Source organism: Lipophrys pholis (genome assembly GCF_963383615.2).
Source record: "Lipophrys pholis genome assembly, chromosome: 9".
Classification (NCBI taxonomy): Eukaryota; Metazoa; Chordata; class Actinopteri; order Blenniiformes; family Blenniidae; genus Lipophrys; species Lipophrys pholis.
This window is the reverse complement of record NC_137639.1, coordinates 21,074,947-21,135,894: the sequence shown is the minus strand read 5'-3', so window position 1 is coordinate 21,135,894 and position 60,948 is coordinate 21,074,947. Positions and strand designations below refer to the sequence as shown.

Here is a 60,948-nt window from a genome sequence, read left to right as displayed (position 1 = left end):
ATTGAGAATCAATATTTTAGAGCTGAATGGAATTTCATGAGTAAAAATGTTGACATATAAATAAGATTGAAGACGGCCTGTCAAAATCTGAGTGGTGATGAATGGCACGTGGACACGTGTATCTATTCAAAAGAATTACCATAGAAACTAAATAAAATGTGGTCAGATTACATGATGGTGCAGTGGTAAACACTGGTGCCATACAGCAACAATGGTGTACTGACAAAATCTTGTTGTTTGGTGGAACCTTTCTATGTGCTATTTGCATCTTCCCCCTGTGCTTGTATGTTTTCTCTCCAGTTACACTGACACTCACAGCCAAAAGACAAGCTTGTAATGTTAGGGGATGGCTCGAAATCACCCATGGGTGTAAAACCTAATGTTTGCATGTCTCTTGGCTCTGAAAAACTTTTTCTGTCCACTGTAACATACCAGTGGTTCAGAAAATTGATGTATGTTGCTGTATGAATCTATATTATCCCTTTTAGATTTGAATCTGATAAGATAATATAAGATAACATTACCTGAGTTGAGTATTAATTCAGATGTACAATATTCAAAATATACAAATATGAACATCTACCCATTCAAATAAAAATGGTATAATACTACTACTCTATATAATAATAATAATAATAATAATAATAATAATAATAATAATAATAATAATAATAATAATAATAATAATAATAATAATGAGCTTGTTTGAGTTAGTCAGGATAAAAGAATGTATTTAATAAATAATAAATAATCTTTCAATAACGCGCTCACACAAGCTGTCGCGTGAAAATGACGTCGCGGAAGTAAACAAAGAGCATGTCGCACAGACAAATTCAATCAAAAGGTAACCGACTGGCTTTTAATGATCAAATAACCTCTGTATTTCAGGTCATGCATGAGTCTGAGAAATACTCGTGAATATTTACTTTCCAGGGGTATGCTAGAGCTTCGGTTTTGTGTATTTTTCAAAATAACCGACCGAGCTAACATTTGTATCTATAGCATCGTTAGCTGAGCAGACTGTTTCATCGTGTCAGTTCCTCACTACAGTGAAATCAAGTTGTTTCACGCACAAATTACTTGTTATAAAATCAGTTTAACTGCACGTGCTATTGTCCGCGTGTCTTGCAGAGATGAACGGTCAAGCAGACGTCGAGGTTGACTACAAGCGAAAATACAAGAATCTCAAACGGAAGTTGAAGTTTCTGGTTTATGTGAGTGTTTTCCCTTCGAGCAGCTGGTGCAGCACGGCCGATGTGTCTGTCTTCACGTTTGAAACGTTTTGTTTTGCAGGAGCAGGAATGCTTTCAAGAGGAGCTGAGGAGGGCGCAAAGAAAACTCCTCAAAGTTTCCAGAGACAAGAGGTGAGATCGTGTTTCAATTAACCGTGAAACGACTTTTACGTGAAAGCTGTAAATATGTGTTTCTATGTGTTTTTGTCAGCTTTCTCCTGGACAGATTGCTGCAGTATGAAAGGATCGATGAAGACTCATCAGGTGAATGTGAAACTTTCTGTCATTATAAATAAAAACAAAAACAACGTAATCTAATGTTGTCTCTCTAGAATCACTGAATTATGTGTTCTTGTCATCCAGATTCTGATGCAACAGTTTCTTCAGAAAACAGTGAAGGGGAAGGACCCAGAGAGAGGGAAAGAGAACGAGAAGTAGCAAAGAAGTAAGATTGAGATTTAAATAGGTGAACATTTTCTATGGCATTGAACTACATAACCTGCTTTTACTAAACTGTTTATTCTCACAGTACATTATATGGAGCAATCATCTTTTCACTCTATCTTGTTTTTCCTCAAATCTCATTGCTGGTTCACAGAGGGGAACCTGATAGTTATGCATAATTACCCAGATAAAAATGAAAATTTTCCACTAAGAAATTGTATTTAGTCCCCTAACTGTGAAATCAGTAGATATATTTCAACAAGTCAACACAACAATAGTCTAGTAGCACTCTCTCCTTGGAGTGAGAATGTCCATGGGTGCAGGTTGAGTTTGCATGTTCTTCATGTTTGCTTTTGCACAGGAGTTCCACAGTCCAACTATAGATGTGGGCATAGGTGTGAGTTTTTGTCAACTGTCCTGTCTTTCTAATATCTTCCAAAGTGATGACCTGGCCCATGGTGATTTTTTTTCCTCAAATATTTTGTTTTGACAAAGTAGAATTTGCATGTGTCTTTCTGTGTTTGCCCTCTGATGGACTGGTGACCTGTTATGTGTTGCCCAAAGCCTGTGAGGTTTGGCTCCAGTTTCTGCAACTCTCCCTTGGATAAAATTGTATAGCAGCTGGATGGACAGATAATGCCCTGTCTCCTGTCAACTCCAGTAAATTAAAAGCTGTACTTCTATTCCTAAGATTATATTTACTGCTTTACGGTATGTGCATTTTTCCTTTATCGTAGATAAACTATACCTGACTGTAACACAGAAGATATTTTTCCTACTTGACAAATCTTTTTCTCTTTGCAGGAGAAAAAATATCCCCGGCGCATGCCTTCCTTCATCATCATCATCTCCACACCTCTCCCTCCTGTCCCGTGCTGGTGTAAATGCCCTGCAATCATCTGGCTCCGGGCCCTACCTCAACACTGTGAGTTTAACTCTCTTTCTGTGATCAACAATGCTGCCATTCTCATCTTGTCATCTGCAAACAGTTGCATTGTTTTAATTCAACATCATTTGATTACTTTATCCTATTATTCACAAGTCGGTTATATCACTTCGTTTTTGGTTTTTTTTTCATTTGAGACTTATAATGCCTTCACTGTCTTTGTATTTTTCATTCTTCTGTGTATGTTTTTTTTATTTTATTTTATTTTTTTCTGTCTGTCTTTTTCACTGTTTATGTGAATGCGTGCGTGCATGTCTGTGTGGTCATTTGACAATCTGGGGCCTGCATGTATGTTGGGCAGATGCCCTTTCCACCAGAGTATCTGGCTCCTCCAGCTGAACGAATGAAGAAAGAAAGAAAAACAAAGACGCCTAAAAACAAGAAAGAGCCAACGGGGAAGGTGAGAGAAGAGGAGACATAAGATGTTTTATATGAGAGCAATACAAAAAAAATTTACCTCGACACAAATGGGAGTGTATCTTGTTTAAAGATGAGGGAACAGAAGGCCATAATCGGTTGCTTTAGTTTGTTCAGGAAATTGAGTGTGTCTGCTTGCTTTTGTTTTCCTGAAATAATTTCATCAAACATTTGGTTGAATGTTGCACACAGATACTGTAATTTTGACCTGTTAAAAGACAGCTGTCTTAAAAAAAAAAGATCCCTCAAGCCATGTTATTGTTGGCACTTCAATGATGTGACCTCCCGGCCAGTATCTCATACACATGCTTCATGCTTTGTCTTGATTTACTCTGTGCATCTCTACTGCAGTCATCCATTCACACTGTTCTCTGAACATACGTCCTCTGTGATGTTATTCCAGGAATGTCTTAATTTAGTTAAATCTTTTCAGGTTGTTGCACCAATGACTGCTAATTACCCATCGGGCCCTGCGGCCGCTCCATCAGCCAGTGGGCACTTCAGCTGGGTTCCCAGACAGATGCTGAGCGGTGATGCAGCTGAGGAGGAGGGTGACAGCGATGCAGACAGTGACAGAGGAGACGAGGACCGAGGAGAGGGAGACGAGGCAGAACTCGTCATTGACATACCCAATGAATGAGCCTGGGTGTGTGTTTTAAGATATTTACAAACAGGGGACATTGGTTTAAATCTGTGAGCATGAGGCTGAAGTATCATAGTTGACTGAACTTACATTTGTACTTGGTGAGTCCTTCAAGCTGATAAAAGGAGAGAACACGCCCTCCTGTGGACTAAAGCTAAAGTGCAGCATTGCTATGGAAACAATATTCTTAAAGGTGTGATCGCCCAAACTTTAGCTCAGGGATAAAGCAGTTTGAAAACTTAAGAAAAGCCAGCACCACTTTTCTGATTGGGTACTTTACTCCCCATGCAGTATCAAAGCCTTTGCTGATAAATTTGTGTAAACATTGTACAAACTGTGACGGTCATGTGGGTTCTCCATACAGATACTTCTTGTTTTTATTGTCTAACCATCAAACCATGTTTTATTGTTTAAAGAACCAATCCAATTTAAACTGTCCAACTGTGTTATAAATGTTTGAATGTTTCATATGTGCTGACGTATTTGATCATATTGTAAAAAAATCTAATGTTTTTCTTTTCTAAAATTGCATATGAGATGATTTGCTTTTCCTTTTTTCAACTTGTATTCCAGATGAAAATATTATTAGTTCAGCACATTAAAAGTTTTTATTTAAAGCTAAATTTTGCTGACCCCCCCCCCCCCAATAGATTGCACTGATTCTATTGCTATGAAAAACAGGTTTGACTATAAATGTGACGTCCAGCTCAGGGTCTTGAAGCTGATCGTGGGCAAAAGCAGGAAACATTGTACAGGTCGCCACTAAATCACAGAACACACACAGAGAAACCTGCATGCACTGGGGGAACATGCAAGCCCAACCCCGACTTGAACTAGGGACATTCTTGCTGTGAGGCAAGTGTGCTAACCACTGCACCACTGTGAAATACTTATAAATACTGGGTTGTCTGACCTGATTACCCACCCAAAACATCACACCCTGATACTCTCATTCCAGAGTTGTGCTGTACTCAGTCGAGTATACTATAGTGTGTGTCAAACCCAAAGTATGAAACAGGAAGAGCTTGTGTAAACTTCACATTGGTGGTTTTCTTTGCTTCCTTAACCCCCCTGCAAAGGAATCCTTTGCCAAGTGTATCCCAGGGATTCACTTGGCTTGTGTTGGTTGTAACTCATAAGCAACAAAACGCAGTCGGTCAGGATTTCAATTTTTCTGCATGTCTCAAAGAACTGTGGCTATTTTTCTGTTCAGTCTCAGACACACGTGCTCTTTTATGTTGTAAGAAATCATGCCTGTTGCTGATTTTGCTACATAACGATTTGGCATCGCAGCGTCAGCCCCAGCATCAAGTCCCAACAGGCATGCTTCTAATATTTTGGTAGGCGATGTGCTATTGGTGAGCTGTGAAGGGGACTGTGTTTTGCCTCAGCAGTTGGAGTTCAAGAATCGCTGCACTTCGGGTCAGACAGTGACCCATATAGCTGACACTGTCAGGATTAAGTTTTAATGAGGATTTTATGCACAGGCCCTGGTAAATTTAGATCATACTTTCTTGAATTCATTTGGAGTGTTAAAAGAAAATTTCTGGAAGCAATTCAAAGCAACACGTTTACAGAATCGGCAACAGGAGTTATCCCAAACAAAAGTTTGTCAATCAAGTCTGCTTGTACAACAATTAGTGTTTAGGAATGTGGACTTACTGGTATTTGACAGCTTTTGATGGGTGTGTTGAGTTTGTGTGAGAGTTAAAGGCGTGACCACAGGGAGCATAGAAGGGAGGGGTGAAGGGTAGGTACAGAGGCAGAGTCACAGAAGGTGGAACTGACTGAGGGGGGCGAGGCTGTCAGGGAGAGGGAAATGAAGGAGTAAGCAAGATTGTGCCTGCAAACACAGATTCACTCTCTCAGAGTAAAGCTGACATTTAACAGAGACAGGCATGGTCGCAGACGAACTGGAGGAGAAAACAAGGAGCGGCTGAGACAAACAACAAGCCGTCAGCGGGCAGACCTCCGCCACCTTATCTTTTCCATCTATATACGGAAACCCCTGGATAATTTATAAGCCTCTCCCTCTCACTCTGTGAGTGTGTGAGAGAGAGAGAGAGAGAGAGAGAGCGAGAGGAGGAGGAGGAGGAGGATTTGCTGAGCTCACCATCACCATGCTGTGTCCTGCTGCTGTCAGTGCAGCTGCTGCGGCTGTCTGGCTGCTGGCAGTATTGGGCCCGGGCCTGACTACTGCAGCTGAGGACGACTCAGAGCCGGGCTTCACCCTCTGCAGCCACTGCTTTTACAGACAGACGCCTCCTCAGGGAGCCTCTGCAACGCCGTCGCTGCGCCCACTCTGCCACGGCCTGCCGGGGGGACAGGCGTTTGCCACTCTGTCCAGACCGACCTGTGACACAGCTGTCTACTCTGCCTACTCTCTCAGCCATGGATGGACGCAGGGGGAGGGGGAGGGGGGAGAGCTCGTGGTAAGGACACATCTATCACATTGCTTGAAACATCTCACTCTAGATGACGGGTTTAATGACGTGAGGAAATGTGCAAAATCAGCATTTGTGTGGCAGAATCAGTGAGATCTTACTTTACGTCTTATGTGATACATTTCAGAGGAAAATGCTGCTCATTTACATACATTATCCATCAGCTCAAAAACTTTTTGTTCAAACAAGTGATGTGGACGGTAACTCCTCACAACAAAATGATTGTGGCTTTTCATGACTAAGTTTATGTTGGTTATGTTTTAATACTTGTCTGTAGCTAAAAATGATGCAGATATTCAGCTTTCCACTAAAGCGAACTGTATGAAATAATGGTTTGATGCAATTATTTCTTCTATAAACTCATCATCCACATTCAGGATCAATGGATGTAAACATAAGAAAAGACTAAAAACAAGATACTCATCCTTTGAGTTATTGACTTTTTTTTTCCATATCAAATATTTGTAGTTTGCAGAGCAGTGAATCAATGCAGCGAATAGTGGAAGCTCTTCATAGCTTCTGGCTAACTGTTGAAACTTTGCAACTTACACTGAGGGCAAGCTAAAACCTACAGTGACTCAATACAACAGTGGCCTTACTTAACTCTTACATATTGCATCTTTGTATAACAATGTAGAACACTGCAACACCTCCAAATATTGCTGCTTGTCTGTCACCCATATATGAATTATATACTGCTTTATCCAATCCCAGCCTCAGTGTGCTGGAACCAATCCCAGCTGACTATGGGTGAAGGCAATCCACACCCTGGACAGAGCACAAGTCCGTCACTGGGCAAACCCCATACAGACAATTTCACAGTCACCACATTAACTTTAATTAAATGCTTTCGAACCGTGAGAGGAAACCTGAGAAAATTCATGCAACGCGCCCAATGAGAACATGCAAACTCTGCACAGAAAAGCTCAAAGTCTGGACTCAAGCCAGGCTTTTTCTTACTGTGAGGAGAAAATGTGAACCACTAATCCACCGTGCAGCCCCATTTCATTTCTTAGTGAAAGGAAGACACAATTTTCTTTAGATTTGAGATTAAAAGTAGTTTTATTTGTTCAATAATTGAAAAGTTACACTTGGTAAGATTTTTCTTTTTTCTTTTTAAGTTTAATTCAAACAAAGATACTGATTTGCATACTACTTTTAACAATTCATTCGATATAAACATTCAGTAGAGCTTAGTTATCTCAATTTTAAAATTGTCATCAACAGAGAATATAAAGAACTATAAACACATTTATGCCAACAAAAGAAGTGAGCCGTACCAAAAGAAAAAAGAAATCTCTCAGATTTACCAAAGAGAGAAATATTCCTGAGTTTTGTTATATTTTTAGGTTTGATAATGAAAATGCATCATGTATTGAAAATGTTGTGCATATAGCACCAGTCATTTAACACGCATACACGTATACATGCATGTACTTCTATATTTTCTCATCCTGGTACTTAACATGTATGAACCTGATTTATTTTGACTGGTTTTCTCCCAGACAGATGAAGATGAAGACAACATTAAAGTAGCAGTGCCAGCTCTTCTCAGACGAGGCAAGGACCCTTCTAATCCTGTCTCGCCCAAAGACTCCCCTGTTGAACAATGGGACTCGGCAGTCAAAACACTGGTCCAGTCAAGCGTCTTTCCCCAGTGCAGCACCTTGGGGGGTGATCTCTACATCCTGACAGGGGCGGGGGGACTCGGGGCTGCTGAGGATGCAGATGAGGCGTGTCAGACGAGCCCACTGTGGTCTGCAGTGTGCTGCACCGCCCCAGAGGGGAAAGGTGGCTTCAGTGTGGGGATAATCAGAGATGCAGAGGAAGGAGAGAGGCAAGTGAGTGTGACCGAGCTGGGGGAGATACTGGGAGTGTCAGAGCTGTTCTCCGAAGGCTGTGGGGGAACAGACGAGGCAGCTGTTGCAATCACACTGGATCTCTTCAGCAAAGCGTATTCTGGAAGTGTCAAAAAGACGGAGGGAGATGCTGCTGGTGAAAAAGGTGATACCGATTTGGATTCAGGCTCCACTTACAAAAATGCAAATGAGCACGCTCAAGAAAGTTCAGAGGCAGCAACCTCTGAGGAACAGGCGGCTCACGTTGATACCCAGTCAGGGGAACCCGATGATACTGAGGCAAAGACACAGAAATATTATTCGGCTGATGCTCAGTCAGAGGAATCTGATGACACTGAGGCAAATACAAAGAAATCTTTTGCCGCTGATGCGCAGTCAGAGGAATCTGATGATGCTGATGCCACCCAAAATTCTTCATCGGATGGAGCAACTTCTGAGAGCAGACGGGACACACAGCAGGATGAGACACATTCGAAAGCTGCCCGGTCAAAGTCTTCTGAGTCGTCAGGTGACAAAGAAGCAGTAGTAGAAGAACAGGAGACAGACACTAATTCCAGCGGCACTGTGGTCTACATCCTCTCCACCACCATGTCCATCCTCAAAGCTCCCCTGAGGCCTATCTTCTCCAGAATCACAGGTTTTCCTGGACAGGTGATGACAAAACACACGCTTTAAACTTTACAGCCCTTCATTCTGATTAAAGTCATAGAGATAACAAGCAAAGTGACCTGTTATGAGTAAAACTCTCGAAAGCTAACAATTCTCTTCCTGCAGTCCTATACGATATGTTCATGACACATAGCAATGAGTCAAACTGTGGTGACCAACCGTTCAGTGATGCATTTAGCAGCAAACACAATATCCTGATATTTAGATTCACATACCTAAAATGTGCACTTATCTGTGGGTTTAAGTAGACAATTGAAGCATATGTGTACCTCACCTCAGTATTTAGCTTGTTCATTTTTAACTTCTAACAGTGAAAATGACTTCTGACATTTGCTTATCAGCTGTGTATTCAGCTGATAAGCATTTGATGATAATTATCTAGTATCCACGTGGCTGAAGGACTCTTAAACAGAGCAGGAAGACGCTCATCATCCATGTGCTTGTTTTGTTGACAGGTTAAACAAGACATGACAGGTATAGATTTTCTTCAAAGGGCAAATTCTTACTTTTACTTGTAAAATGATCCTGATTCAGTCCCTTTAATTATAAAGTTTGCTACAAAAGCTCTACTCTTACATAAGTGAATGTTGCGTATTCATTTGCCGATTTTATTTAAAAGTACTGATTAATGAAGACAATTAGCTGAAGCCTGACAAAAAAAAACAGACTGTGAAGTTGAGTTTATTTGGAATAATTTTGTACTCGGCATTTACATAGATTTTCTCCTATTAAAAGAGGCGGCTGGTAACAGAAAGCAAGTTGGTTGAGTTCTGTTGTTACATGTAAATGTTCTTATCCAGCTTCTCTTATTGGAGCACCTCATTCCACTTTGCCCCTCCTCTAGTCTGGAATGAGGTGTGGCCCAGAGGCGGGGTTGACTTTATACGCTGTGTGGCCTCAGGTCTTTCTGTCTTTTTAATCTTCCCACTTTTTATAAATAACTTACCCATTGTTAGACACATGACACAAACAATCTCTCACTTTCAGTCAGAGCACCCGATTGTTACATTTATTTATTAAATATGGAATTAAATTGAAATATTGTGTTACCATTTTTGATCATATGCATTTAACACATAAAACTAAAACAGATGGGAGAGTCCATCAAACAAACACCCACTGAGTCCTATAAAGTTGTCTTAAGAGTAGCTTAATCATAAGAAATTCTGGAATTGTATCTCCCACTGGCTCAAAAAAGGTTTTAATGTCACATAATAAAATAATTGTGTTAATTATCATTTGCTATATAATGACATTTTTAATGTATCAGTAAATTACATCCTCTTTTCTCCTTTGTAACTTTGTTTTTATATTTGAATACAAAATCTTTTGCAAATGGTATCAGTAATATTTCTAGTTTATTTAAGGTATTTAATGTCAGCTTGATCAGTTTAATGAATGTATGTCTGTAGTTCCATGTATGGGGAACCTTATGGGTCTGGACCAACCTTTGCTTACATGTAAAATTTGTAGAAACAGATGGGAAAATTTGTGGAACACAAAGAAGCTCTTATGGCGAAGGAAATTTGCAACATTGCTATCATTGGACCAAATCTTTTGATCCTTGATCTTGTTATTTTTGTTCACTTTGGCTCCAAAATCATCCTTCATGAACAACATTGCATTGTATCTCAGTGATGTGCCTGATGAAGGTTCTGTCTGGTTTTAGGTACTTTACATTCTTCAGGAAGACGCTGGAGTCCTCTCCGCTCTGCCGGGAGACACCTTTAACCTGTTCCACCTGCTGACCTCTGACTGCCTGTCGTACATGCGCTCGGCAGCAGAGACGCTGTTTGGAATTGGAGACAGGTGCTTCTGCAACGCTTACTACTGCACCTCCTTCATGGCCGGGGCTTTGCTGAACAGCTGCCACACTGGGGTCACGGGCATGGGCACTCTGGCTGGAGACACGGCGGGGATTTTTGGTGATGCCCTGGGTAATGCTTGGTGGGTGACGAAGCACTGTGGAGGACAGCTGTGGGAATGGAGCAGAGGTTATGTAGGAACTGTGGCTTCAGAGATGGGAGGTCAAACTCAAGCTGTAGGTGGAGGGATGTTCAGGCTCTTTTGGTCAAGTGGTGGCACAGTGTGGAAAGTATTTAGCCTGGTAGGGGGCTTCATTTTTGGTGTTGTGGACATAATCTTTGGTGCATTTAGAATCGCATTTGGGCAGGGAAATGAAGAATAAAAGAATAAAAAAATATATAAATGTTTTTTTTTCTCTAGGTTAGATTTGTAAATTTCTTCAGAACATTCTAGAGTGACGTTGAGCAAAAAGTTGATGTCATTTTATATACTTTAGTTGTGATAGATGCCAGATATTTTTGAATTGTGTGGTGAATTTCAAATGCCTCAACCTTTACTATGGCAGTTCCGGCTGAAGTGACCTGACTTTATGTCCACTGTGCTCATTCGTCAACATTGCTGCATCTGTATATTTTGAATAAAAGTTAAGCTCACCAAAAATTCCTAAAAGGGAATATTTGCCTGGACCTTTATTTGTATACATTTTCTCAGCTCCTGTTCTTTACTTATATCTGCACTACAGCATTATACTTTAACTACATCCATCCATCCATCTTCTTGACCACCTTGACCTATGTAGTGTCACAGGGCACTGGAGCCATTGCCAGCTAACTATTGGCAAGGGCAGGATACAACAGAGAGACCGAAAACAACACACACTGACATTCACACCTAGAGGCAATGTAGGGTCTGCAATTAACCTCGCAAGCATATTTTTGGACCTGCAAGTACTTGGGTTTCCACTCATAGTCCAGAAACATACAAGTGAGGCTAATTGCTGATCCTACATTGCCCATAGTTAGTTGGGATTGGCTCCAGTGCTCCGCGACAACGAAAGCAGCATAGAAGATGGATGCTAGGCTTTTCTGTTTTGACCTTGATTAGTGCCCAAGCCATCTATCTATCCATCTATCCATCTATCTATCTATCCATCAATCTATCTATCTATCTATCTATCTATCTATCTATCTATCTATCTATCTATCTATCTATCTCTCTCTCTCTCTCTCTCTCTCTCTCTCTCTCTCTCTCTCTCTCTCTCTCTCTCTATCTATCTATGATAATGATGGTTTTATTATTTTATTATTATTATTATTAATTATTATTATTATTATTATTAATTATTATTATTATTATTATTATTTATTATTATTATTATTATTATTATTATTATTATTATTATTATTATTATTATTATTATTATTATTATTATTATTATTATCAAATATCTTATTTGTAGCGGTTTCCGGTGTAGGCCGGAAGAGGCGGGTCACTCCCGGAAGACGTTGCGTTGCATCAGTCGGCGGGGACTCATGTGCTCACTAAGCTGACGTCTCTTTCTGTTTCATTTAAAGGTACGTGCTGCCTTTCTGCATAAACTGCCATTATAAAGCCACGGGTTCCTCATACGTAAACTTAAAAGCGAACTTAACGCAGCGTCTGTGGAGGTAAAACTGCACAAAACAGCGAAGTTTCCGCAGAAAGTACTTTGACACACACGCTAAAGCTAACTAGCCTGCTTGCCTGTCAGTGTGGGACAGGTGGCACCGATAAGCTGTTCACGGCGAGAAATATAGAGTTCACCGCTTAACACAAGCACCGATCACATCTGGTTTACTAATGCGTTCACAAAGTGGTTATATTAAATCTGTTAGTGTTTAAGTTTATATCTGTTACGTCAGCCTGAACGCAGTCAGAATTTGACCTGCTTCACCAGAGTGACTCTCAGATGATGTTTGTAAGGAACCGAAATGTGCTTTGATGGATAGTTCTGTCAAATGACCTTATTGTCGAGGTTAAGAACTTGTAGATGCATCCGTGTTTGAACGGACCGCGGTAGCTTTGAATTTGTTGTGGTAACGTTGACAAACTATGTTTACATTAGTGAAAAAAGTTATTATATGCACTTTTATCGAAACTTCATAAAGTTCAGTTCAGAAGAAGTTCAGTAAAATACACTGTGTAAAAACATAATGGGCGAAACATCACTCAAACATGATGGCTCCATAAGCCTTGATTGTAACATGTTGCATGATCATGCTATGTTAAATAAAAACAAAACAAACAATCATCCTCAGTCAGAAGTGATTCATGTTATGAATATGAGTAGGACTGGCTGCAAACTGCAGAAGTGTTACAGAACTGAACTTTCACATGTGAAGACCCAACATTTTAGGTCGGTAGGAGATTCCACTCTACACAGTGCAGTTTACATATGACGATTAGTCTTCTGCATTAATAAAATGATTGGAGACGACTGATGAGAAAGTATATGTAAGATAGTTGCAATTCAGAGCCAGAAAGAAATTGTATTGAATAAGTCTAAATAAAATCACAAAATGCTTCATGTCTTTCTCCCCCAGAGATGGCTGCTCTCTATGTGTCCCCTCACCCTGATGACTTCAGGAGCCTCCTGTCTCTTATAGCTGTGGAGTACAGTCCGTCTTCCCGCCCGCGTATCATCACGGAGGAGCCTCCTGCATCCCTGAATGCCCGCTCCAGACCAACCCTGGTGCTCGGCGCTGGGGGGGCCGACTCTGTCCTGAGCGGTTCTAATGCTGTATCTTGGTACTTGGCCTGTCAGGCCGGGAGAGTTGGTGTCGATGCGAAGCAGCAGAGCCAGGTCTGGCAGTGGCTAAGCTTTGCAGACAATGAGCTAACCCCTGTGTCCTGTGCTGTGGTCTTTCCACTGATTGGAGTGATCACAGTGGATAAGAAGGTATTAAAACACTTGTTTTTTTTAATCTCTTATTTGTGACTCATATTTGCTCTATTTGACTATTCTGTTATTTATTGTCTTAGCTGCAACAGAGTTCTCGTGTCGAGCTGATGCGTGTCCTGAAGGTTCTGGATCAATCCCTGGCACCCAAGACGTTTCTTGTGGGAGAGAGCATCACCCTGGCTGACATGGCTGTGGCGACGGCTGTTCTTCTACCCTTCAAATATGTAGGTGTGCGATGGGGCAGTTTGTTGTCCTACAGGTTTCTCCACTTAAGATACAGTGAACTGAAAGTGTTTCCATTTTCAGGCACTGGAGCCGTCTGAGAGGAAGACTTTAACAAATGTTACCAGATGGTTCACGACCTGCATTAACCAGCCACAGTTCCTGAAGGTGCTGGGGGAGATCAGTCTCTGTGAGAAGATGGTACCGGTCACGCCAAAGACAAACGCTGCTGCAAACACAAAGGCTGGTAATGGCGGTCCTGCTGCCGATTCTGCTGGTGCTACAGCTAATGGTAAGGAAATCCTGCTTACTTATATATGATATACATTTTTATGAATTCTAATTCATATAATCTTGGTATTTTCTCTCAGGCCCTCCAAAAACAGAAGCCCAACTGAAGAAGGAAGCAAAGAAGAAAGAGAAACTGGAGAAGTTCCAGCAGAAGAAGGAAATGGAGGCAAAGAAAAAGTCTCAACCTCCAACAGAGGTACTGAAATAGAAAATCTGGTCAAATATCTGTGCAGTATTAAATGCCATCTTGAAAGATAATTTTTCTCAAAAAGAGTCACCATTTAGAAGGTGTCATTCGCATCCCTTCTTGTTTTTCTTCCAGAAAAAGGCCAAACCGGAGAAGAAGGAATTGGGAGTGATTGCATACAATATTGCTACCCCCACTGGAGAGAAAAAAGGTGATTCTTCTGTGGCTGGAAGTGTATTTAGTGATCCGATATTGTACAAGGAAGCTGCCTTGACATTTGTTACGTAATGGCAGTTTAACAAACAAACATTAATGATCTGTGGGAAGGAAACATAGTTTTTCTTGTTTACTTCAGGTAAATTTTGTATTTAACTGAGCCCAAGTGCTGCATTTCACCAGTGCCAGTCACGAAAATGAAAGGTCATCCTGCTTCTGTGTACTAGTTTGAATTTCTGGAATGTTCACTGAGCACATTTTTTCAGAGGGAAAACAGCACTGGGGTGAAAAAGCAAAGATAATTGGCAAAGGTGTGCGTCACTGCAATAAACAAAACTGAACTTTATGACTGAAAATTATGTGCAAAACTAACTTGGATTTAGATAAAAGGAAATTGACCGGATTATGGACAATCTCTTTGGTAGTAGCCGTGATTCCATTGACAACTGTTGAGCTACCATTATAATAATATTTGGAGGATGTGATTGTGTGCGGTCATGAAGCTGCCATTCAGAGTTCAACCTGTTGCCAAGTCGAGAAAGTGGACGAGTCTGCTTTGTTTCGCTTTTTGTCATATTTGACAAAATGCTTCAATCTTTCCGTGGCTATATTGAACATGTTGTGTTTTCACAGACATTTAAAGACACTTTAGAGCCTTCAGGGGTGTTGCTTTGCTGTTGGTGTGTTTTTATTAAAAACGCTGGCAGCTCAAATTGAAAACTAATGCAGAGGAGTTGCTGTGATTTGAGAATATGCCAGTAGTGTTTAATATGAGATTCACACATGCTCATTGTGGTCCAGTTAAAAGGAACCCCGGTGATTGTTGCCGTCTGACTCAAAGTGAGTGAGGTGGTTAGTAAAGCAGGGGCGTGTCTGCTTCCAAATTCCATCCAGGGCAGTTCGATTGAAGTTTAGATGGAGCACAGACCAAAGACCTTTAAACAGCACAAACTCAAGACCAAAACTTTCAGACGTGGTGTATTCCTGCAGCATCAATCACTGTAGTTTTGCATAATCAATGATACATTGCATTGACTCTCACAGTATTGTTTTTGGTAGTCTCATTGCAACGTCTGTCACAACAGCTGTTCAGCCTGGCTTAATCGTTTATTTGGTGTGAAGGGAAAAATGTCAGTGTCTTTGTGAGGTTAGAAAATGTTCCTTATTCGAAAGTGCGATTTAAAAACGGGATTGTCTCATTTGGCAGTCATCGAGAAATGATCGCACATCTAATCAGGGTTTCAACATGATTCCCAGCCGAGGCTGTGTGAATTAGTTCAGCTTCCACATCAATCGGGTGAATGAGAACAGACTTTGTGTCCGACTGCTGCTTCAGGCTCAGCAGGAGGGAACAGATGGGGGCGGGGTGGGGGGGTGGGGGCGGGCATATGTGAGGGAGAACTTGCCACAGAGCAGGTTAAGTTCATGGTTCCCATGGCAACCTACAGTTTGATGGGATAAATTTCTGCTTTGCTTTGGTTAGCGATCCAGGTTCAAAATTTACATGATTGAAAAAAAAAAACCAACATAAACTATTCATTATTCCGGCTGCACACCATCTCAGATCTTCGTGACCTTTACTTGTATTCCTCAGAGTTTTGCCATTTTCTTGATTCATAGCAGGAGTATTTACCTCTTTGCTGAGGTGATGAAAGTCCGCAGAGAAAGGCTTCTCTAGGTCAACCCAGACTCACATCCTTGCCATTCTAACCACTACACTGCTGTTCAGCCCCAGTGAACTGCAATCTCTACCTTGTTAATTGTTAATCAGAGTTCCACGTGCTTTAAATGAATAACTCTTTTGGTCTTTTGGTGTAAGATGTCGTCAGTCCGCTGCCTGACTCCTACAGTCCTCAGTATGTGGAGGCTGCCTGGTATCCTTGGTGGGAGAAGCAGGGATTCTTCAAACCTGAATACGGGGTGAGAAACTCTGACCATCATGCAGAATTCGTTGTGAATGTGAACAATCTGAAAAGTTGGGAGGCTTCATGTGTCGTCCTCTCTTTCCTGTAGAGGAGGAGTATCAGTGATCAAAACCCCCGCGGCGTCTTCATGATGTGCATCCCTCCTCCTAATGTGACAGGATCACTCCACCTGGGCCACGCCCTCACCAATGCAATCCAGGACACGCTGACAAGATGGTAACTACAGTCCGACTGATCAGTAGCGTTTGAATTTTCCTTGTGAGGCTTTAGTTGCGTGTGTCTGTCGAGTTAAATTCCGCTCGATGTGTTAAAGCTGACTCATTTGCTTTCACGTCTGCGTGCACAGGCACAGGATGCGAGGGGAGACCACGCTGTGGAACCCGGGCTGTGACCACGCTGGCATCGCCACCCAGGTGGTGGTGGAGAAAAAGCTGATGAGAGAGAGAGGCATGAGTCGCCACGATCTGGGCAGGGACAGCTTCATCCAGGAGGTCTGGACGTGGAAGAACGAGTGAGTGTGTAAAGGACTGGGAAGGATAAAACACAAACAAGTCGAATAGGAAAATATATTTGGTGCTTTTCGTAGGAAGGGAGACCGCATCTACCACCAGCTGAAGAAACTGGGCTCCTCTCTGGACTGGGATAGAGCCTGCTTCACTATGGACACTGTGAGTTTTAGGAAGTGCCTGAATTACAGGTTGATATAAACAGTGACATTTATTTCATTTTTTTTTTTTTTGTATCATTTGTTTCTAATTTTATTTTAAGTCACGAAAATCTCGAAAAATAAATGATAAAACTATTTAATTTTGTTGTGATATTCTATTTGTTTGCCATGCAGCTGTATTGTATGTCTGAAAATAAATACATGTTTTCAATGTTTAAACCACCTTCTTTCTTCAGAAACTTTCCTTCGCAGTCCAGGAGGCTTTTATCCGCATGCATGATGAGGGGGTGATCTACAGGAGCAAGAGGCTGGTCAACTGGTCCTGCACACTGAACTCGGCCATTTCTGACATTGAAGTAAGTTGCTCAGCTTTTAAATATTAAGGGATTGACATTATGGCATTAATCATTTTATCGGACATCACAACAAAACATCTAATAAATGTCATTTCTTTTGTAATTAACTGTAGTTTGAGGGTTTGCGCCTCGTAAACCGTTAAAGCCCATAACAGTTTTAATTGATTGAAGTGTATAAGAATACGCAGCCCACTGGTTATTTGTGGTTTTTGGTTCTATAGTTTTATATTTAAGAGCCTTTTTATGACCGAGTGGTTCAATTTCATTAAATTTAAACACCAAAGTATTTAAGCCTTCAATGACAGAGTAGCCTTGATTTGTTTTGATTTTATGGCTGTGACATTGTCAGGAAAGTGTGCACTGAGGGAAAGCTTCTGCTCCTTTTCTCCAGGATAACGTCAATATCTGGCATTTCTTCAGTGAGTGTGTTTGACAGTACCGAGACACTCATGTTACAACTGTCACTCACTTGTGAATTATAAAAAAATTTTATTTGACCTTTATATATGTAATCTCATTGAGAAGCATCCTGTTTTTCAAGAGAGATCTGTTAAATGAATGTGTGGTAGGACTGCGGGAGTCCTCACAGCCAAATTAATCACTAGAATGTTGGCACAAAGCTGTGTAACTCATGTTTGGTCTTTTTTATTTTTTATTTTTTTTATTTTGTTTGTTTATCATAAATGGCCTGGGAGTTGAGGTGAATCAAACTATGTGCGCCAAAGCCTGTCAGTGGTGATAGGACAGGAGTGAAAAGCTTTGAAGAGTACAATGTACTTCCTCGAGGGAGGGATGATCATTTTTGCAGAACTGGAGTTGTTGAATTCAGGAAATGAACTTGCTGAAAAAGACTCGGAACTCTTTTTATTAGGCTGTAATGGTATTATATCTTCCTCCCAGTGCTGGCCTCTGTGTATTCTCTTGATTAAATCCTGCATTTGCATTTTAGGTGGATAAAAAGGAGCTCACTGGCAGGACTTTGCTGCCTGTGCCTGGTTACAAGGAGAAAGTGGAGTTTGGGGTCTTGGTTTCCTTCGCTTACAAAGTGGATGGATCAGGTAACGTCGTGAAGAGCTGGTCACACTCGCAGAATGTCTCTCTGCTTTAGTGGGTCGTCCCTTTATATTTCTTCTCGTCTCTGCTCCCCTCAGATGAGGAGGTGATAGTAGCTACAACTCGTATTGAAACCATGCTTGGAGACACGGCTGTCGCCGTCCACCCTGCTGACGCCAGATATCAGCATCTGAAGGGAAAAATGGTGCTTCACCCTTTCTCCGACCGCAAGATGCCCGTTGTCTTTGACGACTTTGTGGACATGAACTTTGGAACAGGTGAATGTGGTTACAGGAGATGGTGGTGCAAGTGCCGAGAATAAGTAATCATAACGACTTGTTAGGATTGACCATTTCCTTATTACAGCTGCTTTTTTCTTTCTTTTTTTCCCTTCTCGCTTCTCCCTTTCCTTTTTCTTGACACCTTTTCTCCTCAGGCGCCGTCAAAATCACCCCAGCCCACGACCATAACGACTACGAGGTTGGAGTGAGACACAATCTGGCCTTCATCAACATCTTGGATGAGAATGGCCTGCTCATTAACGTGCCTTCCCCCTTCCTGGTACAGTGTCTCATTATCGTCCTTCCCCCCCGCAGCGTTTGCATTGCCACTATGACTCTAAAAGTCGGCCCTTTCCAGAGTTTGCTTGGTGTGGCTTTATTAATTCCGACATTTTTCATTTTTAACTATTTTGTCTGTCCCCCAGGGCATGAAGCGGTTTGAGGCCAGAAAAGCGGTGCTGCAGGCGCTCCAAGACCGGGGCCAGTTTAAAGAGATCAAAGACAACCCCATGGTCGTTCCAGTCTGCAGGTAAAGATGGCCTCATGCACAGTTTGTGTTTGAGATGCATTTATTAGATTTAGGATGATCTTTTGAGCCCCGCTGTGCGTCTCTGCTATCAGTCGCTCCAAAGACATCGTGGAGCCTCTGCTGAAGCCGCAGTGGTATGTGAGCTGCGCAGATATGGGCCGGGAGGCTGCAGACGCTGTCAGAGAGGGGAGGCTCAAAATCATCCCTGATCACCACCTCAAGACGTGGTTCAACTGGATGGACAACATTCGGTAATTATGTGTTAGTGCTGATGAGAATGAAATGGATCAAAGCTTTTTATGACCTTTTTTATGGCCAGTGTGCTTGGTGTTTGGTGTTTCCACAATAATTACAATCATATTGAGCCAATAAATTCTTGGCCTTGGCAGAAGTGCGGTTAAAATTCTAAATAGAAATATGAACCCTGGGGAATAGATTCTAAATTCACTGCTTACTTCAGTCGGTACAACCGAATGTCCGACAGTACAACAGCTCAGCCTTAAATTAAGCACTTCAGTTCGGTCTGAGAGGTTTTAATTTAGCTCTCTTCATTATAGAGGTTGTACTTTGCAGTAGTGTTGAGGTGGATTGTATTATTATGTGAGGTGTTTTATGTTCCGCCCCTCATATGCAATAAGAATGCAATAACCCTCTGCTGTGCGATGACCCAGCTCACACCGACACGACTCGTGGAAGATAAAAGCTTTCATTTTCAGTGTTGCCATTAAATGCATTTTTTTTTTTTTGTTTTACATCTATACTTATGTTCCTTCCATATCGTAGTTTCTATTTGTATTCTTTATTATGTGTGTCTTGTTAGGAAGGCACACTCCTGCTGATCGGCATTCAAAGTGATTATCAAGCATAAATCATTAATGTGAAGGGGTTTTCAAAATACAGAAATAAATTATGAAGCACCAACACTACTTTTAAAGCTTTAATCTTTCTGACATTGCATTTGGTTACACTAACTTTACGGATTTTTAAAACGTCCACTTTTAGTAAAACACAGTGCTTTGATACCTTAAGTTCAAAAGTTCTGCTTTTACTTTGAGGATTCGAACCTAGCAAACCTTTCAGAAACTATTTTTTTCTATCTGATTTGTACTCTGAAATAGTTCCAGTGAAATATAACAGTTAACACTTGTGACTTTGAAATCTTTTTACTGGTCAATTTATTTATTAATTTTTTTCCTTTTGCCTGATCTTCCTTTGTGTCGCCGGCGACACTATTTGGTTTGCAAACATCTGAACACCATTACCCATTGAATAACTTTGAATAACTTCAGCTTTCAATATCTAGCAAAGGACAAAACCTCTCAACAGAGTTCATTACACACTTTTCAATGTCGCTGGCAATTTTCATTATTTCAGTCAAAGTAATTTTGTGACGTATCGTATAACCTTAATGTTATTCTGTAATTTACACTCCAGTTTGGAGTAAAACTGGAACAAAGGATGTTTTCAAGTACAAGAGGTTTGCTCTAAAACCCATTCAACCACCTATTCAAAACACACACACACACACACACACACACACACACACACACACACACACACACACACACACACACACACACACACACACACACACACACACACACACACACACACACACACAGACGTAATAATTTAAAGTCTTTAATTAAGCTGAAAGATATTTTAGGGACTAAAGGAGAACATGCAAAACCCCTCACAGAAACCCCCTGAAGTGTGAATAGACTCGCCTCTGCCATAAAATGATCCTTTACAAAAGTAGCAATGTTCAGTTTGCCTTGAAATCATCTCCCAAGTTCTGAATTGAGTGTTTATTTGTTTGTTTTTCAAGGCACATTTGATATCAGAGCTGTTACACATCAAATTGAAATATCTTATCGGTTAATATGCGCGTCACCCATCTAAAGTATTTATCACATAAAATTGATCAAAATCACTGCTTAAAGAACATTGCACGATCAGTTTTTACTTCTTCCCTATGACAAATAGACACGTGTTCAAACTGCAGATCATTAGTTTAGCGTCACATCAAAGCAGCGGCTCACTGAGGAGAAACTGAGTCACCTTAATTAGATAAATGACACAAATTATTAATTGATTATTGAAATTGTTTGCCAATTAATTCTCTGTCATCACCTCATCAATTAGGTGACTAATTGTTTCAGCTGTATTAAGTAGACCAGTATGAATATGCATGAGTGCGATCGCACACTTTCTCCATCCGTCTTGCTTCCAGGGACTGGTGCATCTCTCGGCAGCTGTGGTGGGGCCACCGGATTCCCGCTTACTTCATCACTGTCAGCGATCCCTCCGTGAAGCCGGGAGAGGTAAGACCACTTCTATCATTAATGTCAAGGTCTGTGGGCTTTCGCATGACAGATATAAGCTATTTGCATCAGTGTTGCACAAGCCTTTTTCTATTTCTGTGATTTATTTACCCCCCTCCCCTGCAGGACATGGACGGTCATTACTGGGTGAGTGGGAGATCAGAGGAGGAGGCCAGAGAGAAGGCAGCCAAGCGATTCAACGTGTCTCCTGACAAAATCAGCCTCAGACAAGGTAAGATGTATCTGCTTTTAATTAGCAGTTTCACTGCTACAACCATTGCCGAGGCACTTAATCACTGCGTGTTATGCCAGCACACAGAATCGTCTAATTTAATTCTTTCTGCTCCATATTCATGCAGATTAGATAACTTTGGTGCTTGTGTTTCAGACGAGGACGTTCTGGACACTTGGTTCTCCTCTGGCATTTTCCCCTTCTCTATCTTCGGGTGGCCTAATGAGGTAAAAAAAAAAAAAAAAACTGAGGTCAACTTCAACTTTTTCTCCTGACACAGATTGCACTTTCCACCGCAGATAGAATTTTATCTGCAGTGGAAACGCTGCAGAAAATAAAAGCCTGTAAAATGGAAACGTCTCCGTGTAAATTATGAGTTGACTTTAACGTCTATTAATAAACTGTTTTATGTGCTCGTCACTGAACCTGAAAGTGTTCCTCATAAAGTATGACTTTTACAGTGTTCGCAGTGTTTTTATTTACTGTACTGTGGAAAAGTCTTAGGCTGGTGTTGGAAAGAAATCAATTCAACAGTGCTTTACAAAAAGATGCATTCATAGTTTGTTGTAGGATTTGTTGTGACCAAAGACTTTCGTCAAAGCTGAATCACTTCTTCTCAGCACTTGAAAACATTGTTTGAAAAAAGTTGCATGGAGGTTGTTTCAAAACATGTAGGAGAAGTGAGAACAGATCTCCTGTGACTGAAGCTGAGTTCAGATCTCTCTGTTCTGTTATGTGAATCCAGAGAGACTTGATCTGTGGGGACCAACCATCGCTCGGCACTTCCAGGTGTCTGTTATTCCTCTTTATGCTTATTGTAGTTCTGAATCAACACTGTTGTGTGGTTAGAGCTTGTTTTCCTCTGATTCAGGGTAAATTTGGAGCCCAATAGACACCTTCAGCTTTTAATGACACCTGCTTAACACCTCTGCGCAGTGAAATATTTAATTTATAAATGTTTCTTTCTTTATCAGACCCAGGATCTGAACGTGTTCTATCCAGGCACCCTGCTCGAGACGGGCCATGACATCCTTTTCTTCTGGGTGGCCCGCATGGTGATGATGGGCCTCAAACTGACAGGCAAGCTGCCCTTCAAAGAGGTGAGAACAATCAAAATAGCCCAGCGTGACACAACAGGATGTGATGTTGGTGCGGTGTGACTCAGTCGCGGCGATGCTTTCTTACAGGTTTATCTTCACGCAGTAGTGCGGGATGCACATGGAAGGAAGATGAGCAAGTCTCTGGGCAATGTCATTGACCCTCTCGATGTCATTACGGGGATCTCCCTTGAGGTAAAGACTAATCACACTTTAATGCATTCTTGGACACACAAGCGTAAGTGCCTGGATCTCTCATTTGGTTGCATTTCACACGGTCACCACAGAGTCGGCGGTCTCCTGTGACACATATTGTTACGTAAGGTTTATTAAGCACCTTTTTTCTGCTTTCAACAAGCTGTTATTGAGTCTATCAATCTCTCGCAGTAGCTGTGGTGGTGGTGGTGGGGGGGGTGTTGTTCAGCCAGACGCAGCAGAGCCGTCCTCTAGGGGGCAATGAAGGACTTGTTGTAAACTGAACTTCACCCTGGATGTTTTCCTTTGAAGGTTCTTTGCTGCCTGGACGATTAAAACATCCCAGAGCCGAGAGAAAGGAGCCTCTTGTTCTCAGGATGAAAAGAAACAACTGTTGAGCACATCCTCCTCCTGTCTTCCTTCTCTCCAGGGACTTCACGCCCAGTTGATCGACAGCAACTTGGATCCTTTGGAGATGGAGAAGGCGAAGCAGGGCCAGAAGTCAGACTACCCAAATGGCATCCCAGAGTGCGGCACAGATGCTCTCCGGTTTGCCCTGTGTGCCTACACAAGCCAAGGTGAACCTATTTCTTTACTGACGTTGATATTCCTTCTGTGGGCCACTGCCCACACGTCAGCCTAAACTTATTAAAACCACTAAATCAAAATGAAGGGAAATATTCCAGTCTTGTCAGTGAAAAGTAATTTTCTTATAAGGTCTATTTTAATATTTACTGAAATGATCTGCGGCTCCCAGGCAGGGATATCAACCTTGATGTCAACCGCATCCTGGGTTACCGTCACTTCTGCAACAAACTGTGGAACGCTGTGAAGTTTGCCATGAAGACGCTGGGAGACAACTTTGTTCCGTTGGAGAAAGCCCAGGTGAGAGCCGGGGAATACATAAAGAACACAGACAACGAAAGATTGTTTCATATATTTTGGAATGACATATTTTGGCTAAAGTAAGTCTAAAGTGAAACTCTTCCTATGTTAGCTCTGTTTGTCTGGGAGTTTAGTTTTGCACATACGCTGCCCTGATTTGTATTCATAGACTCGCCAACAGTGACATTTGGGAGGCACCCAGTGCAGGAGTCATGTTGACTGACTCTGAACGCTTTGTGTGTACCCCTCCTTCGATTCTGTCTCAGTTGTGTGGAGAGGAGAGCGTCTCAGACCGGTGGATATTGTCCAGGCTGTGTGCAGCCGTCGCTCTCTGCGACGGCGGCTTCAAGGCCTACGACTTCCCGACCATCACCACCGCCATCTATAACTTCTGGCTGTACGAGCTCTGTGACGTCTACCTGGTGAGAGAACTCTCAGAACTTAAAACAACAGCTCCAGTTTCCTCAGGAGACGGATGTCTTTAAATGGAGCGTGACTAACTCCTCTTGTTATCCAGGAAAGTGTAAAGCCGGTGTTCAGCAAAGCTGAAGGAGATGGCAGCAGCCAGAGAGAAGCCCTGGTGTGCAGACAGACGCTTTACACCTGTCTGGAGGTCGGCCTTCGCCTCCTCTCTCCAGTGATGCCCTTCGTCACAGAGGAGCTCTACCAGAGGTTACCACGGCGACAGCAGAGCGACCCCCCCAGCATCTGTGTCACATCCTACCCAGAGGCCCAGGAGGTGAGAAAAGAGTCCGGAAAACAAAGTGACTGGTGTCAGGATGAGTTATTACAGCCGACTTCAGTGTTTATTGTAATGAACTGTCACAAAACGTTGTTTTTCCCTGATTTGTTTCAGTTCTGCTGGAACAGCGAGGAGGTCGACCGTGACATGGACTTCATCATGGCTGTCGTGAAGACAATTCGATCGCTCAGGGCTGACTACAATCTGACCAAGACAAGAGCTGACTGTGAGATGACACCTCAATCACAACTCAGAAATAGATCGGGGGTGTCACTTCCGTTTAATTTCAACTGGGCCACACCACTAAAATGATGACATTATATGTGAACAAGACCGGCACAAATGTTTCCTGTTGTTTTAGCACAATATTACATTTAGTTTATGTATTGGTTCAAATCTAATTGCAATGCAGCGACAGGTTCTCGTTGTTGTGAACAAGCTGCTCGAAGGCGTTAAAATGCTGCATCTCAGTTTGACAGCAAGGATGAAGTGTCAAGAGAAGAGCAGGGGGATCAGGAGAGAAACCAGCGAGAAACAGACTGACAACACTGCAGAGTGTAGACGCCAGATCAGCAGACTATCTTAATCTGAAACATCTGAGAAGTTTGGCATTTTATTACTTATTTTAGAAATGTGAATTAATGTCTTCATGATAAATGGATTTAGAAAAACTGCATTTTCCAAATATGAACCTGAAAAAGAAAAGGTTGCTTTTTATTTAAGTACAGCAAATACCAGTTGGTATTTTTGTAACAAATTGGAATTTGATCATTTTCAGTTTTGGCAAAACCACCTGATGCACAACATATAAAATTATTCTGAGATCATGTCCTCCAATTGAATATTCTCTCAAAGATGCAGGTAGTGACTTATCTGGTGTTAAAACATCTGAAATCCTCTCTGCTATAGTGTTTGTTGACAAAAGCCTGCATATTTCCACAGTCACCCTCACATCATGGCTTTGATAGAAATCCGATTTCACCAGTAACAAGATTTCCCACTGCATGACTGATTGACTCAGACAGAGGGAGGGGGATTAATTAATTGATGTTTTCTTTGTCATTTCTAAAAATTGCAGGCCATATGTTGGACACTCCGGCTCAAAACGCCAATTTTCTTCTTCACTCATCACTGCATTTAGATTAGAATTAGTAGGATTTGCACACGATATGAACATAGACCAAATGTGATAAACCTGAAGCCATGTCTTAAATCACCTTCTGTAAAAGTACTGTTATACAAGCGTTTGTAATTGGTATTTTTCCTCTCCTAGGTTACCTCCAGTGTGTGGACTCGACAACTGTGTCCCTGGTGCAGAAACACAGTCTGCAGATCCAGACCTTGTCTTATTCCCAGGCCGTCATCCCTCTGACTGCCAGCCAGTCCGTCCCTGAAGGTTGCGCCGTGGCTATCGCTTCTGACAGATGTACCGTCAACCTCATGCTCAAGGTGAGAGAGCCGGTAATCGGGTTTGTTCCGTTTTGCCACCATTTCAGCGGCTGTATTTTCCGCAATGAATTACTTTAATGGAGCACTTCACTTTCGATAAACTGTGACAGTATAACCACACATCATCCATCTGGAGTTAAGTTTCACCAGAATTTGAGTTGTTTGTCAGTTTCTCCGTCGCCGGCCCGAAATCGTCTGATCGTACCTTTGAGCCGCCGGCTTCATTTCGCCGCTTTATTTCTCAGGGTCTCATTGATGTGGAGAAGGAAGTGGCCAAGCTGATGACAAAGAAAAGTGACTTGGAAAAACAGATGGAGAAACTGCGAGAGAAGATGGTGAAGAATGACTACAAGGAAAAGGTGCCAGTGAAGGTGCAGGAACAGGATGCCGAGAAGGTGGGAAAAAGAAATTGACTTGCAGGTTTTTTTTGGTTTTTTTTGTCTAATATGTGAGACAGGCGAATGCTTGTGGAATAATAACTTCCTCATCTCCACAGCTGCGGCAGAGCCAAACCGAACTGGAGAAAGTGAAAGAAGCCATAGACAACTTCAGCAAAATGATGTAACTCTCCCCTTTCGCATTATGGAAATCAGGACTTACTTTCTTTTTCTTGTCATTGTGCTAATTTTCATATTCATTTTATGAACTGATTGTTGTACACGGGGAATTCAATAAATCTCTCAACACACAGGGCTTCTCTTGTATGTAATATTCATAAGCAATTTATTCATCTGTGCCTCTTGTTTATCTCTGCAATTTGTTGAACACTCGGATCATCCCGTGACCAAATCGAATAAAAATCCCTGAAGTCCATATTTTTTTTCTTTAATTCAGCATGTTTATTAGAACATTTAAGAGTTTTGTTTTCAGTTACAGCTTTGTTCAGAAACAGTGCTCACAGAGGAAATGTGGAACACTTTGGCTGCATTTTTCTGAATTGACCAATATTTCCTTTAATTGTCGCAACATTTGTATTTCGTGTTGCTTGATATACAGCCAAAGAGGGGACAGTGGAGGGAGTGAGTAATGGCTTGTTCATTTATTTGAACATATCTTTTATTTCAAAAGAGAAAACACTGAAATATGACTAATTACTAACCTTAAAATAAAAAGATTTACCATATGTTACATTGTTTTGGGGGGGAGGGGTGGGGGGAGGGTCGACCATATCTTTCCAGATGTCTCCACAGCAATACTATACAAAACCACAAACCTGTCTTAGAAAAAAAAAAAAATTAATCTGGAAGATAATCACAGTAGTACATTCAAACCATTGCAGGAACACTCGCTGATCAGAGGCCGTCCTCATCCCGGGGGCTCCTCTACAGTCTCCAGGGGGAGTGAAACTCGGTGGCGGGGAGAGGAGTGCAGTGTGTTGACTCAAAGTTTCGCATGTATTTCCGCGCCTTAGAGAGGAGGGAAGAAGGAGGGGGAAAAAAAGAAAAAGCGCACAGTAGGCATGGAGGAGGAATGGAGAATGAGAGGTGTGGGAGGGCAATGAACAAAAAGTGCAGAACTTGATTATATTAGGCTCGGTCTATCTGGCTCAGTGCCTTACAAATCTCCCCCATCTCTTAAGGGTTTACACAGGAGGTGAATGAAGCCTAATTTAGAAGGCATTACCACGGGAGGAAAAGCATAGCATTAGCTGTAATTGATGGCACTCCTCTTGTTTGATGTTAAATGACTTCAATAAGCAGAGCGCACCGAAATATATTACACCAGTCAACCTGAGAGCACAGGTGAGCTGGTTACTATGGCGACTGGGAAAGTGTTCCTTAGTGGTAATGATGTCTGAATAGCTGTGATTCTTTTTTCTCCCCCCTCAGAGTGCAAGTGAAGCGGGGGGTAGGGTGCAAAAACCTCAAACATGAAGATTGGGATTATTGGAGAGAAGGAAATTATAACTGTGTGAATGGGAGGAGCAGAATGTGTAGAAATCTACTTTGGAGACAAGTAGCTGCCCTTAAAAACTACATGAGCGTACACTGACACCGAGAGCGCCGACAGCAATGAAGTAATTCCTTACCAAGAAAAGAGCCAGCTGCCGTCTCCCCTCTAGAGTCATATCCTCACCTGGTAACGTGGAGAGAGTGTCGGATCATATACAAACACCGAGGTGATGCATGAGGGTTGGTGGGTGTCGGAGGTTATCAGCCGGGTGAATGTGAAGACTCACCAACGCTCCACGGAAACGAGACGTCCCTGTCTGCCTGATACGACTGCAGCACAGACACACACCAGTCGTCGTCCACCTCGTAGCCACTGTACACCGACGCTGCGGGGCGGGACAGCAGCGATTACACACAGTCTATAACAGGTTAATGCCCAGAATATTGACAAAAATCCTTGAATATTTAGTGGCAATTATATGCTGTTTTGGACCAGAGTAGAAAAACGGTGGACAGCTGTGGTGATGTATGTCACAGCTCTTTAGTAATTTACACAACACTGCTGTGTGCTGGGCTTGATGCACTTGAGGGATTATTGTAGTAGTACTTTTTTTCTTTTTACCAACTGAGAGCTCAGGATCACTTAAAAATGTATAATGGAGTCAAAACAGCAGCAGGAGTTCCTCTGTTTCACACACAAACACAGAGGAGGATCTCTTCCAGGCAGATGGCGGCTCCAGCAGCTGCCGCACGCTGTGTTTGATTAGTTTGGATGTCTTTGGTGACACGCTGCGTTCGTACTTAAAGACTTTGTTAAACTTTACATCTTGTGTTTATGAGCTTACTGTTGATTTATCTACTGATCTTTGATAAATAATCATCAACAAAATATTACTTAAGTGTCTTCCCGTCATATTCCCTCCTGCTTTGCATGTACAAGAGTGTCAAATCTCAGATGACTCATCCTGCACTGAAGGGCGTTTACTAATTCTGCTTCCAAGAAATGACACAAATGCGGCTTCATGGACATCGCTCCTGAAACGGCAGCAAGCGCCGACCTTGGACACTGGCTCAGACCGAGAGCACTGAAACTCTGGAACACGCCCTCTGAAGCACGCTCATTGTAAATATGTCAACAATGCAGTGAATAGCAAGATTGTTCTCAAGAATCTGGGTTAGGCCTTTGTGTGGAGTTGTGTGGCTTTTGTCACTAAATGTCTCTGTGAGTGTGTCTCTGTGATAGGCTGTTTACCTGTCCAGTGTGGACCCTGCTGTTCACCACAGTCAGAATGGATATGCAATTTCTTGGGGTATTGAAATGACTTGAAGAAGGGAGAACCCCGAGTTCTACACTAATTCAATGGTTTCGAGCTCACAAGCACACTTACCTTCTTCTAAATGACCGGAGGCTCCCAGCCACTGTCTGACCACTCTGATCCCTTCGTCCGTCATTAGTTTAGGGTACCTGATGAGGAGAACGACATCAATGCTTGTATTTGTGGTTACATAATGAGCTCCTAAAGGTTCCCGGCAGAGACGATGTCCTCAGGTTGTGTGTGTGTGAGGATGAGGATGAGCGGTCTGACCTGAATTGGAGCAGTTTGAGCAGCAGGTCATTGCCTCTGTTCGACATGATGTCCTCTGGGCCCCTGGAAAACAGTTGAGATAATGCAGCGCCACACATTTTAGATTTCCTTCTTTACCGGAATACTTTCATAGAAAAACTCTTGATAAATTCAGATTCACTGGTATGGGGAACGATGTTCGAAGACTTGCTTCCTTTTATTTTCATGTAGTTGGACAGGTTGTCCGTTTAATGGGCATATTTGGTAATATGTGCATTCCTTCACATTTCTTCAAACTCAATTTGATCAGTCACAGAAAACATGATTCAAAAGTTGTGTCAAACCTTTGGAAAAGTGCTGCTTACTTAAGTTTAGGGTAGTTTTTGATAATACACATATTTACATATATACATTTAGAAATAAAAAAGGTCAGGTGGTTTTGCTCTGGTTTAGATTTATTAATTTTTTTATAAAGGTTTGAGTATTCAAATATAAACATAATGGTGTTTATTTCTATCATCTTTAATAAGACGCAGATAAGAAGAAGTAGAAAAAAAGGTACAAATATTCTCATTAGAAAAATCTGCCTTGAAACAGAAAATTGCCCTTGATACCCTCCTTGGGATGAAAATTTCCAATTCCAAGTATATGAAGGAGTTATTTCACATTTTAATGATTGCAAATACAAAATGTAATTCATATGTAATTAGCATTGAATGACATGGCATTAAATATTTATGGATTAAAATACATATTTCTGTGTATTTTTGCTTTAACTTCAACACAGGAAATCATTGGTACTGCTGGACCAGGACTGATGTGACGTCGGGAACGAGGTGAAGATAATCCCTTCACCCGTTGAAGTACCGTAACAGTTTTCAGAAAGGCGTCAGGCTGTTTTACAATAGATGCTTATGAGACGTTTAGAGTGGAAATGTGGTTAAAGTGAAGAAAAACTGCAGAATACGGGAGGTATTTATAAGCTTGTAGTAAACACAGATCAGACAAAGAATGGAGACTCCACTCGACCGCTGAACTTGCGCTGTGATACCTGGCACCAAGTCATTGACGAGATCGCTTATATAGAAGTCGAAGTCTCTCAGAAGATATATATTTTTCAAGTACATTCACTCCATCTGGTATTTAGAGGCTCTTTCAAGGAAAAGCAAAGCATTTCACACTGAAGCACTCCAAGATACACTGAGGAGACCTACGTTGTGGTGATGATCTCATCTCTGGTTCTCCTGATGATGAGGACTGGTCCTTGGTATCTGCAGGAGGAGAAGCAGCTGCGTTACTCGTCAGTTATGCCGTACAAGCAGTGCCAATAAAGGAGAAAAGAAAAGAAAAAAATATCTCAAGTTTCTCCGCTGCGTCCAACTGCATTGCGTAACATTTGGTGATTCACAATCTGGCTTTTCACGACTAGTTCAACAATAGGCAGCATCGCCCACTCACTTGAGAAGCTGGTCAGCGTTGTTGAGGTTCATGTATTGCCTCACTGTGTGCTGCACCAGCGGTCCTGGAAGAAAAGCAACGTGCTGTAAGCTGCAGGAGGAAAAACTTATCTGTCGAAAACAAATCAACGGAGATAAAAAGTTGGACTCACTCCAACTGTCGGGCATGACTTTGAGGGCCAAAGGCAGGAGGTCGTCAAAGGACGCGTCCAAGACTAATGACTGGATCTCTGGGTATGACATTACTGCCCAACTGGCTGAGGAAGACCAAGAAGCAGAAACAGTGAGGATGGGCGACAGCTGAGAGGAGTAAAACTTTACACGGTTCTATGGAAACAGGAGACAACATAGCAGCGTTATCCTCTCCCAGCAGCATCTCCACCCATCAGCCTGCCTGCACGTTTGAATTCACAACTTGTTAAATGTCATTATAAATCTAGTGAATGTGTATTTGATCAGCAGTGCCTCACTACCCTGAGAGATCACACATCCAACAGTAGGCTGGAGGCGTCCATGATACACAACAGGCCAACAACCAGAGCGGAACATCCTAATGCTGGTTGTATCACAACTTAAAGTTCTGTTCTTCTATACCATCTATTCTCTTCTGAGCTCCCATGGTGTTCTGATATTCCTGATTGACTTTTTAAAATTGGTGCTGTAGATCAATAATAAGTTAATATCACATTATTGTTTTGTTTTTGAGTACCTGTGAATCCGCCTATTGACCAGGCGTACACAACAATGTCGCTGAGCTGGAAGCCCAGCTTGTGTAGTGCAAACTGGATCACCACATCCATGGCGTTGGCTTCATTCTGGGGAAACGGCACTCCCTGGTAGAATAAAGAAAATGAATTCAAATTAAAACGAAGAAAACAATGTTGAGTTCGGGGTTTTATTGGAGGATATGTTTCTTTCATTAGTCTGGCCGACTTGAGATCCAGATTGACTCTCACATGCGTTCCTGCTCATCAGAGCCCAGCAGCTGAAAGCAGCATAACAATACACTCTTGTTCTCCATTCTGCTGCTTGGCTTGACCAAATGAAGTTCAGCATTCATCCGCCGTCAGCTTGAACATTCACTGAAGCTCAGAATGTGATAAAAGCTGCTTACCGTGCTTCCTCCAAAGCCGGGGTGGTTCCAGCCCAGAACGGAGTATCCACCTGCAGAGCAGCAGCAGCAGCACAAGACTCGACTTATTGAAATGCACCAACCTGAGACTCTTAACGAGGGCGTGTGGTAAATGTCACCAGAATATATCGAAATTCTTGTCAAGTGAAGCAGTCCTCACCCTCCAGCGGCGTGTTCATGCAGCCCACCTCATAAAAGCCGGCGTTGCCCTCGCAGCAGATGACCTGTGGCGGAAGTCAACAACTGTCGGTAATGTGACCGGTGTGACGAGAAGTTTTGTTGCAGCCTGGAACAAGCCCAAGGCAATATAACAACAAATCACTGCGGACATTTACCAGAGTCTGGCCCTTCTGTCCTCCATCTTTCCTTCGATCCACAAACATCGTATCGATCTCATTGCCGTCGCAGGCCACCAGCTTGTTCCTTTGCCCGTCAAACTGCGATAAAAGAGGGACAAAGAAGTGACTTTCCGACACTATTATGAGGTTGGAGAAAGCAAACGGATTCGTTTATCACCTCTTCTATCAGACGAGCCTGGCCCTGCTGCAGCATTGGTCTCATGGCTTTTTGCAGCAAACCCACTGAGCCGGGATAGAGCATCCGCCTCCCAAATGAGTGGGCAATGAGAAAACTGGAGAGAAAGATGGATGATGAGACTGTGGTACAATCAAAAGAAGGATAAAACTAATTTTCTGGATGCTAAGCACCGTTGGGGGGTGGTGGTGGGAGGGTTACACTTAAACACAGGGCATGTTACGGTACTGTCTCTGGGCTCGTAAAGTTTGGTAAGTATTCCGATGGGAAACACCGGGCATCTTCGAGAATCCAAACTTTCATTTAGTTGACAGATCATAACTTGTTCACCCGTTTCAATGACTCGTACAAACACGTCTGCTCCTGGCCGACACAACATGGAGCTAAAGAGAGAGAGCTATTTACCTGATGATGTGACACGGTAAAGTGCGCACAGAGTTGAGGACGCTATCAGCAGCCCCTCTTAATCTGGGCTCTGGCTTCAACAGAGAAACGCCAGCCTTGGAAAGCTTCCTGCCACAGATGGGAGTCAAGGTCATTTGGCATTCAGTAACTGTCGTCGTCTAATGTAGCGCGTGCTCCTTTTAATTCCTGTATTTGAACTGATGCGACCTTGAGGGGAATTGAAATACTGCAAACACAAAAACCTGTCATATGGAAATCAAGTAATAAATAGCAGAACATACGGACTGTTGACTTCTGTCCAAGAGAAATCTGAAGGCCAATGCTTGAAGTCAAAGTCAAAACACCTCAGCTTTTTCTATAAAAACAAAAAAAACATAAGGACTCACATCAGTACAAATTTCTTCCCCATGTGTGAGAAATGATTCCGTTTCACCCCTATTTTCCAAAGTTTCACAGAACTAATTCAAGTTTTCAGCCTCTGCCCTAAGCTACCACGATCTCACCTTGTTCGCTTGTGTGTGATTGTTCTTAGTTTCCTCAAGGATCGAGATAAACTGAAGATACTCAGAGTTCTTCCATCTCCCCCACCCTTACAGAGAAACGCAGAGAGGGAGGAGAAGCAGCAGGAAAAGAGGTTCAAGTGGAGTCCATGAGAGGCTAAACAAACATTCTCAAGCAAAAAAATCTGCTGGGTGTGTTTAGTATGCTTTGCAAGTGAAGGCCTTGTTCAACAAAGCCGAGAGAAATGGTGTTTGTCTTGAAGGTAAATTAGTGACTTCCTGCTGGTCATTTACAACCTGCAGTCTCACCTCGAAGGCAGGCCACTCCCAGAAGACACACCAGCACGGTGCCCACATACTGGCCCACTGGAACCAGCTTACTGCTGCAGATGTAGCCTAAAAGTGAACACACACACACACACACACACACACACACATACATACGGTGACACACACTTCAACATTCCCTCCCCAGTCCCCGTCGCTTCTCCATGCAATGCCCAAGGCTCATTAACAAGCAGCAAATGAAAAAAAAGACTCACGGTCTGACAGCCCCGCTACAATCATATGCATAAATCAATATCAGAAAGTGAATTATACACTAAGGAGTAACACACAAGCTCATGCAATTAATTTCTATCGATGCGCAGTCTAACTGGGTGATTCAGTTGATTAAGTTTATAATAATCCCATTTGAGGGAGAAAACCAATTCTTGAGGACAGCCACCCGCCTTCATCATTTTCATTCCTCACAGGAAAGTGAATTGCTATCCAGGAAATGTTTTTTTAAAAATCTCCTTTTAAATGCTTCTGAAACACGACAAACTAAATATACCAAGCTTAAATAGGTGAGCGAGAGAAAAGGCACAAATATAAAAGAAAAAGTACGAGAATTTACTTCCGTGTATTTTTCTGTTTCTTGATCTTCTTTCAAAGATTCTACTGTTTAATAATGAGGAGAGCTCAACAATATTCCAACATCAGTGTCAGGATAATGTTCGTGTTTCAAAGCTGCTTAAAAACAAACTGGGGTTCACGAATGTCCCAATGCAGCCCAAAACAATGTTTGTTGCGAATTTTTCAGTTTTGTGGAGTGACAATATTATACAATTAAGATCATGGTTCACTGGTATGAAATCAAATATTCAAGCACATCTAAATAAATGTTAGAATATCATTGCAAAGTTAATTGCTTTGTCAGCTTTTTCTACAGATATAACATACAGATCAAATACTTAAGCCTTAATTTTACTTCTGCTTATAAACCAGTATAACAACAAACCAATACTCTTTGATGTTATAAAAATACTCCAATATTTTTATTCTCGACTTTTAAGCATAGATCAAATAGAATAACACAAAAAGGTTGTAGTGTGCAATATCTAAACTATATGCAAATTTTCATGCATTATTAAATAATGGAGGCAAACTACTTTTCCAGTGTATTCTTTTTTTCATGCATATGTGCATAATATGAATGTATTCAATAATTTCATTATCATCCAAAGCTCTTGGAGTTGCTGTCATTAGAATTAGAGGTGGATGAGCTTGCTTTTGAGAAATTAAAGCAATGTATCTAACATAATAAAAAAATGAATCATATTCAAAAATAATTCTGCCAAAGCAACAAATGTGAGTTTTATTTCCTTACATTAATGGGAAAGTGTCGTATTAAATATTCAGTAAAAAATAACTTGGGAGTCAAATTCTTCAAAAATGGCAATGAATTCCAGACAAGCTTGTCTTTGCTGTAATTAAATTATACATATAATGTATGGAGCACAGCACAACGGTTGGATGGATTATGGAATGACTTTGGAACATTACCACAAGTCGTCATTTTATCAACGCATATCCAACCACACATCACACCAATACAACGAAGAGCTGTACGACACAACACAGCTGCTCGGTACATCAACTCACATGATGACTTGCCACATTTACAGCCATTACATTTACTTCTAATTGATCTAGCAATCGTTTTTTGTAATCAAATACATTTACTGTGGTCTATCGAACATCTGAAAATAACATAATTAGGGTTCTATTAGTTTCAGGCAGCCTAAGGCGATGCTCTCAGAATATCCCAAACATTGTGAAAAAATACAACAGAGAGACCAAAACATGGCAGATGCTAAAAGTGGAGGTCACACACCAGAGAAAAGCTGGATATTCTTTCACTAAGGAGGGCATTTTGATTTCTAAGTGCAGAAAACATCATTGTTGAATTTCAAAATGTGTATCTCATGAGAAATTCCTTGATGATTAAAAGTGTTTTTTTCTTTTTCTTTTTTAATTGAATTCAGCGACGGACTGGTGACCTGTACAGGGTGACTACATTGTAAAGATCATTACAATTTTAGTTTACAACTCATTTCATCGGTGAACCCGCATATACACTCATTGATTATTGGACAATGAGCTTTTGCCCAAACACAGACGCACTGAATCTCTAGACGGCTCACGAACAAGTCTTCCAATTTACAGATGAGCAACATTTGGTGCATTGACAAATAAATAAATAAATAAAAAGGTTGTAGCCACAGTACGTCATGTGACAAAAGGAAATCGACAAAACAGGCACTCACCATTATCGTACCAACATACCAGATGTTTTATTAGTATTGTATAAGTATTGTGAATCATACACAATCATCGTCACTCCCCAAAAACATATATATATATATATATTTTTTTTTTTTCAAAGTGTGTGCTCCACCAATCGAATCAGAAATCAAACTTAGAAAGTGTAATTGAGGCATTAGGCAATCCCAAACAAGGTAGGCCCTCCCTTTGAAACCACCCACAATTAGGCAGCTCTGCTCTGGCTCATGGCACCAGGAGAGGAAGAAGTTCTTCCTCTTCCCAAGATGGACATGTGTATGCGCAGAGCCAGTCCAGCTCATGCAGACAGAGCAGATTCTGAATGCAGCTTATATGATCAAATATTCAAATGGATGAAAATCCAGGAAAACCTGGATTTGGGGCACTGAACTAAGAATACAATGTTTTTGCACAAACGAGACCCACGTAAAAGTGTTGAAGAGCTGCATAATATGACCCCTTTAAATGCATTTACCCTGCAATGGACCGGTGGTCAGTCATACAAAGTAATATAGCTGGATGGATGGATGGGTGTTTTGCTGCCCCTCACATTGCATGGAGAATAAATTTGGGGGTGCAAGCATGACTTCCTGTGAGGAATTGTAAAAGTGTGTGTTCATTTGCGAGAACTGAAACCAAATTCCTGAATTAATTTACGTCCACCCACTCAGTATAAACAATAGTACCTACCTTTTCTGTAAAGATAGCAGAGAAGGAGAGGAGAGCTGTAGTAGGACAATGACCACAATGCTGAAGCCTGCAGGAAGAAAATATGAGCTTTATGTGTTGAAACTCCCACCATTCCTCTCTAATCGATGATGATGTAGCAGTACTGACCCAGCCTAGGATGCTGTCAGTGTGTTTCTCCAGAATTCTGGGTTGGTATGTCCATCCCTGACGGGGCAGATAATATCATTTCATCTGTTTATCACATAAACAACCGTGGGCTTAACAAGTAGTACTAAGGTTACACAGAAGTAAACGCAATAAATACAAAACAGGCATGTTTACAAGTAATGCTTCAGGTAGATCTTCTGTCTTTCTGCAGCCTGCAATTGCAAAGTTTGCGCTCGCAGCAATTAGCATTAGCATCAGCGAGACAAAGTAACATGAAATAGTGAGCAGTTAGAGCCACTAATCACAGACACAGTAAACCAGAAACTAGTAAAGTAGCGGCGTGTCGCCGTGTGCCCGTGACTTCATTCATTTGGGTGATTTTCAGGCCGAACGGTTTCTACAACAGCAGGTTTCAATAACAAACACCTGACACTTCCGGGCCGCGGCACGAGCAACACAGCAGCTAAACGACTCAATATCACTCCGTTACTGCTCTCGGCTGACAGAATACAACGCGAAATGGTAAAGACATCCCTACCCTCCTCCCCGACCTGCCCTCTGGGGGAGACGGATCCGGGGAGCGGTGAATTCGTTGTAGATGAGGCCCTAAAACGCAGCGGAGATACATCAAGTCGACCATTCTTCCGCTACTGTAACTACGGAAGCCTGCTTCGGCCAAACAAGTCCAAAAGCGAAAGCGCTTAGAAATTTGAGGCAAAAATGGAGACACGCACCCTCATAGATCAGATCATTTATTTTTAAATACATAAATACAAATACATACATCTGTTAAAGTAAAACAAAATTCTAAAGATAAAGTACATTTACTAGAAAACCTTCAAACACACAATTATTTCTCATACAAGATTTTACGCCTTTAAAGAAAACCACTCCCTTTTACAGCTTCCATCCAGCAAAAGCTTGGAATACTAACAGCAAATAAATCACAAAGTAGCATCTCCCTAAAGCACTGAAGTTTTCTTCAAGTCCGATCTTTGATATTCAGTTGTTACTTCTGTTTATAAAGGGCTTCTGCTGCAGCAGGGAACTGAGCAGATGTGACAGCTGGATGAGGCTGAGATGTGGGTAGGTGATCAGCTCTGACACAGCTCGTATCTGAAAAGAGAGCACAAAGACAAACTAACACACAAACACAAACACACACTCTCTCACGCACCACAAACAAAACCTCCCAGTCCCCGGGTTCTCTTTTATTCTTCCTTTAACACAAACACAAGCAACCCACGCAACAACAACACACGGTTGAAGGAGTGTTGCCTGTCAGCGCGTGGCGTGATATTATGCCACAGTGTCAGAGTGATGTTCAGGCCAACGTGATTGGTGAGTGTGAGAAGAATGTGAGGGGCAAGATGAATGACAGTGCACACACACACACGCACGCACACACACACACACGCACGCACGCACGCACGCACGCACGCACGCACGCACGCACGCACGCACGCACGCACGCACGCACGCACGCACGCACGCACGCACACACACACACACACACACACACACACACACACACACACACACACACACACACACACACACACACACACACACACACACACACACACACACCAAAAGACAGAGGTGATGCAAAGCTTTTTGCTTACCGCTCCAGTTCCTTATAGACATCATCCTCCCCTCTTGGCTTCAGATCCTGGCATTAAAAGAAAAAGGGGAGAAGGGTTGGAGACGGGGAAACAATGGCACAGTCAAGAGAAGGATAAGGATAGGCCAGATTTACGGCCCTCTTGTGTGTAATGAGATTGATTTGTTAATACCACTAATGTAGGGGTGACAGTTGATAGGCAACTAGTTTATATAGTTGGAGGACTGGCAGATTGAGTAAAAGCACTGCAAGTGTGAAGGAAATCACATCTGCTGACAGTTTGGGGAGGGTGCATTTGAGAGAATGAGGTTCTGTATGCACTGCTGGATGTGTCTATTACAGTTTGTCACACAGACACATATGCACCACGCCTGCATGTGTGCAGTGGGAGACGATACAGTAACTCACCATGTAGACTGAACCCTGGGGAGCAGCCTGTTGGGAAGAGAGGAGAGCGAGAAAACAGGTTTAATGAACAACAAGTGACAAAGAGTGAAAATCAGAGAAAAAAAAAACTGAAACAGAGCTGGGATGCAAGACATAAAAAAGTGCACTGCAGTGATAGGGCAGGCAAGGAGAGGGGAAGTTGAGAAATACACAAAACCAGAGCAAGGCTGTCAAATTCAAGAAGTGGGAAAGGTGAAGATGAGGGCAAAATAAAGTGGAAAATGTATCTGCGCCGCATTAGTAACTGACGTATGAATTCATCACCTGTCGATCTCTTGGATCCTCATAGATGTTCTCTGCTTCACATGACTGGACAGACAGGGACTGCTCAATACCTGAACACACAAAAAGATAGTTACTGGCACAGTCTCGCAAACAAATTCTCACACACACACACACACACACGCACACACGCACACACGCAGCCGCAAAGGGAGGAAGGAGGTGGGGGCAGATTCATTACAACAAACCCAGAGGATGTCACGGCCGACATCGCTCAGTGGCAGCCGACAGGGGCCAAAGATGGACGAAAACACAGAAAGCTGTCAAAGAAAGAAAACGCCGGAAGACTCACCGTGATCAGAAATGTGTTTCTGTCTCCATAGCAACACACCGACAGCTGCAGCAACCAGGGGCACCAGGAGTAATAAAGCAGAGAGAGAAGGGAGCAGGGAGGGGGTGACACTCTCTACAAAAGGAGAAAAGCGAGAGAGAGAGAGAAGGAGAAAAAAGGCATGAATGTTTCCAGGAAAAGTGCTAATATAAAACTCATAGAAAAAGTGCAGATGAATGACATGAAACACAGACTAGAAAAGTTATTCTCAAGTTTGCTCTTTTGTACAAGTCAAGACTAGGCCATGTCTGCCTTTACCTGTAAACTTCAGCACCATATTTTAAAATAAGTTTCCGTTATGATTTCCTCAACATGTTACATGTATTTGCATCATGCTGCTGTCAGTTACAGACAATGGCTTCAGTGAAAGATGGCAAGGGAATCTAGACACTGTCAGGGAGAGTGAATACTCTGTGCAACAGCTTAGTAGACATTGATCTGACAGAATTTCACTCTGGATGGTAAGGGCTGTTATTTGGAAATGTAGACAAGAAGAACAAAAGTAGCATTACTGAAATGTCCAAAAGCTTTCAGTTTCTTACACAAAGCCTCAGCAAATTCCATACAGAGCAGTATTTTTGCATCCTCTTTATTCCATGCCTTATTTTATAAATATGTAGTACTGTGCAAAAGTCTGGTGTAATATAATGCTAAATATCCATCATGAAATACCAGCAGGAATGCATCCGATTGGCTCCAAATTTATTCCACAGCAGAAGAAAACAACCCAAACATGCAGCCAGTGTTTATTAGAAATTACTTTTAGTGTAAATAGGAACAATTGGTCCTCTACATGATAGTGTGGCCTCCTCAGAGCACTGATCTTAACAGAATAAAGTAATGGTATCGATATGGAAACAGAAGCATCAAAATGAGATTACATCCACAGAAGCTGTGGGCTTGACTTTTTGAGATGCTTGTAAACTCCAGGGTAAGTTCTTTTGAAAACTATCCTCAAGTGAACTGAGAAGAACTGATGCTGCTAATTTACTTCACAGTTGAAGTGATCATGTTTTATGCACAGGCATCAGTGCAAAGAAAACTTTAGCACAGCACTGTAATGCAGACAACGTGTAGTCTGCATTTCTTTTCAGTGTCTTGAAATCAGATTTTTAACTGCCTGGAGGGACACTGACGATCGATGTAACCAGCAGCATTTCAGCCAGACCCAGTCGATTGAACGCTCCGGTATTATTATCACATGCATTACATCAGCACGCCATCAATTCACCGCTGCACCAGTCAAAATTTGTGGGAAGAGAAAAGGGGTGCGATCAAACTTGTCAGATATGTTTGCATAATGAGGGTGACATCAGTCTTGCAAAACACAGCCACAGGGCAACATGGGGAGCAGGAGGGAGGTACTTGTTTCCACTGTGATTGCTGCAATTTAATGTACCTGAACAAGTGTTCTGTTGCTGTCAGCACACTGATCATGGCGCACAAACTAATCAGATCTGTCACACATCTTTAGATTACACAGTAGAAGCCTAATGAACAAACAGCCTCAACAGAAACAGACTTAGTTTATAATTAGCAGCATTTATAAGCAGCCCCCCCCCCCCCCCCCCCCCCCACCACCACCACCCCAGAGGTTATAGGAGGGTGTGAAACCTGGCTAAAGCAAAGTTTACTCTCACATCTCATCAACTTTCCACAAATTTTGTTTGAAAAGGGATTGGCCTCCAAGCTTCACCTTTGCCCCGGTGTCACAGCTTTTAGCCAGCTTCAAAATAATCAATTATTATGTGCTGTGTGAGGAGTAATTGATTGGTGAGTGTGTGTAGAGGTTGCTAATGGAATACTGTGGTGAGAGGTGACCCTAAGACTGACCTGCACTGTTCTCCATGCCAGCTTTAACGCATGAATTATGGTAATTGAGTGCAGTGAAGTGAAGCATAAATGCCCTTAGTTCCTCACCACCACATCTCTTCTGTCTGTCTGTCTATCTGTCTATCTGTCTATCTGTCTATCTGTCTATCTGTCTATCTGTCCGTCTGTCCGTCTGTCCGTCTGTCCGCCCGTCTGGCTCACCTATTTCTTTTCACCATTAGCTCCTCCTCCCCTCCTCTATTTTCTCTCAAATGAGGTCGGGGGTGATTTATATCGTCGCGATTGTAAAGTGTTTTGGCTGATAGGAAGCAGACCGAAGAACTGCTTGAATGTCTTGCAAATGATGGGCAGACGGTGGATAGCAAATGATTGCAGACAATCGCTGACATTTGAAGTATTTTGTGTGCAGCTGAACACCATGATTGTTTCAATTTTGTCTTGTTTGACTTGTGCCCCCAGTAAAAGAAATTCTATTATATAGTATTGTTTAACTTGTGAAGCTTGGACACTACTTTGTAATTTGTGAATTAGACATCCCGGCATGATAAAAAATGATTTACTGTATCTGTTATTATTTGTACCGAAAACTTGTTTCACTTGTCTCTCAGAGATAAACCTGTACAAAAACCCCAGCCACCTCTTGTTGCCTTTGAGAAAAAACAAACAACCTACAGTTTCATTTCTTTTTGTAAAACTATTTATTATTAACAGTGTTTGTTGGATCATACCGCAGTGTTGTGCATTCTGACACCTTTCAACCTTGTAAATGTAGGCTATCTAACACTGAAAGTTTTTGAACTTTCTATTTTGCCCTATCTAGATGTAAACGCACTGTGCACAATACAATGCGCCTTTATTATTTGCCAACTTTAAAACACTTTCCAAGTCTCCCCCTACACACTGGAAATATCTATGCGATGCCATTCACCACATATATTAATGTACACTTATTGTTTTTATACCTTCTGGCATTGACTAACATTAATTGCAGACTTACTGCAATTTCGGCCATAACTACCCCATTCCTAAATCTGATGGTACCTTTAAAATATGTCTTCACCTGAAAATCGTATCTGACGATGTGCTTTTTGTCCCCATAGGAACAACAAATCTGTATAATGTCAGTGCGTAATCAGATTTCATTCCCCACACTGGAGAACACACACACACACACACACACACACACACACACACACACACACACACACACACACACACACACACACACACACACACACACACACACACACACACACACACACACACAAACACATGTTATTATTGCAGAATCAAATCTCTCCAATCAGGCAAAAATTGCTGCCTCTTTCCCACTTGAAGTTGTTTTCACCCTCTTCTCCCTCCCCTCCCGGTACATTATTCTTATGGCCATACCATCAGTGTGCATCATGATGAGCTCTGGGCCGCTCAGCCCGAGTGATGTATTTGGGGTATGGAGAGTGAACTCATCGCTGCTAAGGGATCCATTCAACTGTCACATCCTCCTGTGCTCCCCCACAGCCACCAATACAATAAGCTTGAATAATTTAGTTTTTGTGGGAAGATATGTCCTAAGGTCCTGTCTTCTTATATTCACATATCAGCTGGGTGAATGTGATGAGAAAAGCGATAGCCGTTATGTTTTTTCTATTTTGCGGAAGAGGAAGCAGAGCAGATTATTAAGACTTTGATAGAAATTTGCACATAAGTGGAACGAGTTATTCCACTGGATATTATCACAGCTCTTTGTTACATAGAAGTCTTGACCCCTGACATCTTTAGTTACATTAAGGAAGCATTACATGTGTTACCTGTCAAGAGCATTTTTACTTTTTCAGCAAGGCTTTCTTAGAGATGATTTGACCTGAGGAGGCTTAATTACACCCCAAACTGCCTCATGGAGCATATGTCCACAATTATCTTGTTTGTTATCCCAACCGAGTTGATTAGCTTGTTAGTGTTGATGAAGAAAAACAGACCAACATTTGCAATGCCATACGAATGCTCTCACCTTCAGGGGGGACTGTAACAGCTTGAGTTACCCTGACGACCTGCCCGTTTTTCAGCTGCAAGCTGCAGGTGTAGTTTCCCGCTGTGTCCCGGGTGATGGGTAAATGCAAAGTGGTGCTGATGCTGCCAGGGCCATTGCTCGACATGGGCAGCTGACGACTTGTATTGTGATGTTTCCACACAGCCATGCGAGCCTGCGACCGCTCTGTGTACAGGCACCCCAACACCAGCCTCGAGGAGTACTGGGTAGTTTTAACTGTAGAAATCACACAGAGCAGTGAAAAGGGGAACAAGGAAGAAGGGCATGCTATGACCACACAGAGAGCATGTTAAAAAATGAAAAGAATCAAGGGAGCATGAGTGAGCAAAAAAGACAGGCAGGCCGGCAGAAAAAGGACAGAGACAGACGAAGAAAGTGAGTTAAAGGGTAGTGTGTGAATATAGAAAAGGGCAAGGACAGATAGAGAGTAATGAGGCAAAGGCAAAGTGATATGAAAAAACAAAGAACAATTCAGAGAAGGGGTCAAAATAATATATATTCATTAAAGTGATTTGCTAGTAATGCATTGGTTGACTGTGACTGATGCTTAGTGTCTCATCAAACTGAAATGAGAATCCATCTGGGTGTAATCAAACCCTGCAGACCTCCACACATGTGCATAAAAACACACACATTTCAGCCTTGATTAGTGAGATCAGTGTGGGCCACCTACAGCCCCGGTGGGAGGGCAGCAAGTATAATCATACATAATGATACTTATAATGAGGTGCGGTAAAAATATATGCATCACATGATTGGTGTGTGTGTGTGTGTGTGTGTGTGTGTGTGTGTGTGTGTGTGTGTGTGTGTGTGTGTGTAGGGATGCAGATGTGTGAAACATGGATCACAGTGACAGTGACAGTGACAGATCGGCTGGTCGTGTCTGGGCAGTTGTGATGGATGCCAGTAAGTCTGTGATTAGTAAAGCCTTCCAAGGCCACCAAGGCAGTGTGTGTGTGTGTGTGTGTGTGTGTGTGTGTTTGCCTGCCTGCTACAAAGAATCAAATTCATCAAGGCCTCTCATAAAAATCAACAGGTACGTTGCTCAATTTGTTTTTCTTTTTTAACTCGTGAATTGAGCAAGTGTTTCCTTTATCTATGAGTTCAAAAGTCTATTTGTTTAGTGATGTGACATTTTTGCCCATGGCTGTAGCTAATGTTCTTTTCCATTTTATTCCGCATAGAAACGAAGAAGAATCCAAAGTATTGCTCAAGGACAGATCATTGGGACAAACGATTGTCAAAATACCTTGGGAGACTTGGGGCCTCGAAATGCATAGACGACTTTCATTTCACCGTGCTACAATTTGAGCAAAGCACACCTTTTCCAGCTGTCTTGCACATAGTTGAGTTTCGTGAAATAGTTCAGCATTCGGAAAAAAAAAAGTCTTCATGTCAGTCTTTCAACTTCTTTCAGAAAATGATATTGATGCAGGGCAAGTAATAAGAAAGCAGAGATTTTCAGTGGTTGCAAGTTGTTTTGAAAATGCGCTTTTTTCTTTCTTTTTTCTACACTACGGTGAAATATCTCCGTGAACTGTCTTTGTAACTGTCACAACAGAAGCAAGAGGTTTTCTGCTGGATAAAAGACAGTTCAGTGATTTGATGCAGCTGTTCACTCATTCAACTTGTATGATTTATTTATCATTAAAAAAAAAATCACAAAATTAGTTCGGCTGAAAATGAAATAGAATACCATAATGTATATTAGAAGAGCTTGGGACAGAGGGGCTGCATGGTGGTATAGTAGGTTAGCATTTCGACCTCACTGTGAGAATATCACAACTTTTTTTTTTCCTGCTTTCCTCCAACAGTTAAAAATATGCATTTATGTTAATTGGTGACTCTGATTCTAGCTGTGAAAATGACTGTGACAGACTTGTCAAGGGTGTAGCCTGCCTTTGTCCAGAGTCAGCGGGGATTGACACCAAGAACCTGTGACGCTAGATTAGCTGAAGCAGTGTAGAAGACGAACGGTGAAGAGTATGATAAACTCCATGGTCATTGTTTTGAAAATGTTTATCAGCTCGAGAAATAAACAACCCAATGTATAGGTTTTTGTTTGAGAAGTAGAGTGGATATAAGGACAAATACTGAAAGTCAGATTGAAGGAGTTGTTAAAAATGCGTGCGTGTGGAGGAGAGGAAGTCACAACACAGCGCAACAATTTATTAGATAATTTGATAAAGACCAAGCTCAAAAAAAACACTCTAGCTCTCTATATACAGTATATATGTTAAGCAAAGACCTGCAGATGGCGTTGATCTTATCATGTAACTCTTTGCAAGTAGCCAAATGATCTCATTTCCCTGAATGTCAAAGCATTCACTTAACAACAGGCATGTGGAACTTAATAGAAAAAACAAAGAACGAATAAGTGGGCGTCGAAACATAACAAATACAGATGCCTGCAGCCATTACACAAGAGGTCACTGAACGATTTGATGAGTATGAAAATGATGTGAGTGAGTCATCAGCTTTGGCCTTTTGAGGGATCTCAACCCCACGGAATACCTATGGAATATTTTATGATTAAAAGATGAAATACGGGAATGTCTTGCAGTAGAATTGCATTTAAATCCTACTGCAGCCTTAGAAGACACTCACATACACGTCAAAGTGAATAAAAGCTTTTGCTTAGATTTCCCTTTGATTTGTCATCTGCTCTTTTAATACTTTCATCAAAGCATCTTCTGTGTTTATTAGCTGACTCAAATAGGATACCTAAACACACTCGTCTTGGTTTTTTCCTACTGATTCACCTGCTCTTTCCATTGTCTGCTGATTGTGATTCATACCTTTCACCACACTGAGCCGTGTCCTCTGGCGGAAGACGTTGTCATTGAGGTACACTTCACACAAGTACAGCCCACCATCTTTGAGCCCAGGGGTGAGTACAAAGGAAAAGCTCCCAGCCTCTGGGTTGTATGGAGGGCCAGCCAGTTGAATTTTCTTACTCTGCTCAGTCAGTACGGGAGAGCCCCCCCAGCGGCTGTACTGGTACACCAGCTTCATACTACTGTGCTTTTTCATGTCTGGTGGAAGCCAGTGAAGCAGGACGTAGTCCCCCTGGACATTGGGACAGGTCAGAGGAAAAGAGGCCTGAGCCTGAGAGGCCGTAGAGATCACGGGACCTTCAGGCAAGGACAGAGGAGGACAAATATGATATTAAAGTGTGAGAAAACACATCAACTGGGAATTCAGAGTCAAAAGAGAATGAGGAGGGAGGTTAAGACAGACAGAGCAAACACAACAGCAAGACAGCAGGGGAAATAGAGATAGGCGAAAAATTCCTACAACAATGGGGATTATGTTCTTATATGCTGAGAGTCACTTCAGTTTTTCTTCCATTCTGTTCTGCCTGATTAGCAAGCTGCTGACGCAGGACTTTCAGTCTGCTGGCGCTACAGAGTTACTTACCATGTGTTATATTGGTGAATGTGGCCACTTTGTCAGCTGTGAGAAGATGGAAAGCAAGAAAAGGAAAATGGGGGAAAAAGCAAATAATGAATAATACATAAATGTAGCAACTAGAATATTCACAGTACAACAAGCTGGATTTCAGAGCAGATCTACAGTTTGCTTCTGAGTCTTGAAATTGGTCTGTAAAAGTAAATACTTTGAAGAACTGTAGCTACAGGACTCCTAAATAAATAATGTTGTTGCTGGAGTTGTTGGCATTGATGCCCACTCACACCATCCATAACAGCAACAACATATGCATTCTACTCCTTGGTGCCTCCACATTTCTTCCTCTCCGGTCGGCCTCACCATTCACGGTCACGTCCACATTGAAAGCAAACAGAGTGCTCCTGCTGTTACCCCAGGCTTGAACCATGCAGACATAAGAACCGCTGTCACTCGTCTGGATCTGTGGCAGTTTAGTCACTGTCCCTACATTGGTCTTTTTCTCACTCTTCATGGAAATCACTCCAGGGGCGACCCAGCGGATTTTGGCGCTGACAGAATTCGGAGTGACTCTGGCAATCAGCCGCAGGGTGCTGTTCTGAGGAACGGGTGGAGCGGGGATGACTGAGACTGGAGATGAGTGAGAACAGAGGAGAAAGAATCAGTTATGGTGTAAATATATACTGAATCCTTGAAAAGGTCCAGAAAAGCAGTCATTATGGTAGACAAAAATGGAGAACTCAGTGAAATTCACATCAAAATGTTTATGTGTAGTTTAACATGTGCATTATAATCCAATAGATTAAAAACTACATATGGACCCCATGCAATAAAACTTCACATAAGAAGAAATAAAGTAAAGGAATAAAAAAGTGAAATTATTAAAATCACACTAAAGAGTACTTCATTTTTATCATACAACCCCAAAAAGGTTGGAATGTGTGCAAAAAAGTCTGAAGCAGAAAAAACTGTTGAATGTTAGGTGGTTGAATGAATCAAAACATGAAATTCTGTTCTGTTTAACTATGCTTACTATGTGAACTTGAGAGGAGATGGACCATCCAGCATGTCAGCAGACATTTCAAAACCCTGCATCTCTGACGGTATAGAGTTGCATTGGTTCCTATTAAACGGACAGCTTACCCATCTGGAAATGTACCATCAATGCTGACGGGTACATTGAGGTTTCAGAGTGATCCACGCTCCCATCTAGAGAACATCTCTTACAGGAAAAGAAATGCATATTTCATAAAGATAAAGCTAAGCCGCAGAAGGGATACTGGATCCATCACGACAGCATGGTTTCTCAGTAGAAGGTCAGGGTGCTGTATTGGCCGGCCTGCAGTTCCCACCTCTCACCAAAGAAAACATTGAGCAAGTTGTATCTATCTTAAACTATAAATCATGTCAATTGTGCAATTAGGGTCCATCTCAGTATTTTCTTATTTTCTCATTTTAAATAATTATTATTTAATGATGACTTTGAAAGGTCCCTGGTAAAACCCCAAACTTAAAACTGTTTTTTTTTTTTTTTCATTTTTAATGGAGGGAGCAGGAATAGTTTTTATTTTGTGTCAATTCGTATTGATTCGGGAACAATTGAAGTAATTAGTGGTGCTATTATATTGGTGTTGCATTACAAGATCCCATGGAGAGCTTTAAAATTATGCAAAAACAAAATGAAATATCAAGACCACATAATTTAAACCAAGAGACTAAAAGCCCTACCTCATTCAAAAATGTTGTTATTGTTCACTTAAAGCAGATTAATTTGTCTCGCCTGCAGGGCACCTTTAACAATTATACAGATGTGCTGTTTTTGTGTCTCATAAATCACACAAACAATGAAGTGTGAAGTCGAGGGGTTTCCCGTGTGTTCCGGGTGAATCTCACATGGAGTTGAACTTGTGGTTATTTATTCACCTGTAAGGACAGCCAGGAGGATAAACCTCTCCCTCTGCTTCCTCTCCTGTTGCTCTATCAAGCATGAGTAGAGACCGCTGTCATCCACACTGGGTTGAAAGGACAGAGAGAAATTCCCGGTGTCTTTAAAGTTATGGTCAGTAAATCGCATGGATGGCTTTGAGGCACCTCCAGAGAACTCCGTCTTTTCGCTGGCTGAAAGAACCAGCCGCCATTCATCCGTGCCAAGCGACCTAACCTTCCAGTTAATGGTCACAGCACCTCTCGCAGTCTGATCAGCACAGACCAAGGTGGCGGGCATGCCCTCTCGAGCCACCACAACATCGTCCCAATCTAAGGGAGAGAGTTAGAAGTGGTGAGTCAAATGTATTATATGAATTTTTGAGGTGAATCTCAAAACGTGTTCCGAATAGCTGAGGTTCACTGCAGCGCTGATGTCTTTTTCTTAATGCCCACCAAGAGATGGGCTTATTTTAATTCCAATTCAGTCTTCAAATATTACTCACAACCCAAATGTACAACATCAGACTTTAATGCTGGTTGTTCACCACAAAATCCATAGTCCTATTTTGGCAAGAGGCTTTTTCTGTCAGTCAGTCAAACATTAAAGTTATTGAACAAAGATAGGAGTTTTTTTTTCTTTACACCAGATATTCTATCTCCTTTTAGAATTCCTGCCAGCGCTGGCCTGCAGAGCTCCCCTGGATAGACAGCCAGATGAACATTTTCGAGGCCACCCTTTCGAAGGATAACAACATCACAAGAGTCAAACATTATTTTCCAAGCAGATAGACGAGGGTGTCTTCAGTCCACCTGGTGATGTAACACTCGCCTTTAGATGAAAGCTGTAACTATCAAGTGGACTGTAACATAGATTTTCCCTTCTCCAAAAAAATGTAATAAATAAATACCACAGTTTATTGTAGGGCACTCGTACTAAGTGACGTGAAAAATGATGAAAAAATTGAAACGTTTCTGAAATATAACATTGCATCTTATTTGCATGGATTGTATTACATATTTGTGGTCTGTATCCAGGCTTATCGGTTCCAGTATCTCTTCTTCATTGCTTTTTTATTTTATTGCATTTGTCATCTTAAGTTTTATTATCCATCTTTCAAATGCTTTTCTTTCATTAATGTTCTTCTTCTTTTTTTTTTTTAAATACTTTCTTGGTATTTCTTGTTTTGTGTCAGCTCTAGCACCCTGCAACCCGAAGTTGGAATATGCAGCATAGAAGATGGATGGAAAGATCTGTGAGTTTATCTTCCATAAAGCAGATCATACCAATCTGCATAAAAGGTGCTATGTAAATAACATTTTATTGATATTCAAGCTATAGATTTAACAGCACAGAACAGCTTTCATTTATACTGACCTTTGTACAAAGGTTAAAAAGGTAACCAGCCCTGGAAATAGATTAATTCTACCCGTGGCTAAAAACCTTTCATTACCAAGTTTGTCAATGAACTTTAGTTTTTTTTTCCTTGTCATTTCAAATGTGTGATTGTGAGTGTGGTTATAGAACAAAATGTCCCGGACCAAATAAAGTCAGTAAATTTTCCCGATGACGGAAGAACAAATCAACAAAAAGCACAAAATGTGCTTTGGTGTCTCTTTAGTTTGATTTAACACAACTGAATCTTTTAAAACAGACCTTTAGCTCATCATTTATATGCAGTGAGACAACATTATTAATGTCTACGCTACAAAAGCAAGGTTTGCTGGTAAATATAGGTTTTCCCTGTCGGCAAGAGCAATTTCAAACGCAGCAGAAATAATATTTCTGAAAAACATTAGATAGGGCTTCATACCTGTGATGTCAGTACGGGAGGAATATACTGCAAAGGAAAAAGTCAGAATGAAGGTGAGAAAACCAGACTCCATCACACATTTAAAGAAAGGAAAAGCACTCTCGCTGCACCAGCTGTCTCTCCACTACTGTGACCTTTCTAAGTGCGCTTCAGAGCACCGAGTATTGTTCTGTATACTGCAATATTTCTGGTGTCCCTGACTGACATGTTAACAAGTGTGCTGTACATCTCTCTGCCCAACGGGATGTGAGGAAACCAACAGGGGCATAATCAACAGGAAAAGACTGTCATTATTCTAGTCATGCGTGTGTGCATGAAGCTGATAAACCCCCACATGCTGGCATCACCGTAATGCTAGCCTACAGTATATGCTGATCAACACTTTGCGGCTGAACTTCTCGGCAGTTCTTAACACAAGTTGTGACCCCAAGATTCACTCTGACAATGGGAACGAGCTTGTACTCGCGTACGTATCGCAATGTGTGTATGAAACAGAGGAAACGATAAGACTAAGACAAAGTGAGGCATTGATAGAGATGAAAACTGGAGAAATAAAGGGTTCGGGTTGGTGTGGGTGCACAGTAACCCCTAGGCTACATGTCTTTACATCCCATAAATGTCTTTAATTAAGCTGAAGGTATTATCAGCTCCTCTGAGCACTATTACAGATTTTTCCATAATTACCATTGGGTGAATGGGGGCGGTGAAGAGAGACAGAGAAACAGAGAGAGGGAGAGAAAGTAGATATGTATTGTGGGTGTCTAATGACATGGAAAGAGGGAAAAAAAACAAAAACCTGAGAGCAGTGATGGAGAGAAAAGTGGAGGGAGAGGTGCTCAGACAGAATGAAAGTGTTGCAGAGACCGTGTGACTTCAAAGAAGTCTGTGACTGCTGACACAGAGCGTGGGTCTGATCCTGTGGCCCCTCCTCGATGGGTAAATAATCACCATAAGCCTCGGCTCTATCTAATGAATCCACTGCCAATGAGCTAATATCTGTTAACTATGTGCTTCATTATCACTGCTATGGATGCCCTGGAGAGCATGAGGACGGAGGATGGGCTGAATCGCAGCAAGAAGCGAAGGACAAGTAGACAAAGGATATTGAATGACACAGAATGATGGAGAGAGCGAGAGAGCGAGAGAGAGGGAGGGAGGGAGGAAGGGAGGGAGGGAGGGAGGGAGGATACCAAAGAGGTAAGGAAGGAAAGTGAAGTGTAAATGAAGGGAAGGTGTGAGATGGGAAAAAAGAGGTGAGGAACTGTATAAGTAAAGTGGGTGGGAGCTGGAAAGTGGAAGGTGTGAAGGTCGATTTGGTACGGGCATGAAAAATGGATGAGTATGGGAGGGAAAAGGAATGAGATCTTCCATTTGGTGGCCACTTCCTTCCTTATTCCAGTGTGAATGCATACAATTTAGTAAGAGAAGTGGGGTGGTCCCTGTGTGCCTTCTCTGGCTGTGTTGGTCCTGAAACATTCTATGACTGGGCCCAAAAGGGAGCAGGAAATTATAATATTGCAATGCAAAGTACGAATTGGCATTTAAAGCCAGCAGCTGTTTTGTTTGTGTGACAGCTGCTTCCAGTTTCGGGACTTGCTGTGGGCAGAAAGTAGAAAGAAAATGAAACCCTTCCTTTCTCTTTGAAGGCAGCGGAATCCAAAAAGGAGAGCATATTTTAACTGCTAATTTGTTTTTCTGGTTTGCAGAGCATTGTTTGACCTCCGATCATTATCCATGTGTTCAGAATTTGCACCACAGAAATACAGTCTGTGAAATAGCGGGCTGAAAGTGGAGGGGGAATTAAGAAATGAAACAGAACGGAAAGAACCAGGCACCGTGGTTCAAACTGTGGGACTTATGGAGATGTAATTACATTGGCTGTAAAACACTTGGGTATAAGGATTAGACCTAAACCAGATAATGCCTTTGCTATGCTAGTATGCACCGAGCTTCAGAGGAAAATAGGGCAAAATGAATTGGAAGTTCTTCTGTGTGAAGAGGAGAAAAAAAAATCTCATCAACAGACTGTCAGCTCGACTCTGCAAATAGAGACATGAGAAGCTGTTTGCTTTTCATTTGATTTTGCTGACTGCCACTGGATTGGTGTTTTTCCTTTCATTAATGAATGTTTATTGATTCTGGCATGTGCTGGGGCGAGAGTTTATTTGAGCTAATCTCACCGCTTGTGCGCCGAAACAAACGGCAGAGGGCGTAAGAATCATCTACTTCCACGGACTTCACGACGACATCAAAACTGTGACTTATAGAAGTGGGTGGAAGATAACTTCATGCTGTTTTTTAGCTTTCCTGGTGCCAGTTTTGTGCAATTAATTGATGGCCATTCGCGTGAGCGCATTGCAGTGATGGGAAACATGCAGATGAAGTGTCCCAGAAGAAGACTGCAGTATTTAGTATTAGTCTTAGTATTTAGAGACCTTTCAGTCGGTGGCTTTTTTAAAACTATATCATTATCCTTTCGTAAATAATCATGGGTTTTCCTCGAAAGATGGTAAAGTTACACTTTTGTACCCACATGATCTGCGTATCTCTCCCGATCACTTATCTGCTGGAGTTTTCAGTGGATTCATCATCCTCTTCCTAATCAGAGTTTTGTGGACAGAGGGTGTTGGACGCTGTCCAGATTGTGACGCTCAGCAAAGCAGATCTGTCATATCGCTTCTGTTTAAATAAACTCGACTTTTTTTTTCCTGCCGAAACCCCGACGCGCGGTTGAGACGCTATCGAGGTGCAAGTCGCCTTCTCTCTCCCAGGAGAATAAAAAGGCTGTGGGCGCTTTCAACAAGTAGTTTTGGTGAGTGCCCCCCACCCCCCTCCCCTCCCCTCCCACTGCTCCCGCTGGTCTTAATTGGTTTTTGGGAAGCGGGACTGTGACGCCTCTCAGGCTGATGACATCACCCAGACAGTCACAGGCAGCCGGACCGCCGCGCGCTCAGACGCACACTGGAGCGAGTTGTCGTTGGAGCAGCGCGAGCGCAGCAGCAGCAGCACTTCATTATTCCAAGCGCGAGCTGGGAGGGAAACACATTCACCTGTGCGCGAGCTGGACGCTCTCACCGGGATTTTTTATTTATTTTTTTATTAATCCGAGCAACGATACTTAAAGCCAAGAGTCTCTGTCGGACCCACAGCAGGCGGACAAGTTTTTATTTTTTATTTATTTGGGTTTTTTTTCTCCAATTTTTTTTTTTTGCCTTGACTAAGTGAGATCCTACAACCTGTGTCCGAAGGTGCTGTTTACATTTCTTCAGGAGAGACTGAGTGCCTGGTTTATTTTTGTATATATATATATATATATATATAAAGGACCGTAATCAACCATGGCGACACATGACGCCCGAAATTGGCCCGACTGCACAAAAATGATCGGACTGCTCTTCTTGGTTTCGTCGATACTGACACAACAAGGTAAGAAATGATCAATTCTCTTCACCAAAAAACAAAACAAAAAACTTAACAGTGTCTAGATTGTCCTAATCAGGCCAGGACTGTGTGTTTCAATACCTTTCTGAGCTTTAATAATGTAAGAGGAGACTAATTTAAACCTGACCACCACCTGTCAGGGCGGAGACAGTCGAAGGAAGGTGATCTCCGCTTTTCGGTGCCGAGTGCCTTTTTAAATAATTATGTTCCCACAAGTTTCACGAGTTCAGATGAGACACAGTGATTAATTCTTCTGTAGATTATTGCCTCGCACAGCTTTCGGTAATGATCCAGCTGCTGATCGCTCTTTGACCTGAGTTTCGGTCGGTGACTCAACGCCATGTTTAGTTTTCCTAAGGTGTGGCTCTGTGTTGGAAAGGTGCTGAGAGAAGCTGCTCGTTTTCACAACAGAGTCCTCTGGTCAGTGTCCCAGTCTGTCCTGTACCCCCCCCCCCCCCCCCCCCCCCCCAAATCTCCCCCTCAGCGTCCTTCTGCTCTTTTTCTTCCCTCTGCACGCACATCACCACCTATTAGTTCCACTTGGGCTGAGAAAAAATGGGCTGGAAACGGCTCTTAATGAACAAAGCTTGATAACAACTGAAACTTTACTATCTGGACTCTGGACAAATGGTGCAGCATGCGCTGGCTTTTATATTGTAGAAACTGATGTGCATTTTTCCTGCACTGAATCAGATCCGGTCAGACTTCCTTCGTGAGTGTGTTACTAGTATTTCAAGTAAATGACAGGCCAGGTCTGTTCCTTGGCAACCTGTTTGCGCACGTTAATATTTCAGGTGTTTTCCAGTCCACTTCAGCTGAGGTAACTTCGAGGTATTTCAGCCACAGGTCCAGACGTGCAGAGGAATCGGTGAAATGCAGTAAATCTAAAGTAATTCATCGCTAGCAAAAGGATGGTCTTCTTTCTTATTGATATATATTCAGCTTTTCTTTTCCCTTTTTGTTGATGACGCATAAAACTTGCATGCATTTGTTTCAACATGTCAACACACAGAATGTCACTGGCAGCCACAGTGAGCCTGCTAACTGGTGGACGTCCCACTTAAATATGGGTGTTACATTGTTCAACAGATAAAAGCAATGTGCTGAGGCGCAAACCACGTTTTGTGGTGTATTTAAATTTTTCTGATGCAGATAACACAACTTATGAATGTATGGCGTGCAATTCAACATTTTCACTGCCTAGGCCAGCTTTTTGTTTTGTGTTGGAATTGGGGCAAGAATGTAGGGCTCGATCTAACATCCTGGCATAGATACAGCATACATTTTCTGTGGTGAATAGTAATATTGCCAGTTGATTATATTGTTGTTTTAATAAATGCTCTTAAAAGCAGTCACCCTTTTGACTTAATCATGCACCAGAGCCGTGTGTGTGGTTGTGTGTTGTTGTGTGTTGTTGTGTGTGCTGTGTGTGCTGTGTGTGCTGTGTGTGTGGCTAAAAACTATACTGTTTGCTTGCAAGGCTTTACCAGTGCAAGCACAAACTCAGATTTTCGTTGTGCCTTTTTTTCTCAATCACTTTTTAAAAAGTGTAAACCTCTGACCTGCTTTTACGTAGTAGTTAAGCTATGCAACTTAAGCTGTGACTGCTTTGGGAGTCGAAACTTTCCACTTGTCTACTTTGCATTTTCTCTTTCACGTATCCTCTCAAGCTTTGACAGCAACCACTTACCTCCACCTTCCATCCGGAGTCTTGAGAGCCAGAGAAGTGATTTAATTTTCTGCACAGTTTTCAGTTTAATACGACTGAGCTTTGATGTAAAAATTCAATATTGAGTCTGATGGATTTTTAATTAACATTGGCTTCTGTAATATTTTCTTTTTATATATGTTATTTAACTTTCTGTGCAAGCAATCAGGTGTGCTGCTAGTTAATGCTCTGACATTAAACTATAATCACCCTCCGCCATTCAAGCTTTGAGGAGACTGTAGATGTGGGTCAGAAAAGCTTGGCCTATTACTATGGAGATGTTTTTATTGGAAGGGGTGGGCTTACGTGCGGGGGAGTTTCGGGTGGGGGGTTATGAAGCTACGGCGGCATTGTCTTTCTGGCTGAGTAAGCTGCATGCAGGGGGTGGCTGGCTGGCTGGCTGCCTGAGAAACTGGTGGGCATGCAGGGTCAGGGCTGGGGGAAGAGGCCGCTTCCCTGTCTGCTCACAAATAAAGCAGCATTGTTCCCTGTATACCTGAGATTATCTCGGCAAAGCTTCTTCATATGCAAAGCCACACTGGATGGCTCTCCTAGGTTTTGATGAAACAGGTGGCTCTTCAGCAGCCTCCTGCTTTGCGCAGGGCCGTGGTCGAGTTTCTGGATTGGCTGGAAGACTCAACGGGCAGCAACTGATTAAGACAGACGACTCCCCACCTCCCCTCTTTTCCCACCCGCCACTTGAAACGTCCCTCGCTCCCGCCATCCCTCGCTCCCTCCCCCACCTCTTCTGCAGAGTACATACAGGGGCCTTGTTCTCATCTCTGTTTTTCCAGCTATCTTTCATTCTCTCATGCCCCGTGCTTTTGTTTGAGTGACGTTAGTGATTAGGTTATTCAAATAGCCTCACTCTGCCTGTTTTTGGACTGAAGGTTGGGCTGTTTATGGAAGGGAAAACATGCCGCCAGACAGGAAAATATACCACGTTACCTCAGTGCGCTTGTCACAAAAGCAGTAGCATGTTTTGTTGGCCCGTTCTTCCCTCATCTGCTCATACCAGCAAGTAATGTAACCTCCTAAAGTACATGAACATTTCCAGCATTTTCACAGGTCATTACAATATTAGCTGCCCTCACCCTGCCCTCCCACGCAAACACACATACTTAGTGTGGATACTCAGTAACTCTAATGTAGTGATGTTTCTTTTGGCAGTCCTACATGTGCGATTGCTCAAACTATTAGGTCTAACCACTTTCCCGCCACATGATGTGTGAACAGTGTAGCACTGCCAAGCCTGGGACCATTTGTCATCACAACACAGAACAAGCATGGCACTCTGACTGTTAAGAGCAATGTAATTGATGGATCATGAGCAGAGTTTATTTTTTTTACGCCCCAAAAAAGAGATAAGAAAGTCCTTAGTAGCTCATTAGTTGTACCAGAGCAGGGGGTTGCTGTCCCAGTTTGGTTTTTTTTATTTGTGTTAATGGCTGTCGTGGTTGGTCTTATCATTATGGAAATGAGCTGTCCTCGCCCCTTTGCAACGGCCCTGTAAATGTCAGAAGGATTTTGAAAAGGTCGGGTGCGTGTATCCATACGTCTGTAAGAAAGTCTCTCACTGGCCGTTACATCTGCTCATAAGCACACATTCCCACACTGAGGAGCTTTACTGTTTAAATGATCCATCAATATCTTCCACCTCCCCTTTATGTGCACTATTAAAAGTCTGTTGATTCAGACATTAAATGAAAAAGTGCCTGAATTTACTGCTTGATAGAGACATGCATGTGATACCAAGCCATTGTGTGTCTTGTCGTACTGACATTGTATGGCAAATACGACCACATTAATTTTGAATTGCGCAATTGTAAAAATGATTGAGGGAAATGTTTGGCATTTCACCAAATGAGCCCAATGATTTAGACAGATTCCTATTATTCGCTCTTTCACCAGGTATGCTGTTGGGGAAAAAAGGGATTTCAGTTTAGTGGTGATATTTAATGACTGTCTAGAAATGAAGTACCCCTTATTTACTGATAAATAAGTAACTTGCAAAAAGCTTTTTAAAAGATACATTAACATTTGAACAGGAGGCACTAATTAAAAAGTGTGTGTGTGTGTGTGTATATATATATATATATATATATATATTAGGTTTTGCTTTGTATGCTTTTCATAACCAATGACCAGAAACACAAAAGATCCATGAGGTTTATTGTTGAACTGGCAAATATTATTAGACTGGATGGATGGATGTGAAGGGAGGGAGGTCGATGAGCACGAGTCACTGCGTCTTGTTGTATTTTAGGCCACATATTGGACCAGAAATACAATTGAGTACACGTACACTTGCGCACTCATATGCACGTACAGCTGGTGATGAATAAGGGCCGTAACCTGAGGCTGTGCTGCAAGTCTGATGACATTTCAATAATGGGACGGAAGCGTCACATTGGTGGATGACAATGCATGTGTGCGTTACTCTTTTCGACAAGAAGTGACGTGTATCAACCTCATCAGCAATGCTGTTATCTTCCACAGACCTCAGATGTGAGGACATCGTTTTTTTCACTGCCTACTCATCTAATTGGCTCTTAAAAGATACTTTCTGTGCATCTTGAAGTAGTGATATCCTGCAGAAGGGGAGCCAAAGCCAGTTGCTCCGTGACAGATCCACTTCCATGTCGAATGTCCCTCCCCTCTGCACTGTGCTGACGTGTACATGCTGGGCGGGTGGTGGCCTGAGTTGAGGTCACACTGAGAGCCCCCCACTGGGATGTTTATGTTTGGCTCCCAGGGTTGCCAGACTTCTGGAGTCGGGCCCATCTGATCCAAAGGAAAATGAGCAGAAATCCTCATCTCAGAAGGAATGCCAAGTGTTATTGAAATGGATGGGGCAGCTGAGGGGTTTCCAAAAACACCACTGAGCTGGGGTCAATGATATTCTTGGCAGAGGTGCCGGGTTAAACTTCCATCAACATAAAACAGACGCATTAGCTTACATACTGATAAGAGTTTACTCAAATAAACCATTTCATAATGCAGTCTAACCACCCATGTTAATAGATTATGATGAATTTTAAGGCTTACAGTTTTTGCTGTGAGAGTGTGCCAGGAGCTTATCTCGTATACAATGTTTGAGGAATGTGGTTCACTTTTATTTTTTAGTCACACAGATATTTCCACACCATTAGTCAAGATACCCTCTGCCAAATCTGCATTTTCCTATCTGCATTTTCCTAACAAAGCCCAGATGGAATTTTGGGAGACGCAGGTCAAACCTGCTCAAGCTCAGCCAATGTGGAGAATGAGCTGTAATTCCAATTGAAGATCCATTGAAAGGCAGCCAAACTCTTTAAAATAAAATCCTCTTAATTAACTAGACTTGGGAGATAGGTGTCTCTGTGACCCCGCTGTAGAGAAATCACTGAGGAGGAGCGGAGAAGGTGGAGCAGCGAGCAATGGTGGGCTTCAGGGGGGTTGAGGATGTCGACATTTTCAAATTCCACACTGCAGCGTCTTGGCAGAGAGGGTGAAGGCGGATTTCAAAAAAACTGAGCGAGGGAGTGAACCAGGGAGGCCAAGAATTACCAGCTCATTTGTAATTTAGCCGCACCTCCCTCCCCTCTTCTTCTCCTTCACTTGCAGCATTAGACACACATTTAATAGCCAACGAGCTTTCCATTGTGGACGGTAAAAGACTGCTTGCACTATCCCTTCTCTTTTTATTATCGTTACCTGGCCTGTACCCTCTTTCTGTCATCTTTCTTCTCTTTCTTTTGTCTTTGTCACAATCGTTTATTTCTGAAACCCTAACCATTCTGCTCTCTGTAGGTCTTTCTGCGACTCGGCCACGAGGCCCTTGACTGTGTCCTCTCCTGTGCGTCTTCACATACACACGCACACAGCTGCTCATCAGCAGTCACCTTAATGTGTCTAAATGTAGTTTGCGAGGTGGAAGGTGGTTTGCGTTATTGATCCAGTATTGAATGGTGGATGATGCAGTGCCCTTATGTGATATTGAAAACATTTAGGGCTTGCTCCGGAGACATGACAGCACCACGACACATTTCGCTCTCTCTACCGCCGGCTCCTCTGATCCTTCCTACTGTCCTTTCTGTTCCCTCTTCCACCCCAGCCTGCCAAATGTCGAGGTGGTTTAGCCATTTTTATCGCCTCCTGTCTCTTTTCACACATTTTTATCAACATGTGTTACAAGCAACGCCACAGTTATTGTGTCCACTTTGTTGCCTAAATGAACACCTTTGCACGTCGGCATTATTATACACAACACAGGCGCATTGCATCTTTATCACATCTGACTTTGACAAGGTCATGTCCAATTCACACTTATCAGAGGCCGTGGACAGGCTGGCTACAGGAGGAAATTGAATTTGGCATGACACGGCCTCGTCAGGGCTCTGGGAGTCATGTGCCTCAGAAATCTTGTACACAGCAACTGCTCAATTTATTCAGCTTTCCTTGTGATCTTGGTCATTTTATCAGAGGAACATGGTAAAATTGCCTACTGTAATGTAAGATTGTGGTATTTTTTTCACACAGACACGATCTCAGAAATTCAAGATGGGTAAAGCTTTCTTTCTCATGAGCGTGTACATGGTGACTGCTCGTGTTTTGCAAGGCAAGCAGTGCTGTTACACATCTCCATTTCAAAACCGATATTTGGGTTTTTCCATTATTTGACTTGTTGGTTTAAGACTACGCTGACAAACATGCAGCACAGTCGTCATTAGTCCCAAGAGATTTGAAATGGCAGCAACATTTAAATCCTCCCCTGAAGCAAACGGCACATTAAGGTCAAAGAGAGGCAGCAGGTTTATTCGGTTGTCGGCACAGTGTTTTGCCAACAGGGTGTGCCAGGATTGTTTGGTGTGGCTCCTGAGGGAAAGCAGGTCCTCTTTCGATGGAGTGATTTGCCTCATTCATCTGTGCAACTGATTGCCTGCTCCCTAATCAGCCACTTGCCGTCCCGTTTGACTTTCTCCCCCTGCCATGTTTGTGCCTTTTTGTTTCCACTCCTCCATCTTGATTCATCCTTCCCCCTCTCTTTAAGTTCCTTCCTAATGCACCAACTTCTCCTGCTTTGTAATTTGGTCCAGATAATTGACCCATCTGCTCAGTAAACTGCTG

The 60,948-nt window shown here is 42.2% G+C and overlaps 6 protein-coding genes across 11 annotated transcripts in view; 4 read left to right on the top strand and 2 right to left on the bottom strand.

Annotated features, from left to right (window-relative positions):
- Nucleotides 1-778: 778 nt before the first annotated feature.
- Nucleotides 779-4,720, top strand: ino80e (INO80 complex subunit E). 3 transcript variants are annotated; one of them, XM_080471190.1, is made up of 8 exons: nt 779-844; nt 1,132-1,214; nt 1,294-1,364; nt 1,444-1,496; nt 1,596-1,677; nt 2,481-2,601; nt 2,924-3,022; nt 3,473-4,720. In XM_080471190.1, exons 1-8 carry the CDS (start codon nt 817-819, stop codon nt 3,677-3,679), a joined length of 744 nt encoding a protein of 247 aa, XP_080327316.1. In that variant the 5' UTR covers nt 779-816; the 3' UTR covers nt 3,680-4,720. The 3 variants fall into 3 exon arrangements, with proteins under 3 accessions (XP_080327316.1, XP_080327318.1, XP_080327317.1); XM_080471191.1 differs by having other exon boundaries at nt 784-844; nt 1,132-1,208; nt 3,473-4,302; XM_080471192.1 differs by lacking the exon at nt 2,924-3,022 and having other exon boundaries at nt 3,473-4,617.
- Nucleotides 4,721-5,441: 721 nt separating this feature from the next.
- LOC308115058 (uncharacterized protein) lies at nt 5,442-11,156 on the top strand. The gene is made up of 3 exons (XM_080472400.1): nt 5,442-6,114; nt 7,632-8,636; nt 10,324-11,156. The coding sequence occupies exons 1-3, from the start codon at nt 5,803-5,805 to the stop codon at nt 10,840-10,842; spliced, it is 1,836 nt and encodes a 611-aa protein (XP_080328526.1). The 5' UTR covers nt 5,442-5,802; the 3' UTR covers nt 10,843-11,156.
- A 796-nt stretch (nt 11,157-11,952) lies between these two features.
- vars1 (valyl-tRNA synthetase 1) lies at nt 11,953-26,745 on the top strand. Its single transcript, XM_080470725.1, has 29 exons — nt 11,953-12,034; nt 13,043-13,398; nt 13,482-13,625; nt 13,708-13,915; nt 13,995-14,110; nt 14,237-14,312; nt 16,137-16,237; nt 16,331-16,458; nt 16,589-16,753; nt 16,829-16,910; nt 17,146-17,265; nt 18,215-18,323; nt 18,417-18,596; nt 18,755-18,879; nt 19,025-19,128; nt 19,221-19,379; nt 21,362-21,452; nt 21,579-21,684; nt 21,841-21,911; nt 22,659-22,784; nt 22,872-22,976; nt 23,407-23,554; nt 23,734-23,861; nt 24,128-24,283; nt 24,379-24,600; nt 24,718-24,829; nt 25,877-26,052; nt 26,298-26,447; nt 26,549-26,745. Exons 2-29 carry the CDS (start codon nt 13,045-13,047, stop codon nt 26,615-26,617), a joined length of 3,831 nt encoding a protein of 1,276 aa, XP_080326851.1. The 5' UTR covers nt 11,953-12,034; nt 13,043-13,044; the 3' UTR covers nt 26,618-26,745.
- Nucleotides 26,301-37,656, bottom strand: abhd16a (abhydrolase domain containing 16A, phospholipase). 2 transcript variants are annotated; one of them, XR_013935592.1, is made up of 21 exons: nt 37,520-37,656; nt 36,982-37,038; nt 36,835-36,901; nt 33,847-33,933; nt 33,541-33,626; nt 33,319-33,392; nt 33,038-33,145; nt 32,615-32,729; nt 32,434-32,535; nt 32,259-32,322; nt 32,081-32,130; nt 31,676-31,799; nt 31,119-31,223; nt 30,968-31,031; nt 30,724-30,780; nt 29,531-29,593; nt 29,333-29,409; nt 28,232-28,330; nt 28,082-28,128; nt 27,316-27,458; nt 26,301-26,330 (listed from the first exon to the last, which is right to left on the bottom strand). XR_013935592.1 is itself a non-coding variant. In XM_080470726.1 (20 exons), exons 1-20 carry the CDS (start codon nt 37,619-37,621, stop codon nt 27,375-27,377), a joined length of 1,632 nt encoding a protein of 543 aa, XP_080326852.1. In that variant the 5' UTR covers nt 37,622-37,656; the 3' UTR covers nt 26,855-27,374. The 2 variants fall into 2 exon arrangements, 1 of the variants encoding a protein (XP_080326852.1); XM_080470726.1 differs by lacking the exon at nt 26,301-26,330 and having other exon boundaries at nt 26,855-27,458.
- Nucleotides 37,657-37,718: 62 nt separating this feature from the next.
- On the bottom strand, nt 37,719-50,892 carry g6fl (g6f-like). Of its 2 annotated transcripts, XM_080470847.1 has the most exons (11): nt 50,691-50,892; nt 48,877-49,209; nt 47,317-47,583; nt 46,966-47,001; nt 46,344-46,679; nt 43,507-43,761; nt 39,627-39,740; nt 39,317-39,387; nt 39,014-39,040; nt 38,607-38,653; nt 37,719-38,097 (listed from the first exon to the last, which is right to left on the bottom strand). In XM_080470847.1, exons 1-11 carry the CDS (start codon nt 50,761-50,763, stop codon nt 38,076-38,078), a joined length of 1,581 nt encoding a protein of 526 aa, XP_080326973.1. In that variant the 5' UTR covers nt 50,764-50,892; the 3' UTR covers nt 37,719-38,075. The 2 variants fall into 2 exon arrangements, with proteins under 2 accessions (XP_080326973.1, XP_080326974.1); XM_080470848.1 differs by lacking the exon at nt 46,344-46,679 and having other exon boundaries at nt 50,691-50,870.
- A 2,754-nt stretch (nt 50,893-53,646) lies between these two features.
- Nucleotides 53,647-60,948, top strand: part of LOC308114105 (poliovirus receptor homolog) — a gene marked incomplete at its 3' end in the record, with an annotated part of 88,727 nt that continues 81,425 nt past the window's right edge. Inside the window, exon 1 of one of the 2 annotated variants that reach the window (XM_080470757.1) lies at nt 53,647-54,116. In XM_080470757.1, the coding sequence (XP_080326883.1) occupies nt 54,029-54,116 (88 nt within the window). In that variant the 5' untranslated portion in view covers nt 53,647-54,028. The remainder of the gene's footprint in view (nt 54,117-60,948) is intronic. The other variant, XM_080470756.1, reaches the window with a different exon arrangement.

Coding starts and splice junctions, on each gene's coding strand:
- abhd16a (XM_080470726.1), bottom strand. CDS start 37,621: ATGGTCGACTTGATGTATCTCCGCTGCGTTTTAGGGCCTCATCTACAA. Junction 33,934..36,834: donor CTGCTATCTTTACAGAAAAG/GTAGGTACTATT, acceptor GTTCACTTTTAG/GCTACATCTGCAGCAGTAAG. Junction 33,146..33,318: donor TGGACAGAAGTCAACAGTCC/GTATGTTCTGCT, acceptor CATCTGTGGCAG/GAAGCTTTCCAAGGCTGGCG.
- ino80e (XM_080471190.1), top strand. CDS start 817: ATGTCGCACAGACAAATTCAATCAAAAG. Junction 1,215..1,293: donor AGTTGAAGTTTCTGGTTTAT/GTGAGTGTTTTC, acceptor TTTGTTTTGCAG/GAGCAGGAATGCTTTCAAGA. Junction 2,602..2,923: donor CCGGGCCCTACCTCAACACT/GTGAGTTTAACT, acceptor TATGTTGGGCAG/ATGCCCTTTCCACCAGAGTA.
- LOC308115058 (XM_080472400.1), top strand. CDS start 5,803: ATGCTGTGTCCTGCTGCTGTCAGTGCAGCTGCTGCGGCTGTCTGGCTG. Junction 6,115..7,631: donor GGGAGGGGGGAGAGCTCGTG/GTAAGGACACAT, acceptor GTTTTCTCCCAG/ACAGATGAAGATGAAGACAA. Junction 8,637..10,323: donor TCACAGGTTTTCCTGGACAG/GTGATGACAAAA, acceptor GTCTGGTTTTAG/GTACTTTACATTCTTCAGGA.
- g6fl (XM_080470847.1), bottom strand. CDS start 50,763: ATGGAGTCTGGTTTTCTCACCTTCATTCTGACTTTTTCCTTTGCAGTA. Junction 47,002..47,316: donor TGTGGACGTGACCGTGAATG/GTGAGGCCGACC, acceptor ATCTTCTCACAG/CTGACAAAGTGGCCACATTC. Junction 46,680..46,965: donor ATTCACCAATATAACACATG/GTAAGTAACTCT, acceptor CCTTGCCTGAAG/GTCCCGTGATCTCTACGGCC.
- vars1 (XM_080470725.1), top strand. CDS start 13,045: ATGGCTGCTCTCTATGTGTCCCCTCACCCTGATGACTTCAGGAGCCTC. Junction 21,685..21,840: donor CAAAATCAGCCTCAGACAAG/GTAAGATGTATC, acceptor CTTGTGTTTCAG/ACGAGGACGTTCTGGACACT. Junction 23,862..24,127: donor TTCCGTTGGAGAAAGCCCAG/GTGAGAGCCGGG, acceptor ATTCTGTCTCAG/TTGTGTGGAGAGGAGAGCGT.